The 72089-nt window shown below is 39.6% G+C and overlaps 1 protein-coding gene across 1 annotated transcript; it reads right to left on the reverse strand.

The window, feature by feature from the left end:
- Window positions 1–28261: 28261 nt before the first annotated feature.
- LOC147457214 (uncharacterized) lies at window positions 28262–32901 on the reverse strand. The gene is made up of 4 exons (XM_086512172.1): window positions 31529–32901; window positions 29382–29681; window positions 28803–28855; window positions 28262–28706 (listed from the first exon to the last, which is right to left on the reverse strand). Exons 1-4 carry the CDS (start codon window positions 31836–31838, stop codon window positions 28587–28589), a joined length of 783 nt encoding a protein of 260 aa, XP_086368298.1. The 5' UTR covers window positions 31839–32901; the 3' UTR covers window positions 28262–28586.
- Between the last annotated feature and the right edge of the window lie 39188 nt (window positions 32902–72089).

A 72089-nucleotide genomic window follows, 5' to 3' on the forward strand; every position in this document is an offset into this window, starting at 1 on the left:
TGCTTTGGTACTCCATAGATAGCCTTTGGTACTCGATAGACATGATTTGGTGCTCTACGTATAGGCTTTCGTACTATCAGAAGTGTGGGGTACCCTGTAAATAGGTCCTGGTCCTATAGTGATAGGATTTGGTTCTCTATAGAGAGGCTTTGGTGGTATCCGTTGAGTTTGGTACTCTGTAAATAGACTTTTGGTTCTCTATACATAGGCATTGGTACTGGATAATTAGGTTTTGGTACTCTATAGAGAGGGTTTTAAACTCTATGGATAGGCTTTGGCAGTCGATAGCTAGGATTTGGTACTTTATAGATATTCTTTGGTACTGTAAACACCCTCTGCCGTACAGTAGACTACCAAATTTGGTACTATCTGGACCAAATAAGCCTTAATTAGCACCAAACAAGATGAAAAATTACTAGAAGTTGTTGGTACCTGAGCTTCGTCGAGTAGATGTATAGGATGTTTGATGACACTTTTCCTTCCAATTCTCATCTTGCATATGTTTTTCTTGTTGGTTGAAACTCTGCTCTCTGATGTCCAAAAGGCATATACCAAATCTTGTGTTTCATTGGTAATAACGGTTCCTCGTGGCAATTGTCTCTCACAAGCACTCAATGGCAACACTTCATCTTCATCTTTATTCTCTAGCTGTGAGCTTGCTGCAGCTATATTCCTTCGATGGATCCCCAAGATACTAGCCATTCTGGATTGGTTTACTGATTGTGAGTTTGTACTATTGTTCAGAATCATCGCCAAAGAGCTTCTCTTTACAAAAAGTTCACTTGCTGAATGAGGGACCTTGATTTGAGTCAAAGTGTTGCGCACACCCGATACAACAGTGTCTTCGACTTTGCTAAAATTTGATGGTTGCAGCAAGGAAAATGTTTGGTGGTCCAGGAGTTGCCGAAATATTTCCTTCTGCTCATTCTTTGCAATCCCTACTGTTTGCTTGCGCCAACATTGAGCCACCGCTGCACAAATATTCTTTCTTGACCGGGCTTCCCATAATCCAAGAGTAGACGTAGGATGTCTTTCCTTGCTTCTCTGTGCGCGTTTATTTGCAGCCCAATAATCACAAAGAAAAGCTTGATTACCGACTGGAATACTAGTGCTAATGGAATTGATGTGCATCTGTTGAACATTGCTTGGGCCACCTTGTACCTCATCAAAAGAGAGGAACTGTGAGTCACCTTCCATCTCGTCGATAGAGAGGAGCTGTGCATCACCTTCTACCTTGTTGAAAGAGAGATCCTGAGCATCACCTTCTATGTCATCGAAAGAAAGTTCCTAAGCATCACCAAGACAGTAATCTCCTGCACTACTATCCATTTGCACAGAGAGAGAGAGAGAGAGAGAGAGGGAGAGAGAGAGAGAGAGAGAGAGAGCTCGAACACAGCAGCTCGGTGGCTATGGAGGCGGCAAGGAAGGCGAGAAGGTTCAAAACTGAGAGAGACACACAGGGAGAGGGACGTGCGAGGGAGGGAGGGAGAGAGAGAGAGAGAGAGGTGCTGGAGTGAAAGCTCCCAACCGTAACCACACCCCCCGGCCCCGCAATCACCCCCACCTCTTCTTAGGATTGCATGCTTCTAAAGTTAAAAAAACGTCCACTTAAAAAAGAAGTTTATTTGCCCTCCCCAATTCCAAAAAAATGTCCATGGTTTTTACACACAAGAATCACAAGGAATATGTTGTGTCAAGGACACTACTTTTTGTACCACCAAACCATGCTTTGACCCTGCACCTCTTGTGGAGTTCAGTACTTACCTTTACTATTAACATTTTTTAAGTGCCAAGTATTTGAGGCCCCTCTTTACACTTCAGTCCATGAGTGACTCACTTATTGCATGATCCTCTATAGGGTGAGTTCTCACTATATATTTATAATGAGAACCTATTGGTTTATTGGCAAGAATAACTGCAACCTATGCGAATGTCAATAATCGAGAGATATTATTTGGCACCTTTTCCTCAATTCCCAACGTTCCAATCTACACAACATCAATCTCACTATTAGTAAAAATAAAAAATAGCACACGCTAGTTATTTCTATCGTAATGTTAACCACATACAACAAGAGGGTTCTCAATCTCGTAACATCCCTCCCACCAAGGATAGCGACTCTTCTCAGATTCTTAATAGAGAATCACTTAGACCATGAGTAATGAGAAGCGTGGAGATCATCTGGAAAGTTTTGAAAAAACATTTTAGGCATCCATTTAGCATCTTCTCTAGGGCGGCCTTTAAAAGTCAAAATATAGCCATTGTAAATTGTTCCAATGCGTGTGGTGGTTCATAATCAACTATTTTTTCAGGGATGAGTTTCTCTTCGTGATCTACAAGTGTAGGAGTCCTCAAAAGGGTTAGAAGAGACTAATGTGTCTTAGCAATGTTGTTTGTACACTTACCTACATAGTGGCCAAACTAAAAATATTCAAAACATTTTACCTTTTTATTATCATTGAAATGTTGAGTAGGACATTGATTATTGGAAGGACTTTGGTTGCCCCTCTACTCTATGTTGTTATTGCTACTGCCATTATGTATTGAAATTGTCAAATCTGCATCTCTTGAAAAAGGTATGGTTTTTATTTCTATTCTTGAAAAAGGTAGGAGAGAAAGGAACTCTCTTGTTATGGTTAGTATTAGTAGATTGATCAGTGTGGAGTTGATGAGAACCTGACTGAAACATATCTACCTCAGCACCAATCTTTAGTGCTAACCCAAATATGTACCTACACTTTAGTTTCCTATGGCTGACATGTTCAATGGCTTGAAGATGAATGAGACAGTTTTAAAAAACGATCATTGTAAGCCTCTTCATTTCTCCCTCATTTCTTATCCACACAGTATAAAACTAAAGCATGATTCTAGTGGCCTTCTATCGTGTTGTTTAGTAGCATTTCACCATAATGCAACGTTATTGGTAAGGTGCACATTTGACCATGTCACGCTTGAGAAAGTCTTCATCAACAAAGTAGTCATCTAACCGATGCAAGAATAATGCTAGAATCTTTAGTACCATCAAAAGCCTTGAAAGTGAATTTCATTCTGCTAATTTTGTTTTGTTTTGGAGTAAGTGCAATTTTGGTTCATGCAGTGTGCCATAGCTTGTCTTCTAATTCTTGTCTTTGTATGCGCTCATATACAATTTATTGTTGTAAATTTGTGAGCTATTCAATAATAGAGGCTGGATGTGGAAGGTGAGCCATGATGGTATTTCTTTTTCTTTTTAAATATTTCTATATATATATAGTCTTTGAATGTCTATATATATGTGGATATGATTGGTATGAAAAATAATGAGTAAATAAAAGAAAAGATGAGAGTTCTTCTTATTCAAATTTAAATATGTTTGAGAATTTTGGTGATAAAGCCAAGAAGAAGTTGAAATGTCATTATTGTAGGGAAGCAAACCATCTCATCAAGCAATTCCCTAAGCTTAAAGATAAAGAGGCTCGAAAGAAACATGCAAGCTCATCCATTTGCAAATGCTTCTTCCAATGCATATTCGATAAACATTTTGCAAGATGCACAATTGGTTTTTAGTGCACAATGTCAATATGAGCCACCAATTTATGAAGCACGTATTGTAAAATCTTTGGATCATATGTGGTACTTAGTGGTTCAACTAAGCACAATATAGCTCATCTTGATTTTTCCACTTCTGTTGAGTCTGACCCTAACAAGAATATTCCCAATATAACTTGCAAAGGTGCTATTAGCAGCAACTAACACATGCTACATGGGTTGTGCATCAAGCGGGAGATATGCTATGGTTGTACATAATATTTTCAACTCACTTTGTATAAGTCTTGGGCTCACTTGGAGTTCCAAAGTTGTATCTGCTAGCTTAGAGGGCTCAAACTTAAACCCATAGTAGAAGGGATTGTGGTGAAAGCCTTTAAAAGGAAGCCTTTATGCAAGGAGGCTTCATTCTTGCATATCCACTCTTGAGGATCCACTTTTGAGAGCTCCCTCTCTCTTGAGTGTTCACTCTATGGCCTAGCCTTGAGCTTAATGCCCATACTTAAGAGGCTAGGGCTATTCCATTTTAAATAGAGTAAGCTCTTCTTGATTAATCTAACTCCTATTTTCTCGCCAGTCTACTTCTTCTCTACATTTCATTATGTCATGAAGTACTATTACACTCTCATTATTCTAGATTTGAGAGAGGTATATACTTCTTGCTATTAACCACTCATATTCTTCTCTAAGCATTCAATTTGTGATATTTAGCATCACTAATTAAGTTGATTAAGTTCGGTCTTAATCTTGTAATTAGTGTGTGTGCCCTATTGTTTGCTTGTGTGTAGATAGGTTTTATGAAACTCTTGCACCATTCACCTCGTGTGTGTAGCTATTAATGAAGTACCGTGATTGACATGTGGTAATTAGTACGTGCTTATCATTAGTGTGCTTGGGGTTCCTAGTCTATGGTAAGTCGAACTTCTGTGGACTTGATGTGTGTAGGAGTTGATTGTTTAGTGATTAGAGTATGTTTAGAGTTAGTCTTGCCATGGATAATCTCTACTTGCATTGGAGAGGTGATCTTTTGAATCCTCTATTTTTATTCATCTGATGCTCGTGCTTCCATTCCCTAGCCGGGTTGCCAATCCACGGATTTGATAATTTTGTGTGGGTTGCGATTAGGTTTTTGCTACAACGCCTCCCAACATTTGGCACCGTTGCTAGGGATCGATAACCTGAGTTAGTGAGTATAGGATGTTTAGAATAGAGTAATTTCATTACTAATTTTTTGGCTTTTGAGTGTGTGTAACTCTATTTTGGTTTGATTTGATGATGTTTTTGCAAGAAATTGATGCTAATGTTGAGTTATGAATACCCCAAATCCCCAATTTTACACCCAATTTCACTAATTTCATGCTAACTCGTACTAATTTCGCATCATTTACATGCTAATTGTACTAATTTTATGCTAATTTTTACTAATTTTTGACTAACCTTGCTAACCTAACCGCTAACATTTGAAGTGTAAAGTATGTTAAATCCCCTTGTAAGAGGTGGAATCATCACTCTAATCAAGGTAATTGTGCTAATTTATGCCTAATTTGATGATTTGAGTGTTTGATTTTTGGCCTATGATGGTCAATTTTGGAGCCGATTTGATGGTGCACACACTTGTGTGTGCAATGATGCGTCTTCGCATGGAGCAAAGGAATAGCTTGGAGTGTGATTACATTGTAATTGCACTCACTTTCTCATGTCAATTCTTGATTGATTAATGTGGTTCAATGTGTGCTAATTATTTGTTAAAATTAGGTGTGTAACTCAATTGACCTACACTACTTTGCACCTAATTTGATTCACTTTGAATGAAATTGATGATCAAATTTTGACTAATGAACTTTGTGTGTATCAAAATAATGCTTAATTTTCATCAAGAATTCATGTGTGTGCATAAAAATCATTTTGTGTGTAATGCACTAAAGAGGAAAAAAAACTGCCAAAAAATTCAAGTGTGTGTGCACCTAATTTTGAGTGTGTGCATGCATATAAATTGATGTAATTCATTATACATGAGTATGAAATCATGTAAGTGATGTGTATGTTAGACTGATTCAATCATTGGATAAGCTTAAATGCCAAAAAATTGGGCAAAATTTGAGTGTGTATGTCCATCCACCAAGACCACTTGGTTTTCAATGATTGATGGTCAATTAGGGAACCTAAAATGATTTTTGATTGTGAAATGTTCATAAAAAGTGTTTGCAATTATTAGGTGTAAGCCTAAATACATTGCCAATTGAGACAAATTTGATCTTTTGTGCTTAATTTTTTAGTGTGTGCATTGCTTGATTGGATCAAAATAGTGTTATTTTTTGAAAAATGAAGCATGCATGCATTCACTTATGCTTGATTGAGTTGCAATTTGAGCATTGCAATGTGGAAGTGATGGAATAGTTGCATATAATTTTGGCCTAAATTTGGGTGTGTGTGCCTACTCGATGGCATGTGCAATCCGGTGTTGAATGAATAATTGGTATTTTTACCAATTATGATGATTAATTTGGCCAAATAATTGATATGTGTGTCACAATTGGCTTTGGAAATTGGAATAGATCACTCAATTGGTATTCAATTGTGTAGCTTTTTAGTGTATTTCCATGCTGATGATGAATCATTTTCATGAACATGAAAAAAATGCACTAATATGTGTGCGTACTCAATGGCATTTGATATCCAAATTAGGGATGAAAAATTGGTAGCAATTACCAATTATGATGGTTAGTAGACCAACAAAATATTGGTGTGTGGATCATAAATCGATTTGGATTTGAATTCAATGACTCAATTGATATGCAATTGGGGATGATTTTTGGGTAATACCATTGTCCTGCATGTCTATATGATTGAATACGGTAAAAAATTCATTGATTTGTGCATGTGCAAATGCTGGAATCAATTGTGTAGCTATGCAAACCTAAATAAGAATCCAATTGGATTTGGATGATTAGGATATGAGCAAATAATTTTGCGATTATTATTAAATCGGACTCGAATTGGGTCAAGAAATTTGATCGTCCGTATGAAGTATGTGCATTATGTCATTAATGAATTGGAAATCTACTTCAATGCATTAAAAAATCCCAATTAAAAGTGTGAGATCAAGTAATCCTCAATTGGAAGCAAGAAGAACAAAAGATGGGACTTGTATTGAGACAAAAGGAGGGGGAAATTTTTTTGATAAGCAGTTGTCTTGTAGTAACGAAAGAAAAGAATGTGATGCCATTAATGATAATGTCTTGTTGAACAAATGTGCTTTAATGCTTATCTACAAATAAGCATTGAGGATTAATTGTGATCTCTTAAACTTGATAGAGCAACCTTCTTGTAATAAGACCAAAATTTTATGGGTAATTCACAATTTGATGCTAAACCACAAGGCTTGGAGCTCGAATACATTTCATTTGCTTGTGTTTGCGAGAACGTCATCCTAAAAGGATATTAATAAAAAAAAGTAAAATAAAATGTTTTCGGCTGACCTGGAGCTGTGCTCCTTTTGGATCTACTCACACAACAACACACGCACCCACTTGCCCCGCTTGGCGCTCGCAACACGACAGACACACACACACACACACTCTTTTTCCAGAAAAGCCAAGTCGGCATGATTGCAACCGCTAGCCTGCAACTCGCCTGGCCCCATTCCCCACCCTGATCTTGCCTATGCTGACCCGCCATGCCTAGTTTCCTTGCACCTTCTATGGTGGCCCATTGGCTTATTATACATGGCGACACACTGGTTGCATCATTCTTGGAGCACTGGTATCCCGCCTGGATCGCAACTGCAGCTGCAATAAGAGAACACACACACACACACAAGACGAGTCACGACCCCACTTGCTTTGGAAGGTCCCGTAGTCTCTGCTTTCCACTTGCCATGCCGAATGATGCATAAAGACTCAACACACACACACACACACACACACACACACGCTGAAATTGCTTGCTGTTTTCACTTTGTTGAGTCCGTGCCCAAGCCAGTGACTAGTGCCTTCAGCTCGCAAGCCATCTCTTCCCTGAATAAAAGAGAAATTGAACTAGAAACTATTGCTCGTGCCTATTGGAGTAGAGATGAGAAAAACAAGATGTTGCAGAGGATATATGGAACTACATGGGAGACAGAAGAGTAGCTAAAAGCCTACGAGGTGTAGAAGGAGGAGGCTAAACGATGGGATCATTGACGCCTTGCCAGAAACTAGATCTTTTTTTAGTTCAAGAAGACACTGGAGGAGGGTTTGTTTTTTGGCATCCAAAAGGGTCCATTTTTCGTCGCTTAATCGAGGACCTTTGGAAGCGAAGGCATGTTCAGTGGGGATACAACCTATTGTTCACTCCTCATGTTGCCAAAGCAGATCTTTGGAAGACGAGTGGGCATCTGGACTTTTACAGAGATAATATGTTTGACCAAATGGAAATAGAGAACGATCTTTATCAGTTACGGCCTAAACTCTCCTTATCATAGTCAAATTTACAAGAGCCGATTACTGTCTAATAGGGATCAGAGTTGCTAAGCTAGGTACGGTCTATAGAAAAACCCACACACTCCCTCTCTCTCACTTGCCAGGTCATCAAATGACTGCAATATAAAACAAAAATAAAAATAAAAAAAGGAGATTTGTTGTTGTTGTTAGGGTCCACTTTCATGAACGACCAATGATATGTCTTGAATGATAAAATTTTACGGATAAATGCATTTAATGTTTGAATCTCTCTTAGTGCTTGATTTCAGTGATGAAATGCATTAATGCACTAATTGTTGAGCTATTTCGAAGAGAGGACTAGCAACGACGAGCTTTTATTGATTGAGCGAGGGAAAGCCAAAATGTTTGGCTATATAAAGTCCACCATCATCTCGACTAGCATTGGTCAGAGTTGATTGTCCTAGATATTATGTATGTTAGCGTCAATTGACCATTCATAAAGGGGTTACAATTTGGGAATTTTTTTTGAATGATGACTGGATTATGGGTGCCAATGCCAAGAGTACATTGCATTAGACTTCCTATGCTTGTGATTGATCATGAATCTATTTAGTGCTTACTTTGAATGACAAAATGTTGTGATTCACTAAATGGCAAGCTCGTTTTGAAATGCATAAACAAGCTTCATTGCCTTGGTTTGAGAAATATGTTAATGCTAAATGGAAAAATTCCTTGTGATATGCATGCATGCATGAGAGTTGTATTGTTGGATGACGAGTGATGCATTGATACTTGGTCAAGAGTGTGCATTGCTTGATACATTTTTTGTGCTTACTTTCAAAGAAAAATTATTGCATAGCACTAACCATCATGCTAGTATGAATGACCATGAGATAGCATTAAAAATATCAGGCTTGTGATTGAGCATGCTTTTAGTGCTTGTGTTGAATTTCCAAATGCTTAAAAACACTAATGATTTGAGTTTTTTTTAACACTAGGTTGGTAACCTAACAGGACATAAAAGTATCCTTTCAGGGTTTTGAAAAAAACCTCCAAAACCATAGTAGATCCACTCATTTTGTAAAATCCTTTCATGAGGTTATAGTTCAAGGCCTACTACACATGGAAAAAATAAGAAACTTGTAATATTTCTCATATTTTGGGCACACCAAGCCTCCAAAGTTGATGGACCAGTGCATTTTCATCAAAACAGTCATTTCTTACGTTTTGTTGCATAAAAATAAGATTTAGGATTTTTGTAGGACTTGAGATAAATTCCCTAGTTAACTTCAATGGGTTGGTGATCAGAACATATGATTGCTTCTCACTCAATATTTTTTGTTTTTCCAAAATAAATAGGTACAAAAAAGTTGAATTTTTACCATTCTGCAAACATATCATCAAAGTTTCTATAGCCACGCTCAATACAAATAATATATGCATGTTTTCTTAGTTCCCTATTGTCCTTTATGTTCATAAGGAGCCATGGAGCATGTCAAAAGAATAATACATCTCTTACCAAGGGGAATCTTGCAGACAAAGATTTAGTGTTTAATACAGCAAACATGAAAAAACTGGGTTCAACATTATGAGTTGTAGAATCCCATAGAAACTATTCAATATCTAGCCAAATTTGATCCTTATGACTAGATATGGTTACTACCTACAAAATGCATGTAGTTGTCACATGAAACTAACAATATCACTACAAGAGGTTGTGTGCTCTTGTGACGCTCTTAGCGACGGAAATACACTGGGTTTTTATAACCCCCGGCGTCGCTATAACCGTCGCTAAAAGCGTCGCTACGAGAGCGTCGCTATCTGCGTCGCTATAGGCGTCGCTATATAGCGACGCTCATAGCGACGCCTATAGCGACGCAGATAGCGACGCTCTCACAGAAGAGTATAGCGATGCATATAGCGACGCTACAGAGCCATAAATAGCGACGCTTATAGCGACGCCTGAGAGAATATTTTTTTGGTGGCAGGGCATTGAATGCCCTGCCACCCATCAACCATATTGTACTTGATTCACTTTTTAAAAAAAGTGCAAAGGTAAATAATAGACCCAAAATAGTCACCCACAAGACGCATTGTTTGCAAAATTGACAATTGTACACATCATAGACAAACTGAATTGATTGGCAAATGTAATAATGACAATTGTACAACATCATAGACATAAAGAATTGATTGGCAAAAGGAATTGCGGTGACAAATGTAATAATATACATGGTTCAAAAAGACGTATAAAATCCGTCTCATGATACATAAGCTCTGAGAAACCCTAAACTAATGCTATCTAGCTACGGCTAAACTGACGTCGTCTAATCAGACGTCTCATCGCGTCCAAGCGGCGTATCTGTCGGATTCTGCAAAAAAAGACAATAAGACAGTTTTCAGTAAATATAAACATATAACGACATTTATAAAACAATACAAAAAATAAAAAAGAGTAAACCCTAATACTAACCATGCCGCCGCGAGAACTGAGAATGTCCATCAGGGCGTTTAAGCCCTTCCTGCCTGCGTACTCGCGCTCGTACGGTGTGGGATCACGTCCTGTCATCGACCACTGTCAAAACATACAAAGATTTCATTATGTTAGAACTAAAAAACTCATAAACCCTAAACTATCGAACATGCATAAAGAGCAATGTGAAAAGACTTACAAAATCGGCCTCAAATGATGCCCATCCACCGCTCCCCAAGTGGTGCGAGCTCCCTGCCTCTACTCGCGCTCTGGCTGCATCCTTTTGTTGCTTCCACTTGTCGGGATTCTCGCGCGCTGCTTTCTTCGCATTCTTCCAATCTTCTTTGGCCAGCCAATCTGGCCTATTCCACCCATTCTTGATTGCTTTTTGCACTTCGGAACGCTTGTGTTTGCAGTATTCGCGCATTCGAATCTTCATCAGGTCTTCATTGAAGCGCTGATCCCGTGTTGGAACGGGAAACTCATCATGAAGTATGCTGATGACTCTGTTTTTTAAATCACTTGGTACTTCACTCCATTTGTTTAGTATATAGTGTCTAAACAGCTGAGAGCAAAGACCACGCATGCGCGAGATCACCTTCTTGCCGTCATCATCCATGATGATGCCGCCGCTGATGTCGACGGAGTAAGGCAAGCCCTCTGGCCGGTGACGCGTGAACCTGGGTGTCCCGGCAGGGGTCTCTAGCGGCGTGTCGATGGGGGTACGGACGTCAGGTGTCTCCATCGGCGTCTGGGCGCCGAAGCGAGGAGTGTCGAGTGGGGTGGCTCCTGGCGGAGTAGGTAGAGGTGTGTAGCTTCTAGGAACAGTCAGCCGTGCAAAACCTGGCGTAGACGGCGATGCTGTGGCTGGTGTGGGGGCGGGCAAAGAAGGGGAGGGTAAAGAGCCTCGTCGAACACGAGGCGGTGTGGAGGCATCGGTGGCGGAATCCCCACAACAACCGCCACCGCCACCACTAGAGCGCCGGTGTCTAGACGAGTGTGACGCTCGTCTCGTCGACGCCGAAGCTTCGGAGCGTGCCGAATGCTCCGAAAGAGAGGGAGATGCGGATGGTGTAGGAACGCGCGATGATGCGCCAGAGCGATGACGCTCCACGTACCACTGTCTCTGCTGCGGTGACAAAGAAGAAAAAAACTCCTCATCATCCATACCTGCATTAAACACACGAATATTTAAACTTAATATTGAATGAATAGAGTAGACAATGACGCAAAGACCATTAAATACAATGACGTAATGACGCATATAAATACAATGACGCAATGAATCGAGTGATAGAAGAGGCAAGTCGAAAACTCAGAATTTTCAATCAAAAGATGTGAGCGCGAGTAGAAAAGAGCGTTACACACCATGGAAGCTACTTAGAGAGCTAGAGCTTTTACAGCACGGAGCAAAATTGTTCAAATACAATATTTGTGGCTTTAAGAGATCTCTCTCTCATCCTCGCATAACTCAGCATAACTTCCTATATCTATATAGAGCTCTCCGTTTAAACACATATCCTCTGTTTCATTTTGTAGCTCCTCTGCATGCACCCCATATAGAGTAGTAGCATCTTGATGCTCGTCTGGCACCACCGCAGCGGCTTCTGATTGAGCATCTTCTCTGATCTCCTCCATTGATGTCGTTGTGATTGGCACATGGTAGCCTTCATACGTCCTTGCACTACGAGGGGCTACCTCTATGACGTACCACCAGTTTGATGTAGACTTTGTAGGATGAAATACTACCTGCCAGAGCCACATAACTTACATGAGAGCTTTCAAGCACATAACTTGTAAAAGGGGGATGTTAACTATTTATATACTTACTTGTTCACAATGCTCGGGTAGTACGAAAGTGTCTCTTAGGTCAGTCCATTTCTTAGTAGAATCCACCTCAAGAAAACCAAACTCTCCTCTACGCACAGTAGTGTTTCGACCCTCCATGATTATCTTGAACCATTGCACGTCGAACAAGTCGACAAAAAATCCTCTGTAATCGATCCTCAAAATCTCTTGCAGCGTGCCGAAGTAAGTGAGTTCCGCCACCACGGGATCTGCATCAGAGGAACGTCGTCGACTAGACTGTTCAAATTTTGCCATGATTCCACAATCTTGAGTAAAACGCTTTTTGTCGATTCGTTCCACCCTAAAATGTCGACCTTTACACCATGCTGCTGTGTATGACTTATACTACAACGAACAAAGATTATGAGTGGCCGTTCAAACGTTTATAAATAAAGTCACTTGCTAGTCGTACATTGCAAACTTACCTTGGTCGCGCAACCCCGAGAGTACTCCCACTCTTCTTCAGTCACTTCGTCACCGCATTGTTGTGCGCTTTTCAATTGGTTGTGTAACCATCTTAAGCTCATGAAGGTTGGTAGGCTCTCCAGAACCGCTGGATAGTGCATCGGTGGTCGTCTTCCCCGTCTCCACTCGATTCGTGCCCTTTGTCGCTCTTGCTTTGCATCCTCATATTGTGAAATCCACTTTTGCATCACTGGATTGTGAAGCATGCAAAATCGGTTGATTTTAGCCTCTAGATCTTCCGTCATCTTCTTCTCAACACCGAGATTGCACATGACAATCCCAGATATGCGCTCATCATCTATGGTTCGCCATAGCGTGTCCCGGGATTTATCAAATCCGTCTAGCCACTCTCCAATGTACACTAGGGACTCTGATACCAACCAACCTTCTGCCATGCTACCCTCCGGACGTGCCTTTTGACGCACATATCCCTTAAGCGTTTTCATGAAACGCTCTAAGAAGAACATCCATCTGGAATGAACTGTGCCAGCTCTACGTCGATCTCCTTTTGTGAGATCCATTGCACCAGCTTTGCAAGTTTGTAGATTGTGTTACGGATGTCGAGAGACAAACATCCCTCAATGGCAACCGGTAAAATAAACTGTAAAGTATGTGCAGCAATGATATTAAAGTCCACATTTTATGCAATGATATTAAAGTCCACTATGAACGTACCTGACACATTTTATGCCAATCGTGTGACTTCAAACCGGTAAGCTTTCCTTCTTTAGTAAAACACGTTCGGAGCGAGTGCATTACGCCAGTGGGGGTCCGCAAAGATCGAATGGCCTCTTTTACTTTGCGTTCTTGGGCTCCTGTGAAAATCCATGGTGCTTTAGGAAGTTTTATCGATCCATCAGACGCTGTTTGCGGCCAATATTGCTCCATACGATCCACATTTCTAAGGTCAACTCTGGCTCCCAAAGTATCTTTCTTGCCGGTCAAATGGTCCCATAGTAGATTACCCACATTCATGAATATGTGCATTGGATCGAGCAAGTGATTGATCACGAGTCGGGGCCAGTATGGTAACTCGTACCATAGACATAGTCTCTTCATCCCTGGAGGCAATCCGTCATCGCACATCTCCTTCTGCTCTAACCATGCTTGTGCAGACATCCTTGGTGGCTCTCTTCCCAAAAAGCCGTCGCGTAACACATGATTCTCCGGAAGATACGCTTGATGACCTTCGTAGATTTGCTTCTTCAGTGAGGGTGCCCTACGTGCATTCAGTCTAGGTCCACATGTGACACATGCTCTGTATCCGCTTGTTTGAAGCCCTGCATGTATACACATGATAATAGATCAACTATGGGGAAAAACAAGATTTACAGTGTCTGAGAGAGGAGTGTCAATAGATCACCTGAGCATTCTGTTAGCCCGGGATAGTCATGCATGGTCCACATTAGAATACCTCTGATCAAAGCATTCCGTCGTCCTGTGTGTCGGCTCATATCCACCACCTCTATGCCAATCCACAATTGTTGTAGCTCTTCCAATAGTGGACGAAGATACACATCCATATTCCCCACTTTATATCGCCCTGGCACAATCAAGCTTAGCCATAGGTGCCCCTTCTTCGTAGTCAACCACGGGGGAATGTTGTAGTTGACGATGACAACGGGCCATACACTGTAAGATGTTGATCTTTGACCAAATGGATTTACGCCATCCATAGCCAGGCCTAAGCGCAAATTTCGAGCTTCCCTGGCAAAATCCGACCATGTTCCATCTATATGTTTCCAGGCTGCGCAATCTGCAGGAATTCGTAGCACACCATCCGAAGATTTATTCTCCTCATGCCATGATGCTAGGGCGGCCATGGACTTACATTCGAAGAAATGCTTGATGCGAGGAAGCAAAGGAAAATGTCGCAAAACCTTTTGTGGAATTTTTGTCCCGTGGAGATCTACTCGATATCTTTCGGAATCACATTTCGGACACTTCTCCATGTCTGTGTATTCCCCTCTGAAAAGAATGCAGTCATTAGGACAAGCGTGGATAGAATTGTAATCCATCCCCAAGTTTCGCAAAATCTTTCTTGCTTCATCTCGGGAATCTGGCATCACATTGTCAGCTGGTAGAATGTGCTCTTTCAGCAATCTACACAACATAAAAATATGATACAGTCGTGTAAAAATCTATCAGATCATTATACATTTAGAGTTCTATTAAAGTAAACTAATTGTAATAGATCACCTGAAAAGCGCTGTGACGCTAGTGTCACTCCATCCAAACTTTGCCTGCATGTTGAGAAGAACCAGGAGTGCTTTCAATCTAGACATACGTGCTCCATTATACAATGATGTATCGGCTTCACTTTTCATATCATCATAGATAAGCCTTTCTGAATCCATGATCGTCTCGATCATTTCATCAATCTCGGGCTCAAACATTGCCTCGTTGGGAATGTGCTCTGCATGATCATCCCCCGAGCTGTCAGAGGCTACATCTTGTGGCCTCACATATGCTGCTTGACCAAAGCGCCTGCGAATACGTCTATTGGGTTGCAAGATTGCTGCTTGTTGGCCAGCGTCAGAGTCCGACGAGTTATAATTGGCAACAACTCGATCTATAATAGATGGATCGAACTCGCCAAATTCGCGAACGTGCTGCAAAGAAACACGTCTTGTCCGTCGCACAGCATGCTTGCATTGATTACAAGGACATAAGACCCTCGTTGAGAGATAGGTGTTTCGGTTGGACGGTCCCACATCCTCGTCGCTACTCATAATGAGGATAAAAAACTTATAACCTGGATAACAAATTTAATATTCTATTGGCATTCTTCGTCTTATCTCTCTCTCTCTCTCTCTCTCTCTCTCTCTCTCTCTCTCTCTCTCTCTCTCTCTCTCTCTCTCTCTCTCTCTTTACCTCACATTCTCTAGTCATGTCCAATCCCCGCACACCTCGGTCTAGAGGTGCACGGAGATCAGAACCACCGGGTTATAATCTCGTCTTTATTGGTCAATACCTATATTTGTGGGTACAAGAAATCTAGACACCCACGTCTACATGATACTGCATGTAGTGGACAAAATCCCTTTGCCTCTTCTCTAGCTGTAGCACTTCACTTCATCTTAACATCTTTTCACAGTAGATCTTTTCACTGTTCGTCTAACTCTAAACCCTAAACCGTAAGTAATTCTTGCGTGGACTCGATCTAACGTAAATAAGCGTAAATCTAAATAAACGTAAATCTAACTAAAAATAAATCTAAATCTAATTTAACGTAAGTCTAATGACTAGAGGTTGTCTAGATGGTCATTGTGTCGGGGATGTAGTGACTCTTGCCGCCCTGAAGATCCACCTTCTTCCCTATCTTCTGAAGACATTTCACCAGTACTTTTGGATCGACGGAGCCCACCATGAGTGAAGGCAGCAATACCCTATATTCCATTGAGGGCTTTCTTCACCCGCTTCATGCAGGCATCGTAGTCTATGGAGACCCGCATCTAATCTAATATAACGTAAATCTAAATCTAGCTTAAATAAACGTAAATCTAGTTAAAAATAAACCTAAATCTAATTTAATGTAAGTCTACATATAACCTAATCTTTAACGTCTTTTAAGATAGTTTCCTACGACGTTATAACTCTCTTCTTCCTGTGTGTGTGCGCGTGTGTGGATGTGTGTGCCAATAAAAAGAGATAAATGGTATAACCTTTCTATCACCCATGCCAAGTATGATAGATTGATTATGCCATTTCTCTCTTGAATAATAGGTCTTCAGTTCAACTCCTCGTCGGCTAGATCTTTAGGTCTTTTAATTTTAATTAGTTTCCTACGACGCTCCCTTAGTTTCTCTTTCTTTCTCTCTCAATGTGTGTGCGTTTTTTTGGATCGTATGCATGTTTTCTTTCTCTTTTCCTCTCTCAATGTGTGCGTTTTTTGTTTATGCATGTTCTCTCTCTCTTTTCCTCTCTCAATGCGTGCGTTTTTTGTTTATGCATGCTCTCTCTCTCTTTTTCTCTCTCAATGTGTGTGTGCATTCTTTGTTTATGTATGTGTGTACGTTTTTGCACTCTCTCTCGCTCTCTCTCTCTCTCTCTCTCTCTCTCTCTCTCAAAAACACTATGTGTGTGTGTGTATGTGTGTGTGAGAGAGAGAGAGAGAGGGAGAGAGAAAGAGGGGAAGGGAACATGAGAATGAGGAGAGGGAAGGAGCATACCTGGCTCTCCTTCCTCTCCTCATGTGTGTGTGTGTGTGTGTGTGTGTGTGTGTAAAAGAAAAAGAGAGAGAGAGAGAGAGAGAGAGAGAGAGTGAGGGAGAGCGTTACCTGCTCTTTGCTTGAGGGCGCCGAAAAACTCAGATCTGAGATCTGAGTTTTTGGGCGCGCTCGGTTATTTTTTTTACCCCAGCTGGCGTCGCTATGAGCGTCGCTATAAGCGTCGCTATGAGCGTCGCAAATTTACAAAGAAATTTGCGACGCTCATAGCGACGCTTATAGCGACGCTCATAGCGACGCCGGGAATTTTTTTTTTTGAGCGTCGCTGTGTGAGCGTCGCTAATATGAAGAGCCTCTTGTAGTGTATTGAAAAAGCTATACTTGATATACTAGAATGTTTCGTTTTCTTCTATAATTGAAAAAATCAACCATCGTTGTGTACTATGCAAAATAGGGTATTAGGTGCCCCAAAACTCAAGGAATGTTAGCTTTATGTTACAATATGCGACATAGAAAATCAAAAATGCATTTGGATATCATGAAATCCACCAAAAAAATCATAGAAGAGCTAAAATTGGCTAAAAAACAAGATTTGACAATTTTTGTTATTTGGTTATAACTTATAACTTTAATATTTATTTCTCCCTAGAAGCATCAGAACATGTTGAGGACTACTAAAGATAGTTCTCTAGCATTATAGACCTCACAAACATGAATTCTAGAGTGGTATAGTTGTAAAAAGTTTAAAAAAGCCAAAAACAGGACCCGTTTTTTCACACAGTTTAGGTTATGAAATGTTGTGCAAGGACAATGTTAAAGATGGAATTGATATTTCAAAAAAATGTCGAGTTTTTTTCAGCTCATGAGACAACTTTCTAGATAGATAGCACCTCAAAATCCATTTTGAAACTCTTGACATAATTCAAGGAAAATGGTCACTTAACAGCACATAAAAGTGTCCCATTACCAACCTAGTGTTAAGGTTTGTAGCAAGGTTGAACTTTCATTGATCCAAGGAGGGGTCATCATTGCAATAAATTATAAAATTTGGCTATTTAGAGCCATTCCAAATTCTTTGGATTAAAAGTTGTATACATGCTAGCTCATATCTTGGTCATGCTAGCTCATATCTTGGATTAAAAGTTGTATACATGCTAGCTCATACCTTGGTCAAAAGTTAAAGTTTTTTCATTTTGAGCTAGTGTTTACCCAACTTTTATGAGATCTTTCAAGTACAAAATTTGGCTATTGAGAGCCATTCATTTTCATTTCATCAAGTTGCAGTCATCTCTAGCTCATAGTGTGCTCTAAAATTGTAGAATTTCATGAGCTAGTTGTTAGCCAACTTTTTGAAAAGCTTTAAATTGTAAAATTTGGCTATCGAGAACCACCTCATTTCATTCAAAAGTTGCATTATTTTCAGCTCTTGGATTGTTTTTTCCATATCTCAGGTGAGCTAGAAACTAATCAACTTTGAATCATGCATGAGAGATTGTAAAAATTTCAAATTTGCTTATGTAGAAGCATTTTATCTCTCTCATTGTTTTTATGTATGCATAAATTTGCTACAAAGAGCATCATGTGCATAACCAAAGGCACTTTTTTCCCTTGGGTTTTTTTCCTTTGGCGAATTTGGGTATGACCCTAGCTTTAGGTTTTCATTAATGTTTTTTGTGTGGCTTTTCAATAATTGGCTTTTGTATCTTGTGTTTACACTTAGCTTCAAAAATCTTCTTTTGTAAATAAAAAGATTAAGAGACTTCTCTACACAAAGGATGCTTGCTCAAAGATGCTCAAAAGAGAATGAATAGGTGTAATCCTTCCATGATTTTGGTCTTTTGTTCAACTCTCCATTATCTATGCTTGGCTTAAGTAATTTTTGCTTCTAAGCTATGGTTCTTTCATATTCAAAAGCTATTCATACTAAAAGTTTCAACACTTTGCTTTGTGAATATTAACTCATCAACAAATTAGGTTTTATGTATGCTAATCATAGATAATTGGCCTTGACCTTAGGTTAATGTAGGTTCATTTTTCATTAATCCTAGACTCTTAGTGATAGTCTTAATACTCCATTCATTTTTAACATGACCTAGGGCTATGATTAGGCTTTAGTCTCTTTAGTCCAATTGTCATAAACATCTCATGTTGGAGGAAACAAAAAAGTGCTAAAAAATGAATCAATGAAGCAACAAAGTGTCAAGAAAAAATAGCAAAAATGCTACTAGACACATGAAAACAAAATTTATATGTTATGTTGTGTCTTTGTGAGGCTTAGCACCTATTGGAACTTGGAAGGCGAGGGGAATCACCTTGGCTCACTTGGTCAAGGCCCTAAACCGATGCCCTGGGCTGATAGGGGTTAGCCGTCGCCTTGGTAGGCTAGTAGGCTTTTGGAACACCTTCTTGAGGGTTCAAGGAGCCAAGAGTCGCACCTAGACTTGCTTTGGGGTGGTAGCCTTGTGTTGTGGTTTAATTTTTTCAATGAATGACAAAAACAAACTTCCATGAGCTTCAAAAAAGTTGTGACAATGTACTAATAGATTAGGAGCTTTTTTATAGCCCGAAGGCATGATAGACTTGAATGATTTATTAAGATTGGTCACATAGTATTTAGGCTAGTAGGTTTATGAACTTGCATTAGCCTAGGGTCTTAATTGACTGCTTGTGTTTCATGCATAAAACTAAAATTTCAAGTGGTTTAATCTTCATGATAGTTTGAGTGTTTTTTTTGCTTTATGTCGTCTAGTTTTTTACTATGATTCACCCATCTTTTAGAAGCAAAAAAAATCACTTTTCATGATTGTTCATTGTACTTCATGTTTTTTTTTTACCTTTGATGCTCATTACTTGTTCGTATGTTCCCTGTGTTTTGCTTCACCGGCACACGAGGACATGCGCCAAATTAGGAAGGAGGAAATGTTAGCAGTGCCTAACACAGGCTACACCGGTTGTGCATCAAGCGGGAGATATGCTATGGTTGTCCATAATATTTTCAACTCACTTTGTATAAGTCTTGGGCTCACTTGGAGTTCAAAAGTTGTATCTTCTAGCTTAGAGGGCTCCAAAGTAAACCCATAGTAGAAGGGATTGTGGTGAAAGCCTTTAATAGGAAGCCTTAATGCAAAGAGGCTTCATTCTTGAGTATCCACTCTTGAGGATCCACTTTTGAGAGCTCCCTCTCTCTTGAGTGTTCACTCTATGGCGTAACCTTGAGCTTAATGCCCATGCTTAAGAGGCTAGGACTAATCCATTGTAATTAGAGTAAGCTCTTCTTGATTAAGCTAATTCCTATTTTCTCACTAGTCTACTTCTTCTATGGCATTTCATTATGTCATGAAGTACTATTACACTCTCATTATTCTAGATTTGAGAGAGGTATATACTTCTTGCTATTAACCACTCATATTCTTCTCTAAGCATTCAATTTGTGATATTTAGCATCACTAATTAGGTTGATTAAGTTGGGTCTTAATCTTGTAATTAGTGTGTGTGCCCCATTGTTTGCTTATGTGTAGATAGGTTTTATGAAACTCTTGCACCATTCACCTCGTGTGTGTAGCTATTGATGAAGTGTCGTGATTGACATGTGGTAATTAGTGCGTGCTTATCATTAGTGTGCTTGGGGTTTCTAGTCTATGGAAGTCGGACTTCGGTGGACTTGATGTGTGTAGGAGTTGATTGATTAGTGATTAGAGTAAGTTTACAGTTAGTCTTGCCATGGATAATCTCTACTTGCATTGGAGAGGTGATCTCTTGAATGCTCTATTTCTATTCATCTGATGCTCGTGCTTCCCTGTCCTAGCTGGGTTGCCGATACACGGATTTGATAATTTTGTGCGGGTTGCGATTAGGTCGTTGCTACAACGCCTTCCAACAGGTGATCCACAATTAGCCTTGTTAATTCTAGAGTTTCTACCATAGTCTTTGTAGAAATAGACCTACATATCTTGGTAAGATGATCAACCACAACCCAAATGGGATTATGTCCACTTGCAATGGTTAGCAGTTCGACTATAAAATAGATAGCAATACGTTCCCACTTGCCATCAAAGATCTCTGAAGGATGAAGAAGCTTTTCTACTTTTATTCTTATTAGCTAGCACTTTTGGCAATTAATCACATAATCTTGTACATCTTTATGCAAGTGTAGCCATCAGAATTTCATAAGTACAAGTGCATAGGTCTATTTGAGTCCCTAGATGATGATCTGTGAGACTATCATGACACTCATAAAGGATTTGGCACACGATATCATTGTTCGTCGATATACATACTCATTCCTTGTGGAGTAAGTAATCCTTATCAAGGGAAAAATGCTTCCATGGTTCATCACTTGTTAAAGTGGAACTTTCTAGTATATTGCTATAATTTTTGAAGCATGTCGAATTAAGGGGTATCTTGGCAGATGCCTTGGGAAAAATGAAAGCAAAAGGGGAGGGTTTCAACGTGAAATGGATGCGTGTCCTTCAGCATGGTTGTGTCTGTGTGGCAGCTGCGGTGATGACTCACATCGCAGCACGAGGAGATGTAGGCACCAACTGGCTCGCAAGGTGGGATTCGAAAGGAGGCGGATGAGAGCAGAGGACAACTACCTAGTAGTTGCGCTCAGGCAGCAGGGCAGGGATGCCTGCAAGCGGATGTCTGAATTCAGAGTGGCAGTGACGGTTGCCATCGCCCGAATGGGTATGTGTGTGTGTGTGTGTGTGTGTGTGTGTGTGTGTGTGTGTGTGTGTGTGTGTGTGTGTGTGTGTGTGTGTGTGTGTGTGTGTGTGTGTGTGTGTGTGTGTGTGTGTGTGTGAGAGAGAGAGAGAGAGAGAGAGAGAGAGAGATTTGATGACAAGCGTCGACATTGGATCCTAGCGAGGCCTGCCATCGCACAGAGAGAGAGAGAGAGAGAGAGAGAGAGAGAGAGAGAGAGAGAGAGAGAGAGAGAGAGAGAGAGAGAGAGACTGCAGCTCTGCAGCTAAACGATCGAGAGAACCACCGGGGGGCGGGGGGGGGGAGCACCGGGCAGAGCGCGTGCACTCGTTGCAGCTAAGAGCATAGTGTTAAAACTTAAGCAATTCAAGGAATCTTTGGAACAAATTAATTAATGAAACTCAATAGACCCGGTATAGAGTCATCATCATAAACACTAGCTTGAGTGTTAGCAAAATCTTATTTTCATAAGGTGACTGTTACCATATACTTGTGGTAGTGATGTGTGTGAACACACTAGAACCGTCGGGGCATTTTTTCCCTCTTTAGGAGGTTTTTCCCCCCGTGCATTGTATATACGCCCATCACTCTAGGGCTATCTATCTTTCCATTGCACACTAAGTAACACACTCTCTATTGTGTGCCTTGAGCTTCCTTCGTCTTCTCCAAGCTGTGTGTGTTTCTCTGCAACCCTAATTCCAACAATTGGGATCAGAGCAAGTCACCTCCTCCCGGGCTTAGTAGCCAGCTGCTCCAGCACACGCCTGCTCACTTTCTCCGATTTCAGTGAGCTTTGGTGAGCGTTCGTAGGTCAACAAATATTTTGGGTAAGCTCGAAGAGCTTGGTCTGTTCAGAATTTTGATTTGGGCTCATTTCGGCCTCCGTTTCCACTACAGGCAGTACTGCACAGGCTGTTTTGTCATTTTGTGCAAAATTTCTGTCAGTGCCCTTTTCTTCATAACAGGTGCCTTAGAGTCTTCTACGGTTTGTGCTATATAGCACAGGTTGTTCCCGCTCCGTTCCTCCTATTTTCGGGCAGTTTTCACATCAGGTGTAGCATTTACCATGGCTGACAACAACAACATAGATGTGTTCAAGATGTTTGCTGCTGAGGACAGGTTGGATGGGGACAACTACCCTATATGGGCTTATATGATGCAACATGTTCTTGTGTCAAAGGGTGTCTGGAACATTGTGCAGGGCATTGATGTATGTCCTGGTTCTAAGGATGTAGGTGATGTTGAGGTTGTTGCAAGTCTTGCTGCAAGGATTGCAGCTGTTAGAGTTGTTTTGCCTACGGGAGAACAAGCTCGTTGGGATGTTAAGGATGCGCAGGCTCATGCATTGATTGCGTTGTCTGTGAAGCACACCATTGTTCCTGACATCCGTTCAACAAAATCTGCAAAATAGGCTTGGGATATTTTAGCAGGTCTTTATGCAAGCCGCAATGAGGCTAAAATTTCTTTGCTGCGTAAAGAGCTGGAGTCGAAGATTATGCATGAGGAAGATGATATGGACACTTTCCTTGCTAGTGTCAAGGATATCAATGAGCAACTCATTTCTGCAGGTGAAGTCATTTCAGACTGTTCCCTAGTGCAGACTGTTCTTGATGCCTTACCAGATTCTTACCAGACTTTTGCTAGTACTTGGAGACTTATGACCCAAGGAAATCCAGAAGTTGTCAAGTTTGATGCATTATCCACATTGCTGTTGCAAGAGTCACTGTCCAGAAAAAACAGGACTAGACAGCGTGCAGTTGAACAGGCTTTTATTGCTTCTCAAAGATAGGGTGGTAACAGCAATGTAGCCACTTCTAATGGTTCTGCTGCGAGTGGCAAAAATTATGTTCCTAATGCTTCTGCTGGCAGAAATTCGTCTGGAAATTCTGGTGATAAGGGCAAAAAGAAGATGCATTGCCATTATTGTAAAGTCAATGATCACTTGATCAAGTCGTGTCCTAAGTTGAAGGCCAAAGAGGCTAAGAAGAAAGAGGGTGGTTCCACTACAAATGCAGCCATTGTTGAGTCTTCTGTGAAAGGAGGCTGTGTTGCTGATGCTGATGCAGAATGGGCTTTTAGTGCAGAGTGCACTTACAATCCTGTTGTCCATGATGCATGCTTGTCAGTTGCTGCAGATTCACGTGTGTGGTATTTCGACAGTGGTGCTACAAAGCACATTACCTCACATCGTGAATTGTTTACCTCTCTTGAGTCTGTCCCTCATGGGAATTCTGTCACTTGTGCCAACAACGCCTCTTATCTAGTTCAGGGAGTTGGAAAGATTGTGCTCACTGCTGCTAATGGCAGTTCCTTTACACTTGTTGATGCACTTTATGTACCTGGGATCAAGAAGAATCTCTTGTCTGTATCCGCACTTGCTAGACTTGGACTTGTAGTCAAATTTGTGGATGACAGATGTACAGTTCATGATCTCAGTTTTGGTGATGAAATTGTTGCATCTGGCCTTTTGTGCCGTGGGCTGTATAAGCTCACTTTGTATGACAAGTGTGGACAAAATTTTGCAAACGCTGTTGCAGATTGAAGGGCTATTTCAAGTGCAAAACTTTGGCATGCATGTTTTGGTCATCTGAATTTTGCCAGTTTGCTGCGTTTGTAGAAATCTGATATGGTTGCTTCTTTGCCACCTCTTGAAGCACATGTCAAACATGTTTGTGAAGGCTGTATTTTGGGTAAGATGCAGCGTTCTAAATTTCCAAAGGATGGTTCAGTTCGGGCCACATGCAGGTTGCAGCTTGTGCATAGTGATGTTTGAGGGCCCATGCAAACTCCGTCCTTGGGCAATTACCTGTACTTCGTGACTTTCATTGATGATTACTCCAGGCATGCATGGGTATTTCCGTTTAAAGCGAAGTCCGAAGTCTTTATGTGCTTCAAACAATTTCTGGCTATGGCTGAAAATGTCTCGAAATGTACTATGGGCACCCTCCGTTCAGATCGAGGGGGGGAGTATATGTCTCATGAATTTAATGCATTTCTGGCTAGTCGTGGGATAAAAAACCAATGTACAGTGCCTTATACGCCTCAACAAAATGGTATTGCTGAGAGGAAAAACAGGTCACTGACGGAAATGGCACGATGTATGGTCAAAAGTCAAGCTTTGCCGCATTCTTTTTGGCTTGAGGCCATCATGTGTGCCACTTATGTACTAAACAGGTGTCCTACGAAAGCTTTGCAGTCTATTACTCCATATGAAGCATGGCATGATAGAAAGCCTTCTATTGAGCACATGCGTGTTTTTGGCTGTTTGGCATATGCTTTGGTGCCACAAGTGCAGCGCAAAAAATTGGATGATAAGGCTGTCAAATGTATTTTTGTTGGTTATAGTGCTGAAAGCAAAGGTTACAGGTTGTATCATCCGCAAACAAAACGTATTCTGGTTTCTCGGGATGTAGTGTTTGTGGAAGATTCTGTTCAGCCCTTGCTGTCATGTACTAGAGACAGTAACGTAAGCTCACAGGACATTTATGACACTTTGTTGCCTCTTTTCAGTGGTGGAATTACGAATGTAAGTTCCAATGAGGAAAATATACAGCCTATGGGGGTTTCTGAAAATGTTTTAGATCAGCCTATTACTGATGCAGATGTACATGATGTACTTGATGAGGAAAGGGATGAAAATGAGCAGGCTAGAGGTATGCCAAAATGGCTGGTGCACACTTTGCATGACAGTAAATTGGATGCACCTTTGTCTAGTCGTACTCGTTCAGGCTCTCGCCATGCATCTTATACATCAGATTGTTATGCTTTGGCTGTGTCTAGTTTACATGATGTTGAGGAGCCTCTGTCTTTTGATGAAGCACAGAATTCAGAAAAATTGGATGGCTGCCATGCAATCAGAATATGATGCACTTATAGAGAATGACACATGGACTTTATGTGATTTGCCTCCTGGCAAAAAGGCCATTGGTACGAAGTGGGTTTACAAGTTGAAACGCAAGCCGGATGGTGAGATCGATCGCCATAAGGCTCGACTTGTTGCAAAGGGTTATGCACAGCAAAAAGGCATAGATTATGAAGAGACTTTTTCTCCCACTTGTCGTATGACTACTGTGCGTTTTCTATGTGCATTGGCAGCTCATTTTGGTTGGGATGTACATCAATTAGACATTGTTACTGCTTTCTTGAATGGTGACATATTTGAGGAAGTTTATGTAACGCAGCCTCGCGGTTTTGTCATAAAAGTACAAGAGGACAAAGTGTGCAAATGTAACAAGGCTTTGTATGGGTTGAACCAATCTCCTCGTGCTTGGTATGAGAAAGCTGACACTCATTTGGTCAAACAAGGCTTTCGTAACAGTCCAACAGAAAGCACATTGTATGTAAAGCATGAGGGTGATGTATTTCTCATCGTGGTTCTTTATGTTGATGATTTGTTGATCACTGGACCAAATAAGAGACATATTGCTGAATTTAAGGCTGATTTGAATGCTACTTTCAAGATGAAAGATTTGGGGCTGTTGCAACATTATTTGGGTATACAGTTTAAGCAGTGTGATGGTGGTATTTCCTTGTGTCAGAAAAGTTACATAGAGACATTGCTATGTAAGTTTGGACTTGAGGATTGCAAACCTATTGCCACTCCCATGGAAACATGTTTGAAGTTGAGTCTACGTGATGCTGGTGATCCTGCTGATGTCACTCTTTACCAAACTGCTGTTGGCTGCCTCATTTATGTTTGCAACACGAGGCCAGATATTCAGTTTGCAGTCTCACAGGTCAGCAGATTTATGCATAACCCAGGGTCTAAGCATTGGCAAGCTGTCAAGAGGATTTTCCGCTACCTTAGTGGCACTTTACATCTTGGCTTGTTTTATCCCAAGGGGGGATCATTGCCGCCAGACTTACATGCTTTTTCAGACTCAGATTGGGCTGGTTGTTTTGACACGCGAGTGTCCACAAGTGGTTTTTGTTTCATGCTTGGCAGTTCATGTATATCATGGTTGAGCAAGAAGCAACCTACTGTGGCCACTTCTAGTTGTGAGGCTAAGTACAGGGCAGTCTTCACAGCTACGGTTGAGTGTGTATGGCTCAGACGCCTTATGGCTGATTTGGGTGTTGGACAGGACACTGCCAACACTATCTACACTGACAGTCAGAGCGCATTGGCAGTTGCGAGGAACCCAGTTTTTCATGCTCGCACAAAGCACATTGAGGTGCATTACCACTATGTCAGGGAGAGGCTCTCAGCAGGAGAGATCAGCTTGGCTTATGTGCCAACACAGGATAACCTTGCAGATCTTTTCACAAAGGCATTGTCTCGTGAGAAGCTTGAAGCTTTCTGCAAAGCTTTGGGCTTACTCCCCTTTGTGGACTGATCCTGTCCTCAGGGCATGGCACTTCCCTTTACTCATGTGCCAGCTCTCGTTCACCGCATCACTCCAGGGGGGATTTGTTACCATATACTTGTGGTAGTGATGTGTGTGAACACACTAGGACCGCCGGGGCATTTTTTCCCTCTTTAGGAGGTTTTTTCCCCCGTACATTGTATATACGCCCATCACTCTAGGGCTATCTATCTTTCCATTGCACACTAAGTAACACACTCTCTATTGTGTGCCTTGAGCTTCCTTCGTCTTCTCCAAGCTGTGTGTGTTTCTCTGCAATCCTAATTCCAACAGTGACTCCATAGCTTGGGGTAAGCCTAATCATGCTCAACTTGCCCTTAAGATTTTGCAAAATTCACTTTGACTTTTCATAAAATGTGAGAGCATTTATCTCAGGCATGTGACTTAAAGCATCACCTACAGCATTGTACTGGCCTTTTTGATACCTTAACTTACAGTCACACTCTTGAAGGATTTCAGTCCATGTGGCCTTACATCCCTTCAAATCTTTTTGTTATGCACTCCATTTGATGCTTTCATGATAAAAAACAATCTCAAATTGAGCATCACATAATAGTGTCACCATTGCATCAAAGCATAACTAACGGCATGAAGTTCTCACTCATAAGCAGTAATTCTGCTGAACAAAATCCAGCTTCTTGCTACTGAAGGAAACATGTCATCCTTTTGCAAGATCATTTTGCATATGGTTTTGTTGCTTGCGTCCATCTCAAGCACCAACGGTTTCAGAAGATTAACAATAGTTAGAATGGGTCTTATGAGCGTAATGGTAGAAGCCTGCCTGACTGTAAGACTCTTACTAGTCGGACAGAGACGAAGGTCTGCCATAGTGATCCGGGAGTCCCGTGTGGAAGGGCTGCCACAATTAAAGCTACCTTAAGCTTATCTCACAAAGATTGTAATAATAGAAGATTGGGAGTATTGTGTTGTGTGTGTGTGTGTGTGTGTGTGTGTGTGTGTGTGTGTGTGTGTGGATATTTTGTTGCATGAGGCAACAAGGCATTTAGTTAAGTGCCCCCAAATTAGTGGATTTTGTCTAGCTTTGCACACTCTTTGTTAAGAGTGAAATTCAATGTGTATATATTTGTTTTCCCCTTTTAATTTGTACTTGAATGCTCAATTACTTTGGAAGACATTTTGAGCTACAAGCACCGAGAATACTTATACAACATGTATAAGTTTGATTTTGGGCTAAATTGACGAAATGGGTGGTGTGAAACACTACCTACAACCAAGAATAAAATGAACGAGCACACAAGCAATGTTTGGGAAGATTGCAAACGAGACCAATGAAATAAGGAATAACACCCTCTTCACTATATTGTAAAGCAAGAGTAGATAGGTAAAGAAAATTCCTATTGGGAGAGGCGTTAATGGTATGCTTAGAAAAGTGATTTTTGTCAAACACTTCACAAAAGGGTAAGTGGGGAAAGGAGGGCTATGTTTAAATCCTTGGACCACTTTCCCAAACACAAAATGTAGTCTAAGGGGGTGCTACTTATATGGGGAAGAACAAAACAAATCCGTGCTCTAAGAATGTGACTTTCTCAACTTGCATACAACATTGCGCTACGTTTTGAGTATAGGAATACAAGGAAGAGGATTTAGGAGCAGCTAATTACGGGACAGTGGGCAGACGATTGTCGACAGAAAGAGGAGTCGACCGAAACCGATCACAACGAGGAGAGCAGATGTACAAGCCTCGCCTTCCAAAAGTCTCCGTTGGTGCATCTTGTACCTGTCCAAAACATCCATCTCATTAGAGAAGAGAGGGGGAGGAGGGAGGGGGGGCCGGGATTTGAACTCAGGACTTATGTGTCGAGAGAGAGGGAACCTGTGGAAAGCCTGGAAAACCGGTGCTTGTTGGAATGCGCTCCTGAAAAGTAACTGCATGCAAAAAGAAAAAACCACATTAGTGAGGACCCAAGCACATAGAACCTAAAAGAGGGTTGTCGTTTTGCCAAAGAAGAGAGGGGGGGGGGGGGGGGGGGGGGGGGGGGTGGTGTGGTTGGTTGTTTGTGTGTGTTTAAAGGGGAGGACAAAATTAATGGCAAGAAGGAAAAGAAAGGAGCATGGAAATTGAGCTCTTAGAAGTGAGTGCGCCTACCACCACATCAGTAACCATTCTAAGCACAATATTATCATATGCAGTTGACCCCGGCCATACCCAAAGAAAGATATAAAGCCAAGTTTGTATATAATATTTCTATATCTAAGTGATACTCTTGGTCACATACTAGTAGTAACGAGCTCAACGGCTGCGATTTACTGAGCGCAAGGATCGACGGCCAGATAGGCAATCGCTCTAAACTACGGCTGACTACAGTTATTTAACTGTCCTAATCATGTGATAGTCTAAGGCTTAACGTAAGATTCAATCTCAGATTAATTGAGCATTGCTACAACCACTTACATTTCTGGGCATTGAAGAAGAGCATAGCCTTGTGCAGCGCCTGCGTATAGTTATCCTCCAGCGGTAGTCGCGAGTGATGCTGCGGCACCGTCTTCACCAGCAATGTGATAAATCCTGTGAGCAACACCGCCGCGATAATGCCGCAGAAGAGCTTGCGGCTGCACACCATGCAACCCAAATCCACATACTTCTTCTTCTTCTTCTCACTTGGCCCCAGCAGCCAGCTCTGTTGTGTCTCCTCCAAGAGCTGCAGCGCCGTGCGGTCCATGTCCAAATTGCGGCTGCGATCGTCGTCCGTCGCTGAGTCCATGGCAGTCGACTAAGAGAGAGAGAACAGTATAGTTGCCTAGTTTGTTTTGTGACTGAAGAAGAGAGCGTGTGTGTGTGTGTGTGTGTGTGTGTGTGTGTGTGTGTGAGAGAGAGAGAGAGAGAGAGAGAGAGAGAGAGAGAGAGAGAGAGACGGGTCCAGGGGAGGGGAGAGAGCTTTTCTTCTATGAGTTGAAGAGAGAGAAAGGGTGATCTGTTCAGTGGAGGCAAAAGGACAACCCGCTTTTAGTCTGGATGCACACACACACTCGTCATGATCTTCTCGAAGTGAGGCAGAGGCTCAGACACAAAAACGGAAGACACACTCTAGGTTACAAAGTGAAGGAGGAGAGAAGCTGATGGAATGTGCGCCACAAACAACTGGCTTTTATAGATTCAGAGCGTGTGCGTTTGTGCGTTGGGCGGCGGGGAGGGAGAGAGCAGGAGTCGGGGCCCATGTAGGCGCATTTTACCTGGATTATCACCTCAATCACGAGGAGCTGAGAAGACTGCGTTTCTTAACAAATAGCTTGCAAATAACTTATAATTAGAGCCCCCACCACCCTCTCTCTATCGCTCATAGCCAGTATACTAAAATTTCCTTGAAAAAGAGGGATAGTGTGTGCACTAAAAGAAGGATAGTGTGCGCACTAGCGTCGCTTCAGCCCCCCCCTCTCTCTCTCTCTCTCTCTCTCTCTCTCTCTCTCTCTCTTGTGGGGCATCTTTCACTTTATTCTTTCTTAACCTTAGTCTATGGTCCATCGAAAGAAGCGTCCATATCCCCCTTCAATGTGTTTTGAATTGCTTTCTAAGAAAGCCTTTGTGGTGATTCAATATAATAATAAGAAGAGGATTTCCAATTCTTGCGACCCATCATTGGGAACCCATGTGCCATGCAAATGTTATGTGTTAGTGCGTGATCAAGTCAAATTCAAATCGTCCTAATCTTTCCCAAAGTTTCAATTTTTGATAGCAAATCATAAGTACATGGACCCATGCTCGATCTTGACAGGATCTCAATTGTTCACCATATTCCCTATATGTACTATGCATGTGTGTTTGCATATGCGTGTTTTTTTTTTTGTGTGTGGAGGCGGCGTGGGGGGGTGGGGGTCGGGGTGGTGGGTGGGGTGTTACGAAGGCATGTTTAAGCCAAGGGGAATTGAGAGCAACGGGATGTATAGATATGAATGAGTGCCTATAACCACATGTTATTTTTGTTCTTTTTTTTTGGGGTGGGGGGGGGGGCGGGGGGAGGGGGGGTTACGAAGGACTGTTTAAGCTAAGGGGAATTGAGAGCTATGGGATGTATATCTCAATGACCGCCTATAATCACATGTTATTTTTGTTTTTGTTTTTGGACCCAAGCACATAGAACCTAAAAGACGGTTGTCGTTTTGCCAAAGAAGAGAGAGGGGGAGAGAGAGGGGGGGTGGTTGGTTGTTTGTTTGTGTTTAAAGGGGAGAACAAAATTAATGGCAAGAAGGAAAAGAAAGGAGCATGGAAATTGAGCTCTTAGAAGTGAGTGCGCCTACCACCACATCAGTAATCATTCTAAGCACAATATTATCATATGCAGTTGACCCCGGCCATACCCAAAGAAAGATATAAAGCCAAGTTTGTATATAATATTTCTATATCTAAGTGATACTCTTGGTCACATACTAGTAGTAACGAGCTCAACGGCTGCGATTTTTTGAGCGCAAGGATCGACGGCCAGATAGGCAATCGCTCTAAACTACGACTGACTACAGTTATTTAACTGTCCTAATCATGTGATAGTCTAAGGCTTAACGTAAGATTCAATCTCAGATTAATTGAGCATTGCTACAACCACTTACATTTCTGGGCATTGAAGAAGAGCATAGCCTTGTGCAGTGCCTCCGTATAGTTATCCTCCAGCGGTAGTCGCGAGTGATGCTGCGGCACCGTCTTCACCAGCAATGTGATAAATCCTGTGAGCAACACCGCCGCGATAATGCCGCAGAAGAGCTTGCGGCTGCACACCATGCAACCCAAATCCACATACTTCTTCTTCTTCTTCTCACTTGGCCCCAGCAGCCAGCTCTGTTGTGTCTCCTCCAAGAGCTGCAGCACCGTGCGGTCCATGTCCAAATTGCGGCTGCGATCGTCGTCCGTCGCTGAGTCCATGGCAGTCGACTAAGAGAGAGAGAACAGTATAGTTGCCTAGTTTGTTTTGTGACTGAAGAAGAGAGCGTGTGTGTGTGTGTGTGTGTGTGTGTGTGTGTGTGTGTGTGTGTGTGTGTGAGAGAGAGAGAGAGAGAGAGAGAGAGAGAGAGAGAGAGAGAGAGAGAGAGAGAGAGAGACGGGTCCAGGGGAGGGGAGAGAGCTTTTCTTCTATGAGTTGAAGAGAGAGAAAGGGTGATCTGTTCAGTGGAGGCAAAAGGACAACCCGCTTTTAGTCTGGATGCACACACACACTCGTCATGATCTTCTCGAAGTGAGGCAGAGGCTCAGACACAAAAACGGAAGACACACTCTAGGTTACAAAGTGAAGGAGGAGAGAAGCTGATGGAATGTGCGCCACAAACAACTGGCTTTTATAGATTCAGAGCGTGTGCGTTTGTGCGTTGGGCGGCGGGGAGGGAGAGAGCAGGAGTCGGGGCCCATGTAGGCGCATTTTACCTGGATTATCACCTCAATCACGAGGAGCTGAGAAGACTGCGTTTCTTAACAAATAGCTTGCAAATAACTTATAATTAGAGCCCCCATCACCCTCTCTCTATCGCTCATAGCCAGTATACTAAAATTTCCTTGAAAAAAAGGGATAGTGTGTGCACTAAAAGAAGGATAGTGTGCGCACTAGCGTCGCTTCAGTCCCTCTCTCTCTCTCTCTCTCTCTTGTGGGGCATCTTTCACTTTATTCTTTCTTAACCTTAGTCTATGGTCCATCGAAAGAAGCGTCCATATCCCCCTTCAATGTGTTTTGAATTGCTTTCTAAGAAAGCCTTTGTGGTGATTCAATATAATAATAAGAAGAGGATTTCCAATTCTTGCGACCCATCATTGGGAACCCATGTGCCATGCAAATGTTATGTGTTAGTGCGTGATCAAGTCAAATTCAAATCGTCCTAATCTTTCCCAAAGTTTCAATTTTTGATAGCAAATCATAAGTACATGGACCCATGCTCGATCTTGACAGGATCTCAATTGTTCACCATATTCCCTATATGTACTATGCATGTGTGTTTGCATATGCGTGTTTTTTTTTTTTGTGTGTGGAGGCGGCGTGGGGGGGTGGGGGTCGGGGTGGTGGGTGGGGTGTTACGAAGGCATGTTTAAGCCAAGGGGAATTGAGAGCTACGGGATGTATAGATATGAATGAGTGCCTATAACCACATGTTATTTTTGTTCTTTTTTTTTGGGGTGGGGGGGGCGGGGGGGTTACGAAGGACTGTTTAAGCTAAGGGGAATTGAGAGCTATGGGATGTATATCTCAATGACCGCCTATAATCACATGTTATTTTTGTTTTTTTTTTTTTTTTTTTGGGGGGGGGGGGGGGGGGGGGTTACGAAGGCCCGTTGAAGCTAAGGGGAATTGAGAGCTATGGGATGTAGATATGAATGAGTGCCTATAATCACATATTTTTTTTTTTTTATTTTTTTTTTGGGAGAGAGGAGGGGGGGGGGGGGGGGTTTTGGTGTCACCAAGGCTTTTTAAGCTAAGGGGAATTGAGAGCTATGGAAAGTAGATATGAATTAGTGCCTATAATCACATGTTATTTTTGTTGTTATTTATTGGCTTTCTAAAAGAAGCCTTAGAGAAGTGTTGGGCCAAGCGTACTTTCAATGTTTTCAGTGATGATTCAGACTTACCTTAAATATTATTTTGGTTTTAAAATATTAAATAGATTTTTTTGTTTTACCTTTAGTTTTACTTCCTCACCTGGCTTGACTCTAGTGCATTCTATTCTTTTAGAATGATAAAGTGAAGCTTTACCTTACATAATTCTAGTAAGTTCTATATATACATATACATTTATACATACACACACACACACGTACACACATATATATATACACACATAATATATATAAATAAGTAAATATATAATATATATTAATGAATATTTTTATTATATATATATAAATTTATTATTTTGTTTATCTATTTATACATACACACATATATATGTATACATATATATATATGTCTATATATATAGATGTATATGTGTGTGTGTGTGTGTGTGTGTGTGTGTGTATATATATATATATATATATATATATATATGAACAAACCATGGTAAAGAAAAAAAAACTGGTGCAATGTTGCCAAAATTTAGTTTTAAAATCTTACAAATTTCAAAAAAATTGCCAATATTTTGGCTTGCTTCTTTGCGAGGAGAATACTCGATCGCTTAATAAAAGAGACATCCGTGAACATTGCTTCACCTTATAGTTCTAGTTAAATTCAACCTAATGATTTTATCACTTTAATTTCTTATTGTTTTAGAAAGCCATCGTAACCTTTTCACTTGTTATAAAATTGTATTGTCCATCACATACACATAATTGTAAATCCCTTATACGTTACAAAAGGACTCCACTTAAACAACAAGGTTAAAGGCTCACATTGACATTCCAAAACACAAAGAAAAAAAGGAAGTAAAAAAAAATAGCAAGATAAGGTAAAACAAAGGGACCCATTGACAAACCAAAACAAAGAATATTTTAATGCTTTTATAAGAAAATATAAATCTAATAAGTATAGGAAATAATAAAATAATTTAATAAAATGGACCTTAAATGAAAGGACTCTTTCACAATATTAAGAAGAGGCAAATCTAACAAGTATATGTAATTATAAAATATTTTAATGAAATGGACCTTTATGAGGCCTTAAGCGAAAGCACTCTTTCACAAACTAAAACATCTAAAAAGATTTACAATAAGTCAATACATCATGGAATCAAACTATTATGGATGCACTCGTTAATCCCTTGTTTGCCAAGGCCTTTTGAGCAAGCGAAACACCACTTTATGTGTTAGGAAATAGGACGTAGCTAAATAGATAATTGAGTAGATTACTTAGTGGAGAGAGATAATTTTCACGCATGAGAGATTATAGAGTAGAGAGAAAGAGATATCACACACAATATATGTGGTTCACACAATGTGAGCTACGTCCACGGGAAAGCAGCCACTCAATGGCTTTAGTACTTCAAACAACAAGTAAGTTACAAAGGAATTATACCCTTTTGGAGCTCCCGCCTTACTTCACTCTCACCACCTCATATCAACTTCACAATGCTTCACAGTCCATTTTTGTGTGTAGAAGAGGCCTCCTTTAATAGGAAAAAAGGGTTGCCCTCTCTCATGAAAGGCAGCCATGTGTAGCCGCCCTTGTGTAGACAAATCCAAATTGGACCCTCCAATGTGGCCGCCTTTGAGAAGTCAAATCCGCTTTTGAACCACCAGCCATTGACTTCCGACCACCGGCCACTAGCCATTGACTACCGGCCAACCGACCAAATGACCGACCGTTTTTCGACCACCGTCCGATCATAATATTCCGACGAAAAGAAATATTCCGGCCGTGAAAATTTCGGGTTTCGGCGAGTGGTTTTTCTTCACGCACGATGGCTTCTCCTCATAATGGGGTCCTTACAAATGTGCGTTTTTAATACAAAAAATTACAAGGGGTAAATCAGGCTCCATACTAAACAATTTTCCACTTAGAGATCTCCAAACCGAACCTGTTTCCATCCTAACTTCTTATCCTTGAATGCCAATTGAAGATGAGCAAAAGCTCAACTTCTCCTTGTTGACCACCTTTGTAAACATGTCTGCAAGATTTTCACTTGTATAGACCTTTCCTAGTTTTAGTTGTCCCTCTTTCAAAAGAGTGCATATGAAGTGATATCTCACCTCAATGTGCTTTGTCCTTGAATGAAAGGCTGAATTCTTCGCAAGATGGATATCACTTTCTGTATAAGACATAATTGTCTTGTTTGAATCCAAGCTCTTCTAAGAATCTGTGAAGCCGCATAATTTCTTTGTTTGCCTCTGTCATTGCTACACACTCTGCTTCCGTAGTAGAAAGTGAGACCACTTTTTTGCAGCTTTGAAGCCGAACTTACTACTGTGCCTCCAACCGTGAAGACAAAGCCAGTAGTGCTCCTTCGAGTATCTTTGTCACCTGCCATATTTGCATCAGCATACCCTTGAAGAAAAATATCAGTTCCTCTAAAATACAAAGCATTTGTTGTTGTCCCTTTCAGATACCTAAGTATCCACTTCATAGCTTGCCATTGCTCTTTACCTGGGTTGTCCATGAACCTACTTACAACTCCCACTGCATGTGCAATGTCTGGCCTTGTCCAGACCATAGCAAATAAGAGAACCTACCGTTGCAACATATGGAACTTTAGACATATACGCTATCTCCTCTTGTGTATTTAGACACATATCCTTGGTTAGTTTAAAGTGACTAGCCAAAGGTGTAGAAACCGTTTCTGCATTCTGCATTGCAAACCTTTCTAGTACCTTCTTGACGTAATCCTCTTGAGATAGCTTTATTGTCTTCTTCGTCCTGTCCCTTGATATCTTTATACCAAGTATCCTCTTTGCAGCTCCTAAATCTTTCATTGAAAAAGATTTAGACAGCTTCTCTTTTAGGTCTTTGATGTCCTACATGTTAGCACTTGCAATCAGCATGTCATCAACATACAACAATAGGATAATGAACTTCCCATCTCCCAAATTCTTCATGTAGATGCAATGATCTAAGTTGCATCTTCTGAATCCATGATTCAATGTCCATTGATCAAACTTCAAGTACCATTGTCTTGATGCTTGCTTTAAACCATACAAGGTCTTCTTTAATTTGCAAATCATTCTCTCCTTATCGTTTACTTCATACCCCTTTGGTTGAATCATGTAAATTTCCTTCTCTAAGTCACCTTGGAATGTCGTATTTACATCTATTTGCTCAAGATTTAAATCATGAGCAGCCACAAGGCTTAAGACAAGCTTAATTGAGTTCATTACAACATGAGAAAATATTTTATTGAATTCAATACCTTTCTTTTGAGAAAACCCTTTTACCACAAGCGTAGACTTGTACCTTTTCTTCCCCCCTTCTTCTTCCTTCAGCTTATACATCCATTTGTTCTGAAGTGTCCGCTTACCTTTAGGCAACTCAACCAACTCCCATGTTTGGTTGCAATGTAATGAGTCCATGTCCACTTGCATGCTCTTTATCCATTCTTCTTTGGATTCCTGTTGCATAGCTTCCTCGTATGATTCCGGCTCTCCAGAATTTGAGATCAAGAGATGGTTGAGGGAAGGAATATACCTTTCTAGAGGTCTACTTGCTCTTGTAGATCTTTGGGGAATAGGTTGAGTCTCCTCATTTGGTTGACGTTGTTGTATGTTGTCATCGTTTACACTCCTTGAAGGCTTCACCATTCTCAAGCTCCATGTACTCATCACTTGTTTCTTTTGTTTGTTTTCTTTCCAAGTAGTCTTTGTACATATTTACTTCATTCAAAATTACATCCCTACTTCTAAAGATTTTACCATCTTCAGGATTCTATAGGTGATACCTAAAGTCACCTTCTCCATGGTCAATGAAGAAACACTTTTTTTGGACTTTGCATCTAGCTTTGACCTTAGGGTTCTATCTATGTGCATGAAAGCCTCGCATCCAAACACTTTGAAAAACGAATAATTCACCGGTTTACCTGTCTATGCCTCCTCCAGAACTCCCCCATCCAATGTTGTCCAGTTGATCAAATACACATACGTACTTACTGCTTACGCCCAAAGCTCAAGTGGTGAGCCTGCATGTAGCCTTATGCTTCATGCTCGCTCCATGATTGTCTTGTTCATCCTTTTCGAAATTCCATTTAGTTGAGGTGTCCTTGGGGTTGTCCTTTGCCTCCGAATGCATTGCTAGCACAAAAACTTTCAAAATCTTGGTTGCAATATTCACCTCCATTGTCGGATCTGAGGCATTTAACCTTGGTACTTGCTTCATTCTCCACAAAGGCTTTCCACCTTTGAAATATTGAAAACGCATTGGATTTATTCTTCATTACATAAACCCAAGTTTTCCTAGTCGCATTGTCTATGAATGTTACATAGTACAATGAGCCACCAAGTGATGGTGTACTTGTAAGACTCCAAACATCAGAATGAACCAGCTCAACTTTTTTATTGTTTCTTTCATTTCCTAAATTTTGAGATTTTACTCTCTTTTGTTTACCATAGACACAATCTTCACAGAAATCTAATTCCACTTCTTTCAAACATGGGAGAAGCTTCTTTGTTTGAAGGACTTGCATTCCTTTGGCACTCATATGCCTAAGCCGGTAGTGCCACATCGCACTGTCGACTTTTGTAGTTCTTGCACAAGCTAGCAGTACACAAGTAAAGTGTACCAACCTTTTCTCCTTTGGTAACCACCAAAGATCCCTTTGAGATCTTCCACCGTTTGTTTCCAAATGCAATGTTGTGACCTTCATCGTCCAATTGTCATGTGGATATCAAATTCTTGCGAAGAGAAGGAACATGCCTAACATCTTTAAGCTTCCATTCATTTCCATTAGCAGTTTTGACACAAACTGTACCTTTGTCAAAACTTTCACAAGCTTCATCATCTCCCAAGTATACATACCCAAAATTACCTTTGGTGTAATCTTGGAAATGTTGTTTGTGTGGAGTCGCATGGAATGAAGCCCCGGAATCTAATATCCAGGAATTAGACACATTGTCTAATGAGAGAATTAGAGCATCTTGCTCCACTTTACCTACCACATTGGCCTCCGATGTTGGGTTGTTTTCTTGAGACTCTCCTCCTTCTTTTTGGACCAACAATCCTTCTTGACGTGGCCCTTCTTGCCGTAGTTCCAACATTCAAGAACTGACTTTGTGCGTGACTTGCTCCATCTTGAGCGATCACGACCCTTTTGGTTTTTGAACCTCTCCTTAGGCCTTCCTCTTGTTTCCACTGATAGTGCAGCACTTGATGATCATCCTGTGCTTCTCCTTCGCATTTCCTCACTTAGGAGAACACCCACAACATCATCAAACTTAAGAGTGTTTGTGCTAGAGATAGAATTACTCACAACCATCACAAGGCTGTCCCAACTATCCGGTAGAGATGATAGTATAAGGAGAGCTCACATTTCATCATCAAAATTGATTTTCACCAATCGAAGTTGAATTATATTGGTGTAAAAGTCATTTAGGTGTTCTGAAAATGAACCATTCTCTGCCATCTTTAGATTGAACAAGCACTTCATGAGAAATACCTTATTGGGTGCCGATGGTTTTTCGTAGAAGTCGTCAAGTGACTTCATCAAGTCCTCCATGGTCTTTACCTCTGAAATGTTGAAGACCACTGTTGACGCCAAGCTTAGCCGATTGTTCCTAATGTCTTTTGGTCAAGGACAATCCATGCTTCATCTGCCATTGTTGAGGGCTTCTTTGCAAGACTACCTAGTGGCAAATAAAGGTCCTTTTGGTAGAGATAGTCTTCAATCTGCATCTTCCAATGTTTGTAGTTCTTGCTGTTGAGCTTCTTGATCTTGAGCTTCCCTTCCACTTCCATTACTCCCACTCAATTCAAGAAATCCTTTTCTTAAGACAATTTAGCTACGAGCATACCTTGCTCTGATACAAGTTATTAGGAAATAGGACATAGCTAAGTAGATAATTGAGTAGATTACTTTATGAAGAGAGATAATTTTCACACACAATAGATTATAGAGTAGAGAGAGAGATATATATCACACACGATATACATGGTTCACCCAATGTGGGCTACGTCCACGAGAAAGCACCCACTCAATGGCTTTAGTACTTCAAACAAGAAGTAAGTTACAAAGGGATTATACCCTTTTGGAGCTCCCACTTTTCTTCACCCTCAATAACTCTTTCATTTTTGTGTGTAGAAGAGGCCTCCTTTTATAGGCCAAAAGGGTTGCCCTCTCTCATGAGAGGCATCCATTTTTAGCCGCCCTTGTGTAGACAAGTCCAAATTGGACCCTCCAATCTCCACATGTGTGACCGCCTTTGAGAAGACAAGTCTGCTTTTGAATTCGTCCATCGGCCATTAACTTCTGACCACCGGCCAACCGGTCAAACGGCTGGTTGTTTTCCGACCACTTTTCGGCCGCCGTCTGGCAATAATATTTCGGCGAAAAGGAATATTCCGATCATGAAAATTTTGGTTTCTGGCGAGTGAATTTTCTTCACGCACGACGGCTTCTCCTCATAATGGGGGCCTTAAAAATATGTGTTTTTAATGCATAAAATTACAAGGGGTGAATTAGGCTCCATACTTAACTATTTGGACCTTGTTTTTAAAAGTCAAACTAATGAAACAACCAAGACTATACCAAAATCTAAGGTATTTATCAAGATTTATAACTAAAATGCTCAATTTTTTGGCATTCTAAAGAAACGTTAGCGGACAACAGAGTTAGGTGCACATTTGAAATTTTGATATTTCTTAAATTAATTAAACATACTTTTTCTTGTAAATAATTGAAATCTTGTTTGGGTTTTAGTTGTGGAATATCCATAGTGTAACGGATGCAAGCTCCCATAAAAGTGCAAAAGGTTCTATAAGGAAGATCTTAGAAGGTTCTAAAGTCTTTACGGGAAGCTTCTAAAGGATTTTCCACATCATCGCTTATGGAAACATCCATGTGTCATACCTCCTATGCGATGTGTCACCATATATGTGCACCATGCATTGACATGCATGCCATGCCATGTGGCACGCTCTTATATTGATATGTGTCCCTCTTAATCTCCTTAAGCACTAGTATAAATGGAATTCTTGGGCTACGAGCCCCTAAGCCTTGCCAACACCATTTGTGAGGCTCCTGCGAAGTAAGTCTTCTTTCAGTTCTTGTCTTTTGTGAATGGGGCTTATTTTTCTAATCAAGCCTTGCCTTGTACTCCAATCTTGTAATCCAAGTCTTGCCCTAAGTCCTGTTGATCAAGTATTAAGTATTATAATCAAGATTAAGCGTCACAATCAAGGTCCAAGCTATTGTGTATTGTGAGGGCCTTCCCTCACTCTTCTCTAGCTTGAGATGCGCTTGTAACATGTTGGTAAGACTCCACTTCTTAGTCTTACCAAGACATTGAGTCTGTATTGGAAGGTTTAGTGTACACCTTGCAAAGCTTGTAGCAAAAACTTCATGAGCTACATGAGAGCAATGCACAATTATTAGGAGAGCAACGCACTCAAAGTCCAATGATGCAAGAACTTCAATGCCAAATCCAAGAGCTACTCAAAGCCAACCATGGCCATAATCAAGCCATAGCTTTACCCAATCTAGTATAAAATAGAAAGGAGCCTATGGTTAGCCTACCTGAAAAGTTTAATGGGACAAGATCCAAGTTATAGGCTTCCTCAAACAAGTAAAGATGTTCATATACGTAGCTTGAGTGCTACCCTGATGGTGCTTCTAAAGTTGGTCTCATCACACACTCCTCTCAGGTACGACCCTCTTGTTGTCTACATCCCTGCTCAAGAGGGACTCTCCTCTGCTTGCAAGAGAATTTTTAGAAACCTTTAAGGAAGTAGATATGGCAAGAGTTACCGAAACCAAGCTTCATAAATTACGGCAGGACCCTCCTCGTGCATCGGTCTATGCATTCAAATGAGCATGAAACCCAACCTTTGGAGAAGGAAAAAAATGAGCAAGTATCTAAGATAGCTTTCAATGTCATAAATTTTTCAACAAATCCATTCATTATTTGAGAGGCCATAGCATAGCTCCACCTAGCCATCCTGCCTTTACATATAGGTAGAATGGTTGGGTGGAGCATGGGTTTCCCTACACTTTGGCCTATCTTTGCTTGACTCACATGTGAGGATCTATGGTGGGTGCAATATCTTGTGAGAGGTCAAGGAGTCTTGAAGGGGAAGACATCCATAGCTACGCACACAGACACACACAAATGTACACAACTTCAATAAAGTAGATTTATGTTACAAAATGCAAATAATACCTTAGCTTATGATATGTACATCATGTCCTATATTTACAAGACTTGGAATGGACATGTGGCTCAGATCTTTGACTTATGCATAGCCATGTAAAACATATAGGATAATATCTACGATGGTATGCCACACAAGAATTTATCTTCCACATAGGATTCTACAACTAGAACATGTTGCACACCAATTATATAGAACATATGTAGGATGTGCCCACCTATCAATCCTCCCCTTTGGCATGTACTACACTGAAGTAACTTGGATGGAGACTCAATGCCACATAGGCTAGTAGTCATACACATTAGGGTAGTCACACAGATTATAGTCTCAACTAATATGGTGTCACACAAAATAAATAATCCTCCCCTTAAACAAAGAAGGTGGAAGACTATCCATATCTATGGTACATTAGTATACTCACAATAATAATCAGAGACAATACAGACATGGAGAGTTCTCCTCCCCATGATGTTCGTCTTCATCTTCTTTCTCTACAAGTTTGACTTTGCCTTTGCCTTTTACTTTGTTATTGTTGCTACCATTGTGGCATTTCGTTGGTAGATGACCTTTGATGCCGCATTTTTTGTAGAATCTATTCTTGTAGCAAGCTTTAGAAAATGTCCTATTTTTTGCATTCATATAACTTTTTGCTATTCGTCCTAGTTGATGAAGATGCGGATCTAGATTATGATGCAATGAAAACTCCATTAGCTGATGTTTTCTTTGCTTTCCTTTTCTCCACCTCAATAAGTGCATTGATTACATGTTGCAAAATGGGTGTAGGATCCTTATGTTCTAGAAATGTGACAATAGGTCAAAATTTTCAGGAACAACACTTAATATAACATCAACCTTTTCTTCCTCAAAAATTTGAAACTCAATGTAGGTTACTTGAGTGATATTAACCTATTCACAAGGTTCAAAATATCCTCCCCTTTATTCATTCTCAGCCTGCAGAGGTTCCTTTGTAGACTTGTATTGTTCATTTTTTGCTTGGCACCAAAATTTTCTTCTAAAATGGTTCATAATTGGATAGCAGTGGTGTAATTATCAATGAAGTGCACATAACTATCATGTAATGAAGTGAAAATCATTCTAAGGGACCTGCCATATTTGGCTTAAATTTGTGCAATATGAGCTATGAGGCATGTGTTTTTACATGTGGATGGTTCAGCTACCCGTGGTTTGACTACAGACCATAGTTGTTTGTGCATAAGATGACCTCATAGCTTGGTCTGCAAGGTGTGGAAACTCTCACCATCAAATTTTTCAATTCCCTAGGTGCCAGTAGGTAGATGGGTCTTAACATTGATGGTGTGCCAAGGTCAATGTTTGCCTCTTTACAAGGAATGATGTGAATGTGGGTGCACAAAAGCCTCGGGGGGTTCACTATATTTAAGACCACTATATCACGTGCGTTCAGGCTCTTTTTCTAAAATCCCTATTCTGTGAATTTTCTAGGAAATATAATGAACCCTTTCTTTTAAATTCTATAAATTTTTTGGAGATTTGTAAAAAAAATATCCTTATGTAACTTTATTTTTGTAAGTTTTTAGGGATTTAAATACCCTTCTGTTGAACTCACGTGATAGGTCACATAGTATGTAAGGTGAACCCCCCGGGACAAAAGCAAGAACAAAGGAGAACAACCAAATGTGAAGCTACTCTTTACATGTGATTTTTGAAGTACCTCTTCACAAGGATGCAAATCAACTATTTTTAATATGATTAATTCCTAGTAGCATCTAATAAATGAATCTAGAGATCCTAATGATGTAGATGGAACATCCCAAACAATTACAATCATTCCATGGAGGGTAGTGGCTCATTGGATTTGCCATGACCTTACCCACATATAAATAAATTAAGAAATGATTAATTAAGTAAATTAATTATAGATTAAGAGGTGATCATCCCTTCAAGGTTTGATACCAATTGTGAGGATATATCGTGGGTACAATAGCTTGTGAGAGCTCAAGCAATCTTAAAGGAGAAAAAAACCATATATAGCTATGCAATTAGAAAGAGAGAGAGAGAGAGAGAGAGAGAGAGAGAGAGAGAGAGAGAGAGAGAAGTACATAACTTCAATAGAATGGTTTCGTGTTACAAAATGCAAATAATACCTTAGCTTAGGATATGTACATCATAGCCTATATTTATAAGGCTTGGAATAAATATCCGGTTGGGGTCTTTGAGTTACACATAGACATATAGAATATATAGGATAATATCTAGGATAGCATACCAAACATGCATTTATCTTCCACATAGGCTTCTACACCTAGAATATATTTCACACCAACAATCTAGACTAGGCATAGGTTGTGCCCACCGAACATCACACAATTGAGACATTGATTGGTGATTATATGTAATACCAATTGATTCTTCCATAGAAACTTAGTATGGAAGCATTGCTACCTGAGTACCATGATTGAATTTGAAAAGAAAAATGCAGACATGCTTCCCATGCATTGACCTAATGATTATGACATTGAGCTACATGAAGGGACTCAACCATCCTTTGGTCCAATATGGAAGCTATCCCAAGATGATCTTGTATAGATTTCAAAGTACATCAATGAGAATAGACAAGGGTTTATTATATAGAATTCAAAGTCACTCACAAGAGAATCGAAACTATTTGTGAAAGAAAAAGGATGGGTCTCTATGCATGTGTGTGTACTACAGAGGCTTCAATAGGATTACAATCAAGAATCGCCACCCTCTTCCATTAATTCTAGAGCTCCTCGAGCGGCTTGGAAAGGCTAAGTTATTCACCAAGATTGACCTTTGTGGTTCTTATAACCTTGTAAGAATAAAGGAAAGAGATGAATGTAAGATAACCTTCCAAACTAGGTATGGCCGCTTTAGCATGTTGTCATGACATTTGGACTTATAAATGCTCCAACAATATTTGAACACTTGATGAATGATATTTTTTGGGTCCAGTATATTAATGCTTTTTTGGTAGTATACCTAAATTATGTTTTGATATATTCAAGAAATCAAGAAGAGCACAAGTATCATGTTCGTATTGCTCCTCAAAAATTATGAGAGACATGCTTGTATGCAGAATTAAAAAACTATTTTTTCCACGAAATAGAAGTGAATTTATTCGCTATATCATCTCTTAATTAGAATGGCTTCAATGCATCCAAAGAAGATTAGGACCATTCTCTAGTGGGAAACTCCCACCTCTATACGAGATGTTCAGTCCATCTTGGGTTTTGCCAATTTTTATTGAATCTTGATAAAAAAACTACTCCAAGATTTCCACTCCTTTGACAAGCTTGACTAGGAAAGATAAGTTTATGTGTGCAATTTAGAAGCAAAACATATATTTCAAGAACTTAAGAAAGGTCTTCACAATGGCACCAATTTTTGATACATTAAGGTCCAGCAAAACCATTTTTCTTGGAGATAGACACCTCAAAGTTTTCACCTGGTGTTGTATTATCTCATATTTTTTATGATGGTCAGGAGTATCCTGTTTTTTTTCACTCTCAAAATTTCTTGGAAGTTGAAATTAACTATGAAATTCATGACAAGGAGCTTGTGGGTATTGTTGACTCTTTGAGATGTGATGAGAGGGAGAACCCTACAAAGTCACGATATAATTGATCACAAGAACTTGGAGTACTTCATGACATCTCGAGTCCTCAAAATCACCATCAAGCTAGATGGAGTAACTTCTTATACATATTTAACTTTGTGATTTGTTACTGGCTTGGAAATAAACAAGGTAAATCATATGCTTTGTCACAAAGATCCAATCTTGCACCTAAGAAGGGGATTTCTGCCTATGATCAACAAGAGTCGGTACTTTTGAGGCCGAAATAGCTCAAGCTCTTTGCAATGACTAGCATGAACTTGGATGACTCTTGATGTTACCATATATGTGGTAATGATGTGTGTGAACACACCTAGGACTGATGAGGCATCTTTTTCCTCACTAAGAAGTTTTCCCCCGTGCATTGTATATGCGCCCATCATTCTAGGGATAACTTATCTTTCTATTGTGCACTAAGAAATATACTCTTTGTTGTGTGCCTTGAGCTTCTTCATCTTCTCCAAGATGTGTGTCTTTCTCTGCAACCCTAATACCAGCAATCGAGCTTTAGTAGGTCAATTAATACTTTGAGTAAGCTCAATGACCTTAGTTTTCTCAAAATTCTGATTTGCACTCATGCCATCCTCCGTTTCCACTACAAGTAGTACTACACATGTAATTTTGTCCTTTTGTGAAGAATTTTTATTAGTGCAATTATCTGTAGAACACGACCCTTACAATCCTCTTTGGGTCATGCTAGATAGAACATGCTATTCCTACTTCATTTTCCTTTTTCGGGTAGTCTTTACATCAGGTGTATTCGAGGTGCAATCACTCTCCATGGCTGACAATAGCACAAATGTTTTCAAAATGTTTGATGCTGAGGATAAACTTGATGGGGATAATTACCCAATGTGTGTTTACATGATGACACAGGTTCTTGTGTCAAATGGCATTTTGAATTTTGTGCAAGGAATTGATGTACATCCCTCTTCTATGGATAGAGGCTCTGTTAAGGATGTTGCAGGTTCTGGCACATGTGTATTGCTGCTAGAGCTGCTTTACCTATGATTGAGCACGCTCATTGGGGTGTTAGAGATGCACATGCTCATGCATTGATTGCATTATCTATGAAGCACACTATTACTCATCACATTCGCTAAGCAAAATCAACAAAACAGGCTTGGGATACTCTGGCTGATCTTTATGCAAGTCACAATGAGGCTAAAATTGTATTTTTGCATAAAGAGATGGAGTCAAAGATTATGCGAGAGGAAAATGACATAGACAATTTTCTTGTTGGTATCAAGGATATTAATGAGAGATTCATTTCTAGTGGAAAACTTATGTAGAATTTTCTTGATGCATTTTCAAACTCTTACCAGACTTTTGCTAGTACTTAGAGACTTATCACTCAAGGAACCCCTCAAGCTGTCAAGTTTGATGCCTTATGCACCTTGCTATTGCAAGAGACAATTTCAAGAAAGATTAGGACTAAACAACATGCAGTGAAAAATGCTTTTATTGTTGCTTAAATAAAAGGTGGTAAAAATAATGTATCCATTTCTCATGGTTCTTTAGTGAGTGGAAAACTACCTGTTCCTAATGCTTTTACTGGTAGCACGTCTTTTGAAATTCTGATGAAAAGGGCAAGAAGAAGATGCACTGCCATGCTTGCAAGGCTATGATCACTTGATAAATCAATTTCCTTAGTTAAAGGAAAAAGAGGCAAAAAAGAAAGAGTCTAGATCTACTACAAGTGCAGCTATTGTAGAATCTTCTAAAAAAGGAGATTGTGATGTTGATGTAGATGCAGAGTGGGCATTTAGTGCAGGGTGTACTTATTATCCTTCTATCCATGATGCATGTATGTCACTTATTGCATATTCACATGTGTGGGACTTTGATAGTGCTGCTACAAAGCACATTACTTCACGTCGTGACTTGTTTACCTCTCTCAAGTCTGTCCCTCATGGGAATATGGTCACTTGCACCAACAATGCCAAGGGAGTTGGAAATATTATACTAACTACTGTGAATGGAAATTCTTTCACACTTGTTGATGCAAATTACATACCATGGATAAAAAAGAACCTTTTGTTTGTATTTGCACTTGCAAGACTTGGTCCAAATTTGTCAATGATAGATGTATAGTTCGTGATCTCAGTTTTGGTGATGAAATAATTGCATCTGTCATTTTGTTTCATGGGCTATGTAAGCTCACTTTCTATGATGTGTGGGAAGAATTTTACAAATGCAGTTGTGGATTCAAAGAGTTTCTGATGCATTACTTTGGTATATATATTTTGGGCATCTCAATTTTGCCAGTTTGCTATGTTTGCAAAAATCAAAGATGGTTGCTTTTTTGCCACCTCTCTCTCTCTCTCTCTCTCTCTCTCTCTCTCTCTCTCTCTCTCTCTCTCTCTCTCTCTGTGGATGCATGGTAGGGTGGACTAAAAAGCACTATCCTGATCATAGGTTTCTAGCACTGAAAAGCTACATATGTTTGGAGAACACATTCTTTTTTTAAAAATGGGTTAAGAAAATTTATGGGTGTGTAACAACCCAAGAACGTGGATAGTGAAGTGCAAAATGATTGGAGCCCATAGAGCAGAAACTTGTCTCCCTCTTCCTGTGTGTGTGTGTGTGTGTGTGTGTGTGTAATGCCTCTCTTGCTTCATTTTGCTAGAGACAAGGCATCGCAAGATAGTTGGGCTTGAATGTAGACCCTTCTCCTTCAGGTTTATTAAAGCTTCATTTCTCTAAAGGCAGGTGTTGAAGAAGATGCTGCTCTTCATATGCAAGTGTGTGCATAGCTGGAGGCAATTGCTGAAGAAGCTACTACTCACCATTTGCAAGATTCTGCATAGCTCAAGGCTGGTGCTCAAAAAGGTTCTACCAACCATTACAAGTGTCTGCATAGTTGCCAACCATCTGGAAGTGTGTGCACAACTGGTACAATGCAGTCTAAAGAATCTCGTGTAGAGCCATCACAAGAATTGCCATGCAACTCACGCAAAGATCAAAAAAGGGACATCATAAGGCAATACAAGGTTGAGTATAAATGAAAACAAGGAGAGCGGGCCAAACTAAAAGAACTACTTTGTTCTACAATAAACAATGATATCAGTGAGAAAAAAAGATGCAAGGTCTTCAATGAAGTGGCACATTGTTTTGATACATGCACGAGGGGCCTAAACTCAAAAATCATAAAAGATCTGTTTGATCAACTCCTCCTACATCTGTCTTTGAAGGACATTATAATTTCAAGGCAGGTGCAAGCTGTTCAAGCAGTGATTGTCTCAAATATTTGAAAGACCTTGACATTTATGAAGCAACCAAGATCCGCAAATGATCTTTTCTTGAAACGATCAGCTATGTTGATGCTAGTGAACATTGATTCTAACATTATTTGTGAATTTGTATAAGTGAAAGATTAGTTCTTAGTGCTATAATTTTACACCACGTTTCTTTCAATTTTATTGGTTTGTATTCTAGCACTGAATATGTGTTTCTTAGTAATGTTTTTCAGTAATGTTTCTAGTAATGACTCTGATCACCAAAGCTTGGGAGGCCCTTTCTAGATTTTCTTGTAAGGTATCTAATAGTTCTCTAGTGCTTTGTAGCCCTATTAAGCTTTGGTGATTGGACTACTGGGGTTCTAGAATTGAGTGGATGTTTCTCAGTAATAGGTTTGTAGGTGTTTCTTTGTAATCCTTGACAAGTTTGTAAGAGTGTTTTCTGGTAGTGCTTGACTTGTTTTCGGTTTCTAGCACTAAGTAGGGGCTTTCTAGTAGTTATTGGAAGGTTTGTACTACTTGTTGATAGGTTTCTAGCTATGAATATGTGATTTGTTGCACTGAGTAGATGATTGGTAGTTCTATGACAAGGTGGTTTCTAGCAATGTGACATATGGTTTCTAGCTTTGACTAGGTGGTTTTGAGTAGAAATTAAATGGTTATCAATAGTGCTTGGGAGGTTTCTAACGGTAAATTCTTGTTTTCTAGTAGTGCTTGGAAGGTCATTAGTAGTTCTTGAGAGGTTTCTAGCTTTTCTTGTCAAGTTTCTAGCAGTTCTCTAGTGCTTTGTAGCACTGTTGTGGTTTGGTAATTGGACTACCGGGTTTCTAGCACTCAGTAGGTGTTTCTTAGTAATCCTTCATAGGTTTGTACAAGTGTTTTTTGGTAGTGCTTGACTTGTTTTTTGTTTCTATCACTTCTTAGGAGTTTTCTAGCTCTTCCTGGGAGGTTTCTAGCAGTTATCTGGAGGTTTAAAGCACTACCGTGCTTTGGTGATTGGACTACGTGGTTTCTAGCTTTGAGTTAGTGTTTGTACAAGTGTTTTTGGATATTTCTTGAGTTTTTTCTGGTTTCTAGCACTAAGTAGGTGCTTTTTAGTAGCTCTTCGGTGGAGATTAAATGGTTATCAATAATGCTTCAGAGTTTTGTAGCGGTAGATTCTTTTCTTTTCTAGCAGTGATTGGGAGGTTTATAGTAGTTATCTGGTGGTTTGTAGCACTACTATGCTTTGGTAATTGGACTACCTAGTTTCAAGCTTTGATCATTGTGTTGTTTTTAAGGTCATGGATCTATTTGAAAGGTTCAAGGATGATTATCCAGACATTCAAATTCAACAACGATGTTTTGAGTATCTAAAGCTATTTTTGCACATGCTCAAGGAAAGAATTGCATGTTGTTGCATTGTGCATGTGCAAATGACCTATTTAAGGTAAGCAATAAATCACATGAGGCATAATTGTTTTGGCCTACATGGATTTGCATGTGATTGCACATGCTCAATGCATGCCCATGACTTACACACTACTTATTGCAATGTTTCTAACCATGCATACAAGAGTACTACAATGTCCTTCTCATCAAATTTTCAGCGCATGCATTAGCACTCCTTCCAAGTCACAATTTTGATGCATACAAACCACTTCTAGGGGAGCGGTGTGGTAAAAAAGGTTGTTCATTTCTACATATTTGATGACAAATAGCATGATACATTGTTTTTTCAACATGTCTTTACTGGTGCATCACAAATGGTTGAAAGAACAACGTCTTTTTGAGTCCCTAGATGACTAGTTTTAAGTCTATCATGACACTCATAAAGTATTTGGCAGACGATGTCATTGTTCATTGATATACATACTCTCTCTTGTGGAGTAAGTAACCCTTATCAAGGGAAAAATTCTTTCATGGTTCATCACTAGTTAAAGTGGAACTTTGTGCAGAGTCATCATACACTAGCTTGAGCGTTACAATATCTCATACTCATAAGATGACTCCGTCCCTTGGAGTAAGATTAATCATGCTTACACTTGCCCTTAAGATTTTGCAGAATTTATTTTGGCTTTTCATAAAATGTGAGCATTTATCTCAGGTATGTGACTTCAAGCATCACCTACAACATTATACTGACCTTTTTGATAGTTTAACTTACAATCACACTCTTGAAGGATTTTAGTCCATGTGGCCTTACATGACACGTCCCTTCACATCTTTTTGCTATGCACAATATTTGATGCTTTAATGATAAAAAACAATCTCAAACTGAGAAGCACATTGATAGTGTCACCATTGCATCACAACATAAGGAATGGCATAAAGCACTCACTCATTAGCAATAATTTTGCTGAACAAAATCCAGCTTCTTGCTTCTAAAGGCAACATGTCATCCTTTTGCAAGAGCATTTTGCATATGGTTTTGTTGCTTGCATCCATCTCAAGCACCAATAGTTTGAGAAGATCAACAATAGCTAGGATGGGTGCCATAATCAAAGCTACCTTAAGTTTATTGAGAGATACCTATCTCCGGGGATCTATGCACAAATTATACAATTTACACTTTTATACAATTTTCAATATACATCAGAGTTGCGGATTCATTTGCATAGGGGAGGAGTTCTCAGTGCCCGACCAAGCATGGAGTTTAGTCCATGAGCCAAACTACATCCAGAGGGCGATTAGTGCTACCCCTAAATGGGTGTTATGAATGAAAGCGTACTCAAGAAAAATACAACATTGTGGAGGGTGAATATATGTGTACACCGCATTGAGGGAAGAGAGAGAGAGAGAGAGTATAGTGGAGGGTGAAATAGAGCCTGCACAGAGAGATGAGAAAATGAAAACAGAGAATCTTTAAATGCCTAGTCTAAATGACACAGGCAACCATGTATTAATGCAATGACAAAATCTGGGTATACCATAACATCAAGAAGTTTATGACAAAATGACTAGCAGAGCACCGGACCCTGTGTAGGGATCGATTGGTCCACCCATCCACATCCGCTCTACTATGGACAGAGACAATTTCACTTAGTCGGGAGCAAGCCAAAACACCTCTAACCTTACTGAGCCAAACATAGGCTAAGGCGGCTTTGCCTTCCTCCATGAACCCAAGCTCTGAAAGGATTTCAAGTACCACTAGGTGGTAGGGTATCAACACCAACCGTACCAATTTAGGCACCATGCCTCTTCGATGCCCACCACCGAGTGTTTAGGAAAAGCCAAGAAAAAATCCGCGATGCATTAGCCATGTAGGTCATTCAACCCCCGATGCACTAACCGTGTAGATGATCCTAACAAAAATAAGAAGACCTAAGCAACACCCTTGAACCAGCAAAGCCACAAGTCAACGGCCCTTTAGTCTAAGGCTAAGCGATGTAGGTGATCCTAGCCTTGTAGCGACACTGCCATGAGAAACATAACACGTAAGTCCCATCACTATAGCACTTTCCATATGCACAAATAATCTTTTCCAAGCAGTTAGATTGTACAGGGTCTCTACCCTTACACATCTAACCATGCAAAGTTGACGCATCACATATGCACTTCACCTCCCTAGCACATAGAGCTAGTTTTGACCTAGAAAGGTGGAAAGCATTCATAACCATGCATATCAGGCATCCACATCAATCCATGAGTTCCCATACATCATATGATAACATTCCATCACCATGAACATGATGCAAAACAGCTCCGACCTTTAGGTCAACCATAAACCATAACTTCACAAATATGCAAAAAGCAAATTTTTGGCATTTTAAGGAGCGTGCATAAAATACAAATGAAAGTTTTTGACCCCAAACCAAGGCATCAAGCTCAGCTCCATAATATAGACTAGCACTCTATCACATCACTTCACCCATATGGTACTCACGCAACAAACAATAACCCCAAAAGAAAGCCACTTTAATCATATCTGCCTATGCGGTTCAGGATGTCTAACCATATCCCTTCACATAAGTTTTATGGGCATCTAGTAACTGAAACCAACTCATCAAAACAACCCATAAATCATGCATAAATAGCTCGATTAACTCACGACATCATATGGTACCCCCCCTAGGTAGTGCCCCTACACGTGTAGGTAAAACCGGTTATCGAACGATCTCATTCACGAGGTGATAATGGAGATCTAAATACATTTATCATCAAATTTCATCAAGCTATTCAATTGGTTAAGTGTATTCTCCCATCCGAGGAATCTATATAGTGGTTCTCTAAGGAGCCTGGAGTTAAAAATTTGGTTGTGCAATGGGTACCAAGCTATTTTTTTACCATATCTCTTAGCTCGTGCATGATTTTCATATGACACCAAAGGCAAAAAATGTTCTAAATCATGTGTTTTATCTCTGGTAGAAAGTCTTTGGGCTAATTCATAACGGTTTGTGATTTATGACCAAACCAATGTTCCTACCGCCTCTATAACGTGAAACAAAAAGCACTTTTTATGCACCCACGTGATCATAAATGCATCATGTGAGTAAATCAGCGTGTTACATGCACTCCTATACAAAAAAACAATCACTGAGAGGGTGACTACTCAAAAAAACGATAGAGAGAGAGAGAGAGAGAGAGAGAGATGGATGTGGAGTTTAGAGCTTCTCACCATGCTATAGAATCGATTAGGGACTGTCAAAAGTCTTTTTGCTTTGCCGCAAGAGAGCGGTGATGAGAGCTACGCAGAGGTATTCACCACGAAAGATTGCGGAGAGTGCGTACCTTGTGAAACGAGAGAGAAAATAGTAAGCAAGTTGAGAGAGAGCATCCTTCTTCTCGAGAGAGAGAAGAGCTTACGGAGATGGTGATGAAGATCTTGCACCATTCCGTATAATAGATACGTATAGCCTTGCGGTAGTAGACGCAACAGACGGCACTGAAAATTAAGCACTCTATGCCAATTTATAAGTTCTCCATTTGCCCAGAGTTTGTCCCAAGCTGAAGGTAGCGCTAGACTTTTGGGAACTTTCCTAAAAACAAGCCTTTGCTTTTGGTGGTCAACTTTCCCACTTACCATTCAATTTTTACAGCAAAATTGGCCAATTGAACAATATCTGGCCAACTAATGAAAACTGTAGCTAGAAACTGTAGCTAGACTATACCGCACTGTAATGTCCCGATATAATTATGACTTCTTGTACGGCCTCGATGTATTTATGGTATCTCTTTTCATAAAAATAATTATCGTAAAAATCCCGTTTGGTCCCGTTTTTGCTCCAGTTGACCATTTTTAAATCTGATGGAGACTAGAATTAATATTTTTATGATTAGGTCATCATAGAAAGCACATTGTTTTTTCAAAAACATCAAAAAGCAAAAAAAGCAATTTTTTAAAAATTGAACCACGGGTTCTCCTCGTCCACTAGAATAAGAAAGCGGACTCGTTTTTCACTAAAAAGCACTAAAAATCATGAAAAGCTAAAAATAGTGTGAAAAGCACTAAACAAGCAGATTTTTACAAAATTGGACCATAGCTTCCCTAGAACACATAGATCAAGGATCCAACCTTGCTTTTTGCAAAAAAAAAGTACATAAAAAGCATAAAAAGCTAAAAATAGTGGATTTTTCTAAAGCTGAACCAAACATCTGTCTAACCTACCAGAACATGGAAATGATCTTGATTTTTACTTTAGAACCTTTCAATACTGTCAATCAAGCATCTTAAGTCAAAATTTGGCAAAATAGATATTGAAAGCTATTTTTCTTATTTCTAAAAGAGACCCAAAAATGGGGATCTTACATCTTCTCACAAGAAAAATTCGCGGTGTCCTCACTTGACATGAAATCTGGATAATTTAGTCTCATTACATCGTCATGTTCCCAAGTGGCATCTTCCTGAGGATACGTTGACCATTTAACAAGGTGTTCAATAATGGTCTGATTACGCAGAGGCTTGGTTCTGCTCTGAAGTATTACTTCGGGATATACTTCAAAAATTATGTCAATAGATGTAGATAATAGAGAATCATCAAGAATATGTTGCGGATTAGGTACATACTTCTTGATTAATCTAGCGTGAAAAACATCATGTTCCTTTATGTGTGATGGCAACAAGAGTTTGTAAGCTTGATCATTAATCTGCTCTGTGATTACAAAAGGTCCATGAGATCTAGCACTTAGCTTCTTACACTTACCCATTGATAAAAAACTACGTTCGGGTTTTACTCTCAGAAATACCATATCGCCCTCTTGAAAATTCTGGCAGATCGTCTTGGGTCATCATAAGTCTTCTATCTATCTTGAGCAGTCTTAATATCCTGTCGTATAAGATCGGTTTGTAGTTGCATTTCATCCAACATTTCTTTGGATGCTTGAACTTGTATGAGAGGGTCTGTCCATTTGAGTGGAGTAAGACACTCTTGTCCAGACAATGCTTGAAAAGGAGACATCCCAATAGAGCGTTGGAATGAAGAATTATACGCAAATTCAACCAAATACAAATATCTATTCCATTTACTCTGCTCATGCATACAATTAGCTCTTAACATGTCTTCAATGATTTGATTTGTTATTTATGTCTGCCCATCAGTTTGAGGATGATAAGCAGTACTAAAGGCTAACTGGGTTCCTATAGGTGAGAATAAGGGTTTCCAAAAATTAGAGATGAACTTCGCATTACGATCAGAAATTATATGGTGAGGTAAACCATGATACATGAAAACACCTTTCATGAAGACTTGAGCTATATCCTTAGCCGTAAATGTTGTCTTGACTAGGAATAAATGGGCCATTTTTGTAAGCATACCAACAACCAGAAAAATAGAGTCATATCCCAGAGATGTAGGAAGTCTTATAATAAAATCCATGGGTATGCATTCCCATTTCATTTTTGGAGCATCAACAGGTTGAATCTTACCGGGGTATTGAATTCGTTCAACTTTAGTATGTTGACATGTTAAGCATCGTGTAGCATAGTTCAACACATCACACTTTAGTCCTGGCCAAAAGAAACTCTTTCTTACGATAGAGTAAGTCTTAATGTATCGTGGATGTCGTGCTATAGGTATATCATGAGCTTCCTGTAATATCTGAAGTTTAATTCCACCTTGATTTGGAATACAAAGACGATTACCAAAGTCAAGGTCATCACCTTCAATATGGAAGCCTTTGATTTATCTTTCTTACTTATTTGTGCGATTATTTAAGCTCATCAAGTCTTGCATTTTTATGTAATACGGGTCATGAGTCATACCTACTCGAATAAGGTCAATTAAAGAAGTAGTAGAGGTTGTGACAGCCGCTACAATACTCTTCCTGCTCAAGGCATTGGCCACAAGATTTTCCTTTCAAGGTTTGTATTAAACCCCAAAATCATATTCGCATAAAAACTCCATCCATCTTCGTTACCGCATATAAAGGTCGGGTTGGGTGTAGATCCACTTCATGCTCTTATGGTTAGTATGTAGGTCAAATCTTCTTCCAAGAAGATAATGTCACCATACTTTAAGAGCATGCACAATGTCCAATAATTCCAAGTCATGTGTAGGATAATTTAATTCATGTATACATAACTTACGAGATTTATAACATACTAGTTTTCCTTCTTGAGATAGAATGCCACCGATTGCTTGTCCACATGCATCAGTGAGCACAGTGAATGTCTTTGAGAAGTCTGGAAGTTGTAGTATTGGAGCAGTCACCAAGCTTCTTTGAGTTTCTTAAAACTAGCTTGAGCACGTTCACTCCAAGTAAACACTTTAGCCTTCTCAAGCGTATTAGTCAATGGAGATACAATCTTAGCATAACCTTCAATAAATGTACGATATTATTTTATCAAACCAAGAAAGCCACATACTTCTCGTATAGATTTTGGTGTACCACAAGCTATAATAGATTCGATCTTAATTGGATCAGTAGAAACATCATTTTTTGATAAAATAAATCCCAAATATTCCACCTTGTCAGTGAAGAAGGTGCATTTTCTACGTTTGGCATAAAGTTGATTTTGACAAAGAAGTTCAAGTACTTGCCGCACATGTTGTTCGTGTTCTTCTCTGTTTCTTGAGTGATCCAATATATCATCAAAGAAGACAAAGACAAAATCATCAAGATGCTCTTGAAACACGTCGATCATAAAACGATTAAAAGTTGTACGAGCATTGGTAAGTTTAAAATGCATAATTGTAAATTCGTAATGTCAAAAATGAGTAATAAATCCTGTCTTTGGTATGTCCTCCTCCTTGATTCGGATTTGGTATACCCTGACTAAAGATCAATCTTTGTGAAGATAGAAGCTCCATGTAATTGGTCAAGCAGTTTATCAATCCTTGGTATTGCATACTTATTCTTGACAGTTACCTAGTTCAATCCATGATAATCAATACAAAGACATAGAGTACCATCCTTCTTTCGATTAAAGAGAATGGGAGTACTCCATGGAGAAACACTGGGTCAAATAAAGCCTTGTTGAAGGAGTTGAGTTAATTGCTCCTTGAGTCCCACAGATTTAGGTACTGACATTTTGTAAGGTCTATGGGCAATTGGTTGAGCCCGTGGAGTAAGCTCTATTTCATGATCCACATCACTATTGGGTGGTAACTGTGAAAGTTCTTTGGAAAATATATCAACTTCTGTTATCCATTCGGATTCAGGTTAATCTATCTTCTTCTCCTTAGGGTTAAGATTTACTGCATACATTCTTTCATTTTTCCTATGACTCTTCATAATTCTGGTAAAGTTCACTAGTCTGAGCTTCGGCTTCCTCCATTTCCTAGTAGCTGTAACTCTAGAGTTTTGATCATTTTTGAAAGTCAATGAAGCATCTTTAAAATGTATGTGAGCATCATTGGCTTTAAGTCAATCCATTCCTAGGATTCTATCGTAGATTCCTATGGGTAAGACTTTGAAGTTTACAGAAGTATTATGACCATCCAGAATAAAATTCAAGTTACCCACTAAAGTAGAAGATTTAACCTTCCTACCCATGCCTAATTCCATTGTAAGGTCTGTATCAGGGTGTTCAGGCAAAATGAGGTTTATGATGCACTTAGGAGATATGAAAGAATGTGTACTCCCTGAATCAATCAATAAGGTAAAACGGTTACCTTGATACTCCACTGGGGTTTGAATTACTAAGAATTGTTCATTCACTCCATGATGTTTAATTGCAGCATGAACATATTGCCTGATTTCCTTCACCTCTAGCCCCTTGAGCTATGTTAACTTGAGGTCTTCCTTGAGGTCTTTGATTTCCTCCTCCTCCTAAACGAGGTTGACGGTTAACATTCCCATTGTTTTTATTGTTGACAGGCGGTCCATTTCAAACAAAAGGTGGATTGCCTGGTCTAAAATTCCCTTGGTTTTGAGGTTGTCTCTGGTTTTGGTTAAAGTTTTGTAGATTGAAGTTCCTTTGAACTGTCGATGGTCAGGGTCTAAAGTTTCTAAAATTTTGATTTGGATTGAAGTTTCTATGTTCATAATTGTCCACCAATCCTATGAATCTTGAATTGTTAAATGGACAATCCTTGGATTGATGACTAGGATCAAGACAAGTGTAGCACAAATGATCCTGTCTGGCTTCCATACGTAATAAGTTCTCTTTTCTTTGTTGTGGATTCCCAGACCTTTGTTCCTACTCAAATGAAGCTTTTTGATTTCAACACGAATAGGTTCTGGTTTTCTCTTTCCAATAGTAGATAACTCTATTTCAATGGGTTTGCCTACAGCAAGGACATTTGCAAAATTGGTAAGATGAAGACTCTGGAGTCTAGTCTTCATAGGATTATATAGCCCTATCACGAATCGAGCTACCTTGACCTCTTCAGTCATCCCTACTGGAGCATACTTGACAAGGGTTAAGAAATGTTGATAGTATGATTCCAGATCTCTAGTTCCTTGAGTACAACCAAGAAACTTGTTCATACGGTCTAAATGATAGAATTATTTTTATAGTTCTTCTTGAGATATGTTTTAAGGTAATCCCAAGTTGCAGCATTATGATCAACATTACTTTCTGTGCAATGGTCTCTCCACCAGCGCTTGGTTGTTTTCTCCAGCTTGAACTTAGCAATGATAGCTTTGTTTACTGTTGAGGAATGAGCCAAATCAAAGTAGTCATCCATGCGCTCAACCCAACCTTCAAGAACTTTGCCTACATATTTTTCTTCCTCGCTAAACTTTCCAGGTTGAGACTTTTGAAGCATAGCATTGATTTCTCTATCAATGATGGTGTGATGAGGAACAATAGGCACATTTTCATTAGCAGCAGCCACATTTCCCCTAGGAGACATGGTAACTTAGTGCACCATATCAACCAAGGTCACACTTAGTAAAATAGTCTAATCCGTTCAAAGTCCTTAAAACAAATAGAATAGACAGTTGAAGATAAGATGAGAGAGAAATAGAAAAAAGATAAAGGACAAATTAATCCAATTTCTAGATCACAAAACTTTGGGTTTCCAAAAAGTCTACAAAGTGTCTTGAAAGTTTCTAGTAAATCCCGATGGCTCTAACATAATGCACTCGGTAATATCCATTGTGACATCCTTCCACCAATGGAGCATAGTTGTCCCATTCCTTGAGTATATCGGATGGGTGATTCCAATAATCCTTTGTGATATTTGGTTGGAACATCTCTTCATTGGCGTGTGAGTCATACCATTCTTGAGTAAGGGATTTTTTCGTTACAGGTACCCCCATTTCAATGTGGACAATCGCCTTCTTGTACCCAAAGTAATCATCAAAGTAGGCAGATTCTTTTGGAAACACATCCGGTGTGTCCCATTGAACTGAGCTGTGTATATTTCCACAATCTTCAAGGCACTGAGGTCTGTTGTAGGCATTGTATAAAACTTTTATATGGAGAGGATTGCAGATTAGTGACATTCCAAATAAGTCATAGAACAACTGCCAAGGTGCCGGGCTAAAGGAATGTTGGTCGTTGTTTTCGCATTGACGGACCTATACATTAAATGTAACAATGTCAAAGCATCCTGTAGCCATTACTAAAGGAAGTATGTTTTTGGCCACCATGTTTCTTTTGTCGGTCTTAGGGTAAGTCCATAAGAATTTATGTACAATACTTGATTAGTAACTACAATCTTCGTTCCCAACTTGGATTGTATCCACTCAATACTCCCAACATGCGAGGGTTTATGCTCAGGTGGTCTAAACTTGGGGTTTCCTACAACATAATGATACCAAGCTCGAAAGGTATTAGGTACAATGAAATCTGTAGACATCAACCTTTTCTTCTCTTCCCCGTTATGCATAGTAGTGCCACTTCGCCTATCCCCATAACCTTAAGCATTGGTATCGATACCAGGTGAGAGATACCCCTCCCTGGGGGTCTATGCACAAATTATACACTTTACACTTCCATATAGTTTTCAATATACATCCAGGTTGCGAAAGAATTTGCATAGGGAAGGAGTTATCAGCACCCGACCAAGCATGGAGTTTAGGCCATGAGCCGGACTGCATCGAGAGGTACCTAGCGACTAGTGCTACCCCTGAATGGGTGTTATGAATGAAAGTCTACTCAAGAAAAATACAACAGTGTGGAGGGTGATATAGTGTGCATAGAGACATGAGAAAATGACAATAGAGAATCCCTATCTAAATGAAACAGGCAACCGTGTATTAATGCAATGACAAAATATGGGTATACCATAACATCAAAAAGTTTATGACAAAATAACTAGCAGAGCACTGGACCCTCTGTAGGGATCGACCAATCCACCCATCCACATCCGCTCTACTATGGACAAAGAGAATTTCACTTCGTCGTGAGAGTGAGCTAGGACACCTCCAACATACCTAAGCAAGACATAGGCTGAGGCCGCTTCACCTCCCTCCATGAACCCGAGCTCTAAAAGCATCCCAGGTACCAGTAGGTGGTAGAATATCAACACCAACCATACCAGTTTAGGTGCCACGCCTCTTCGATGCCCAACTCCGAGTTCTTAGGCAAAGCCAAGGCAAAATTCCCGACGCATTAGTCGTGTAGGTCATTCAACCCCCGACACACTAACCGTGTAGATGAGCCTAACAAAAAGAAGAAGACCTAGGTAACACCCTCAATCCAGCAAAGCCCCAGGCTAAGCGATGTAGGTGATCCTAGTCTTGTAGCGATGCTGCCATGACAAACATAACACGTAAGTCCAATCATAGTAGCACTTTCCATATGCACAAACAATCTTTTTTAAGCAGTTAGACTGTACACGGTCTCTACCCTTACACGGCTACCATAAACCATCTAGATCACTTCCTGATTCCCAAAACCATAAACCATAATCCCATCACATCACATGGGTGAGCACTCCACCCAGCTTGGGTAAAGCACGACCAATCCTGCATAACCACTTTAGAACATAACATGGTTGCAAAAATTTTGGTAGCATAACCATATCTAGAAAAAAAAATCAGGAGCCACACCAGCTTCCATCATAAAATCACAACCATAATCCATGAGGGAATCTCAGCCCTTAACCATAAATCATAACCACACTGAACCAACTCCCACACTTCGAATTTAACATATACCATGAAATCAATTAGAGTCCACACACATATGACCCTTAAGACATGATTCTTTCATGCATAAAAAGAGTCCGACCAGCAACTAATCATGATATAAAAATCCAATTTTGATAACATCCCACCATGCAAAGTTGATGCATCACATTTGCACTTCACCTCCCTAGCACATAGAGCTAGTTTTGACCTACAAAGGTGGAAAGCAGTCATAACCATGCATAGCAGGCATCTACATCAATCCATGAGTTCCCACACATCATATGATAACATTCCATCACCATGAACATGATGCAAAACAGCTCCGACCTTTAGGTCAACCATAAACTATAACTTCACACATATGCAAAAAACAAATTTTTGACATTTTAGGGAGCGTGCATTACATGCCTTGCTTTCGGGAACTTTCCTAAAAACAAGCCTTTGCTTTTGGTGGTCAACTTTCCCACTTACCATTCAATTTTTATAGCAAAACTAGACAATTGAAGAGTATCTGGCCAACTAATGGAAACCGTAGCTAGACTATACCACATCGTAATGTCCCGACATAATTATGACTTTCCCGTACTACCCCGACGTATTTACGGGACCACTTTTTATAAAAATAGTTTCCGTTTAGTCCCGTTTTTTGCTCCGGGTGACCATTTTTAAATCCGATGGAGATTAAAATTAATACTTTTATATTTAGGTCATCATAAAAAGCACATTGTTTTTTCAAAAACACCGTAAAGCACGAAAAGCTAAAAATAGCGTAAAAAGCAAAAAGAAGAAAAATTTTCTAAAATTGAACCACGGGTTTCCCTCATCCACACTGAAATAAGAAAGCCGACTCGTTTTTCACTAAAAACCACAAAAAATCATGAAAAGCTAAAAATAGTATGAAAAACACTCAAAACACAGATTTTTACAAACTTGGACCATAGCTTCCCTAGAACACGAAAAACAAAGATCTGACTTTGCTTTTTGTAAAAATACTCTTAAAAGCATAAAAAGCATGAAAAAGCTAAAAATAACGGATTTTTTCAAAACTGAACCAAACATACGTCTAACCTATCGGAACATGAAAATGACTTTGCTTTTTACTTTAGAACCTTCCAATACTGTCAATCAAACATCTTAAGATAAAATTTGATAGAATAGATATTGAAAACTATTTTTTATTTTTAGAAGAGACTCAAAAATTGAGGATCTTACACTTATCTCACAAAGATTTTAATAATAGAAGATTGGGAGTATTGCGTTGTGTAGTTTGTGTGTGTGTGTATCTGTTGATATTTTGTTGCATGAGGCAACAAGTCATATAAGTAAGTGCTCCCCAAATTAGCGGGTTTTGTGTAGCTTTGCACTCTCTGTTAAGAGTGAAATTCAAAATTCCTTGTGTGTGTATATATATATATATTTTTTTGTATTTGAATGCTCAATTACTTTGGAAGAAATTTTGAGCTATAAGCACTGCAAATACTTATATAGAATGTTTAAGTTTGATTTTTGGTTAAATTGACAAAACGGGTGGTGTGAAACACTACCTGCCACCAAGAATAAAATGAACGAGCACACAAGCAATGTTTGGGAAAATTCAAAACGATACCAACGAAATAAGGAATCACACCCTCTTCAATATATTGTAAAGCAAGAGTACAAAGGTAAATAAATTTACTATTGGGAGAGGCGTCAATGGTATGCTTAGAAAAGTGATTTTTGTCAAATACCCCACACAAAAGGGTGGGTGTGGAAAGGAGGTCTACATTTAAATCCTTGGACCACTTTCCCAAACACAAAATGTAGTCTAAAGGCGTGCCACTTATATGGGGGAAGAACAAATGCGTGCTCTAAGAATGTGACTTTCTCAATTTGCATACAACATTGCGCTACATTTGGGTATAGAAATACAAGGAGGTGGTTTTAGGAGCAGCTAATAACGGGGTGGTGGAAAAATGACTGTGAACAAAAAGAGGAGTCGATCGGAACTGGTCACAACAAGGACAGTAGATGTACAAGCCTCACCTTCCAAAAGTCGCCGTTGGTGCACCTTGTACCTATTCACAACATTCATCTCATTAGTGTGTGTGTGTGTGTGTGTGAGAGAGAGAGAGAGAGAGAGAGAGAGAGAGAGAGCAGAGGGGAGGGGATTTGAACTCAGAACGTAAGTGTCGAGAGAGAGGGAACCTGTGGAAAGCCGATGCTGGCTGGAATGTGCTCCTCAAAAGTAACTGCATGCATAAGGAAAAAACCACACTAATGAGGACCCAAGTGCCTCTCTCTCTCTCTCTCTCTCTCTCTCTGTGCACCTAGCAAGTCCAAGAGAAGCTCCCTGAGACAGCCCGTAGAAGCTTATAAGTCTGCTTGTTCCACCTACTGGGCAAGGTGGATAGCCTGAAATGAGATTTGTATACATGTTCTACCAATTGAAATCCATGTTGGAGAGAGAGAGGAGCGAAGTCCGATGCAAGTTGGAATTGCAAATTTTGAGTTGTATTATGTGATTGTACATGTTATCTAGACTTAAGGGAGTGCGTGCAATGTGAATTGAGCCTTAATTAATGTAAAAACTAAAAAATCCTTTAAATTTTAGGGGACAAAAAAATGGTGTGGGTTCTCGCCGGGTTGATTTTTTGTTACCACTTCCCTATCCAAAAATGGAGAAATGTTGCTAATGTTTGTATCTATAGCACACAATTTTGACATGAAAATCATATCCCCCATGTATCCTTGGCCTTTTAGGGATGTCATGGCTCGGCATGAGCATGACAAGAATTTGTGATTTTTGAGTCCATGCCCCAAAGTGTAACTAGCCCTTCCGTCATGGAAGCTCTGGACTTTGGGCCTTGCCTATGTTGGTTGGTACGTGTACTGGGGGCTGGAAGCCAATCAGAGCTCCTATTCAACGATAGAATTGTGGGTTCTTTTGAGGTCAAAAGGTCTATTAAGCAGGGATTCCCTCTGGCCCCCCTACTTTTCGCCATAGGATCACATCCTTTAATCACGACGCTTGAAGCTAGTGTGGAATGAGGGGAGTCGCAAGGCCTCGCTTTGCCAGGAAATAGCCAACTCCTAGTGAAACTTTTTGCAGATGATTCTCTCCTCTTCTTGAAGGCGTGACCCCAGGTCATCAGAAAAGCTATGGAGATTGTACAAATATTCTCAAAAGCTTCGGGGTCCTAGTGTAATATAGAGAAGTCAAGACTGATCTCCCTATCGGAAAATGACTCATTTGACCCTTCTGTCTGGTCAGGGGATATTGTCACAAATGGGAATATATTCAGACATCTGGGAGCCCCTTGGGGTGGACGTGACTCACAAGCAAAGATTTGAGTGGGTGCTTGAAAAAATCAAAACAAAAATGAGTAGGTGGGAGTATGCTCTTCTCCCATTCCCATGTGGATAAAAGTGATGAATACCTTTATGATTCCTTACATTGGCTTCACTGGCCCGCTTCTCAAGATGGCTAAGTGTCACTGGAAAGAGTTCTTAAAACCAGTAAAAAGGTTTTTATGGAAAAACAATACGAAATCCTCCAGGCCATGGCAATGGGCCCGGTGGGAATCAGTTGCTCGACCGGTGAATCAAGGAGGCCCCGGAGTTCTCAACCTTATGCCCCGTGCAAAAGCTTGTTGCACGAAGTTTGTTGTTTCCTTGGCTAAAGAGGATCGATTTTGGGCTGCCATGGTTAGAGATATGATAGAAGCAACTAAACTTGGCTCGGATGGTGGAAAGTGGAGAGGGGTGGATGTTCGTGATAAACTGCTAGCCCTAGATTTGTCTACCTTAAGACTGGGGGGCAGCTCAGGAGAATTGATAGAAAATGCAAGAGACCAGTAGGAGTCTTAAAGTGGGGGGAAGAAGTCAGATACTTCAAGAGCTCCATTTTGCATTGGTCCCCCTGGATGTCCAAAGTTGTAGATCCCCAACAAACTCCCTATTGGATTGAGACAGCCAGGAAACTGAATAATAAGGGTCTGAAGCGACTTGGGCACTTCTGGGACAATGGCAAAAAGAGTTGGAAAACCATTGACCTTCTGGTTACCCAATACCAACTCAATACCCAATACCAACTCAATAGCTTGGAGGTCTTCCTTGTCCACAAAGTGATGAAGGATCTTGAAAATTTAGTGATGCCAATCTATGATTTGGTGTTTGATTGGAATGCCTGGAAATGGCTCGAAAGCAGTCTCTTAGGGAAACCCCATCCTAAAAGCATCTATCAGACAATGATGCATAAGAAGAATTGGTCTAGCCCCCTCAAGAAGCTATGGAAAAGGCAATGGCCGGAGGAAAGGTGGGTGCAAGTAATGGAGTACATATGGAAGCCAAAGGTTCCGCATCACATGAAGTTCTTTCTATAGAAGGTAATTTGGGGTGCTCTACCGACGGGGGTGAAGATTCAAGAGAGAGGGATTGGGTCGGATTGATGCTTGGGGTGTAGGATGGCTAGAGAAGATCTACCCCACCTATTCATGGACCGCCCAACTATTAAAGGCCTCGCGGGGAAAACATGCAAGTGGGTCCAAAGAACACAGAAATTTAGTTTCTTCAAGACTGACCTATTCCTTGGAGGCAAGCATTCAGGAAGTCCTGCCCTCCTCATCATTGTCAGATACTTCTTCTTACATAATGTATGGCAAGCAAGGAACCACCATGTGTTTGAAGGAGCTTCTGAGGTGGCAAGCTTCGCTGAAATTACTCAAGAAAGCAAAGTACTAATATGGACGCTCGGGCGCAAGCAACACTCGGAGGATTGGTCTAGGACTACTTGTGCCTTGTTGTCAGCAGATGGAATGCCTAGGACGGGGGGAAATCTTGACCATCAACAAATAAGAGATATCAAAAGGACAACTTTATGGACCCTGTGTATTGAGGAAGAGGCGGCAGATTGGTGGGGGTGGTTGTCCTGATAGCCAATGTAATTATAGTCCCTAGATGATGTCATGGCTCAACAGCTTGGAGAGGTCCACTATATAATCATGTTAATATATCATGTGAGTTTTCTCATTTTGAAAATTCAAGTGATTTACTAGAGATATATTTCCATAAGGGTTTTAAAAAAATCATGTTAAGTTATATAAAAAAAAGAGGAGTCAATCTATTCATGTCAACATTTTAACAAAGGAGTTCCAATTTTTTATAGCAAATCATAAGTACATGGACCCATGCTCAATCTTGGCAAGATCTCAACTCTTCTCCATATTCCATGTATGTACTATGCATGTGTGTTCGCTTAGGTGCAATTTTTTTTGGCTTTCTAAAGGAAGGAAGCCTTAGAGGAGAGTTGTGTTAAGCATACTTTCAATGTTTTATGAATGAGACTTACCTTAAATGTTATTTCAATTTTAGAATAGTAAATGGATCTTTTTATTTCACCTTTCATTTCACATATGGACATGTCTTTACTTTTCCTACATTCTATTGTTTTAGAATGTTAAAGTGGAGCTTCACCTTGCTTAATTTTAGTAAATTCCTCTCACTCACACACACACACACACACATAGATGAGTTCTTGTTATTGGCTTTCTAAAAGAAACCCTTAGTGTTGTGCTGGGTAAGGGAGACTTTCATTTTTTAGTGCATAATGAAGACTTACCTTTCAATTCACATCCTAACATGTCTTTACTTTTCTTGCATTCTATTGTTTTAGAATGCTTAAAGTGAAGCTTCACCTTGCATAATTTTAATAAATTTTACACACACACACATACACATGTTTTTTTTTTGCATTCTATTGTTTTAAAAAGCTAAAGTGAAGCTTCACCTTGCATAATTTTAATAAATTCTATACACACATACATTTATTAATTAGTTTTTTTTATTTCACCTTTCATTTCACAACTTCACATGGCTTTACATTTCTTGCATTTTATAGCTTGATTCTAGTCAGTGTTAACGTTCGAGAAAGTCTCTTTTATTAAGCGATTGTTGATCGAGTTTCCTTCTCACAAAGAAGAAAAACCGAAAATATTTTGAACGACTTACTCACATATTTCATCGGTTTTTCTTCCGTTTATCATGATTTTCAGCTAGCTAGACTAAGCTGAGGCAATCCTTTCCCAAACACTGATACCAATTTAATTCAACCTAACAATTTTATCACTTTCTTTTTGTTTTTGAAAGCCTTGGTGACCCTTTCACTTGTTCTCTATGCGTTGTTCAATGAACCTCCTTTCATAGGTTTGCATGAATCTTCTATGTCGTAAATGATCTTTGATCTCGACTCTCGAAGTTCAAAAGCTAGATGCATGTATTTATGTGCGTGTGTGTGTGTGTGCACGTATGCGTGAGAGAGAGAGAGAGAGAGAGAGAGAGAGAGAGAGAGAGACCCATTGTCTTGATGCGTATGAATATAAGAGACAAAGTCGACATGCCATTTCTCGAGGTGTTGGCGTATTGCATGAAGGCTTTCCACATCTCCATTGCATTAATGAAGTGTATTGAGCTCGACAATTTAGCGATAGGAGTCGAACAATATGTAATGGATGTCCTACACGCATTATGTGTGTGTGTGTGTGTGTGAGAGAGAGAGAGAGAGTCATTCAATATAGCTTGTGTGAGTGAGTGTTTGTGTGTCTATGAGAGAGAGAGAGAGAGAGAGAGAGAGAGAGAGAGAGAGGGCTCTCACACCGGTGCTAGAGAGAGGGGAGAAAGAGAATAAGCATTGGTTCTACAATCAATAATTGACAAAGCGACAATCGACAAAATCCACAATCTATACTATGTATGAAGCATCTTAAAAATTTCAAGGAAGAAGAAACCCTCCACATGTCACGTTCTGCTTCATTTCAAAGAGAACTTTCAAAAAACATTTAATTGAAAATCTATACTATATAGGAAGCACCTTAAAAATTTTAAGGAAGAAGAGACCCTCCATGTGTCGCGCTCTGCTTCATTTCAAAGAGAACCTTTAAAAAACATTTAATTGAAAATGCAGAAGGGTAAGTACTAGGATGCTAGAAAATGAAAAGACTACTATTGAGGGAGTGGAAAGTCAAAAAGACTTTAGTACTCTATCTAAATTTATAACACTTGGGAGGCCATTTCACCTGAGCTCTCAATTTCAAGCCTGATCACTACCTACTTTTATTTTTGAAAATCATTTGAAGGGTGTCTTTCCTTTACATTTTGAAGGCTATAAAGAATTTTTCTCTATGCATTGCTCAATGAACCTCCTTTCGTAGGTTTGCACGGATCTTCTATGTTGCAAATGATCTTTGACCTCGACACTCAAATTTCAAAAGCTAAATGCATGTATTTGTGTGTGTGTGTATGAGAGAGAGAGAGAGAGAGACCCATTGTCTCAATGTGTGTGAATATAAGAGACAAAGTCGACATGCCATTCCTCAAAGTGTTGGCACATTGCATGAAGGCTTTCCACATTTGCACTGCATTAATGAAGTGCATTGAGCTCAACCGATTAGCGATAGGAGTCGAGCAATTTGTTATGGATGTCTTGCACCCATTATGTGTGTGTGTGTGTGTGTGTGTGTGTGTGTGTGTGTGTGTGTGTGTGTGTGAGAGAGAGAGAGAGAGAGAGAGAGAGAGAGTGCATGTGTAACTGAGTGAGTGAGAGAGAGCGGCATTCATTATAGCTTGTGTGACTGAGTGTTTGTGTGTCTATGAGAGAGAGAGAGAGAGAGAGAGAGAGAGAGAGCTCTCACATTGGCACTAGAGAGAGGGGGAAGGAGAATAAGCATTGGTTTTACAATCAGCAATCAACAAAGCGACAATCTATGAAATCCACAATCTATACTATACATGAAGCAGCTTAAAACTTTCAAGGAAGAAGAGACCCTCCATGTATCACGTTCTAAAACTTTTAAAAAACATTTAATTAAAAATGCAAAAGTGAAGAGTAAGTACTAGGATAGTACAAAATGAAAAGACTACTATTGAGGGAGTCTTGACAATGGTAAGTCAAAAAGACCTAGTAAATTTTATACATACATACACACACACATATATCAATGGGTTCTTTTCATTTCACCTTTCATTTCACAACCTCACATGACTTGACTTTTCTTGCATTCTATAGATTAATTACAATCGATGTTCGGGAAAGTCTTTTCTATTAAGCATGCGCCAGTCAAGTTTCCTCCTTGCAAAGAATAAAACCATAAATACTAGCAACAATTTTGAAAATTGTAGGATTTTTGAACTATTTTCTCACATATTTCACGAAATCTTCTTCCATTTACCATGGTTTACAAACGGCTAGTCTCGATTTTCAACTGCCTCAAGGCTAAATTGAGGCAATCCTTTCCTGAACACTAATTCTAGTTAAATTGAACCTAATGATTTTATCACTTTATTATTGTTTTAGAAAGCCATCGTGACCCTTCCACTTGTTTCACAGCCTCACACGGCTTGACTTTTTTTGCATTCTGTAAATTAATTCTAGTCAATGTTGGAGAAAGTCTCTTTGATTAAGAGGTCGTCGGTCGAGTTTCCTCCTCAAAAAGCAGCAAACCAAAACTACTAACATAAATTTAAAGTTTGTAAGATTTTGAGCTATTTTCTCACATATTTTACCGTTTTTCTTCCCTTTACCATGGTTTGCAATCGGCTATCTCGAGTTTCAACTAACTCAAGGCTAAGTTGAGGCAATCCTTTCCTAAAGATTAATTATAGTTGAATTCAACCTAATGACTTTGTCACTTTCTTTTTTTTTTTTAAAGCCACCGTGACCTTTTCACTTGTTTTTTTTTTTTTTTGTGTGTGTGGGGGGGGGGGGGGGGGGGGGGGGGGGGTTTCAAGAAGGCTTGTTTAAGCTAAGGGGAATTGAGAGCTATGGGATGTATATCGGAATAAGTGCCTATAATCACATGTTATTTTTGTTTTGGTGGGGAGGGGTTGTGTGTGTGTTGTGGGGGGGTTTTCACCAAGGCCTTTTTAAGCTAAGGGGAAGTGAGAGCTATGGGAAGTAGATATGAATGAGTGCCTATAATCGCATGTTATTTTTGTTGTGGCTTTTTAAAAGAAGCCTTAGAGAAGTGCTCAATTAAGCATACTTTCAATGTTTTTAGTGATGATTGAGACTTACCTTAAATGTTATTTTAGTTTTAAAATATTAAATGAATACTTTAATTTTACCTTTCGTTTTACTTCCTCACATGGCTTGACTTATGGTGCATTCTATTCTTTTAGAATGATAAGTTGAAGCTTCACCTTGCATAATTCTAGTAAGTTCTATATACACATAGACATATATACATACATACATAGATACACACACACACCCAATATATAAATAAGTAAATATATAATATATGTTAATTAGTTTATTTTATTATATATATAAATTTATTTATTTATTCATCTATTTACACACACACATACACACACATATATATATATATATATATTAATGAATAAACCATGGTAAAGAGAAGAAAAACTGGTGCAATGATGTCAAAACTTAGTTAAAATATCTTACAAAATTAAAAAAAAGTCATTATTTTTTGTTTGCTTCTTTGTTGCGAGGAGGGCACTCGATCGTTTAATAAAAGAGACATTCATGAACAGTGCTTCACATTATATAATTCTAGTTAAACTTAACATAACGATTTTATCACTTTCTTATTGTTTTAGAAAGCCATCGTGACCCTTTCGCTTGTTATAAAATTGTAATGTCCATTACATACACATAATTGCAAATCCCTTCTATGCTACAAAAGGACTCAACTTAAACAACAAGGTTAAAGACTCACATTGACATTCCAAAACACAAAGGAAGTAAAATAAAGGGATCCATTGACAAACCAAAACAAAGAATATTTTAATGCTTTCATAAGAAAATATAAGTCTAATAAGTATAAGAAATATTATAATAATTTAATGAAATGGACCTTAAATAAAAGGACTCTTTCACAAACTAAAATATTAAGAAAAGGCAAATCTAATAAGTATATGAAATTATAAAACAATTTAATGAAATGAACCTTTATGAGCTCTTAAACAAAAGGAGTCTTTATCAAACTAAATCATAAAAAAAAATGCAATAAGTCAGCACATCATGGAATCAAACTATTATGGATGCACTCCTTAATCCCTTGTTCTTGAAGGCCTTTGGAGCAAGCAAAAAAACATTTTTTGGACCTTGTTTTTAAAAGGCAAACTACTGAAATAGCCAAGATTATACCAAAATCTAAGGTATTTATCGAGACTTATAACTAGAATACTATTTTTTTGGCATTCTAAAGGAACCTTAGAGAAGAACAGAGTTAGGTAGACATTTAAAATTTTGATATTTCTTAAATTAATTAAACCTACTTTTTCTTGTAAATAATTGAAATCTTGTTTGGTTTTTAGTTTGTGGAATCTCCACAATGCAACAAATGCAGGCTCCCATAAAAGTTTGGAAGGTTCTATAAGGAAGATCTTAGAAGGTTCTAAAAGTTTTTACGTGAAGCTTCTAAAGGATTGTCAACATCATCGCTTATGGAAACATCCATGAGTCATACCACATCATTGCTAATGGAAACATCCATGTGTCAAACCTCCTATGCTTTTAAAGTTTTTACATGAAGCTTCTAAAGGATTGTCAACATCATCGCTTATGGAAACATCCATGTGTCAAACCTCCTATGCGATGTGTCACCATGTATGTGCACCATGCATTGACATGCATGACAAGCCATGTGGTACACTCTTGTATTGATATGTGTCCCTCTTAATCTCCTTAAGCACTAGTATAAATGGAAATCTTGGGCTACAAGACCCTAAGCCTTGTCAACACCATTTGTGAGGCTCCTGCAAAGTAAGTCTTCTTCTAGCTCCTGTCTTTTGTAAACGTGGCTTATTTTTCTAATCAAGCCTTGCCTTGTACTCCATTCTTGTAATCCAAGTCTTGCACTAAGCTCTCTTAATCATGTATTAAGTATTGTAATCAAGACTAATCATCACAATCAAGTTCCAAGCTATTGTATATTGTGAGGGTCTTCCCTCTCTCTTCTCTAGCTTGAGATGCACTCGTAATAGTTTGGTAAGACTCCACTTCTTAGTCTTACCAAGACATGGAATCTATTTTGGAAGGTGTAGTGTCCACCTTGCAAAACTTGTAGCCAAAAATTCATGAGCTACATGAGAGCAATGCACGATTATTAGGAGAG

Source organism: Adiantum capillus-veneris, chromosome 5, assembly GCF_014529385.1.
Source record: "Adiantum capillus-veneris isolate H3 chromosome 5, ASM1452938v2, whole genome shotgun sequence".
NCBI classification, from domain to species: domain Eukaryota; kingdom Viridiplantae; phylum Streptophyta; class Polypodiopsida; order Polypodiales; family Pteridaceae; genus Adiantum; species Adiantum capillus-veneris.

What these genes read in the sequence shown, in the direction of transcription:
- LOC147457214 (XM_086512172.1), bottom strand. Translation starts at nt 31,838, where the DNA reads ATGGACTCAGCGACGGACGACGATCGCAGCCGCAATTTGGACATGGAC. An exon ending in CTTCTTCAATGCCCAGAAAT is followed by an intron (nt 29,682 to 31,528) that starts GTAAGTGGTTGT and finishes CCATGGACTCAG; the next exon opens with CGACGGACGACGATCGCAGC. An exon ending in CTTCTTCAATGCCCAGAAAT is followed by an intron (nt 28,856 to 29,381) that starts GTAAGTGGTTGT and finishes TTTTGCATGCAG; the next exon opens with TTACTTTTCAGGAGCGCATT.